Below are 72,089 nucleotides of genomic sequence, written 5' to 3'. Positions count from 1 at the left end.
AATTCAATGACTGGCCCGCAAAATGCTTTTCTCCTACACTGCCTCTACACTACTAGTAGCACTGAATAGAGGGTGCTACAGGAGGAATACGTTAAATAAGGTATGCATAGGAAGTTTGTTCCTGAAGTTCTTGTTACAGTCAAGTTGGCATTCCATAACCACCCTATCCCCATCCAAGTTATTAATCCCCTAATAAAACAACAAAAACCAAGCTACTTACTGCTTTCTGGCTATTGTGTGCCTGTGAAGATTCGTTGTACCTGGCTGTGCAGGAGTGGGGGATCCCTGTTCATCTGCAGCTCCTACATGGGATGTGCTACATATATACCTCTTCATTACCTGGCCATTTTTCTGTTTTTCGTGGTGTGATCAATTGAAAGACAATTACTAGGTCATGCAAATGTGTTCCCAAATGAATTCTATATAATTTGTTTTAGACAGACAGAGCTTTTCTTCGGCGATGTTTATCAACTGCTATTTTTTTTTTTTTTTAAATAGTTTTTAGTATATGAAGAAAAAATAGACTAAAAATGTTGAAAAATAGTTTTGCTTACTTCCTGTTATAAAACTTAGAAAATGAATATGCCAGGGCAGACCTGATACTATTTTTTTAAATAAAGATTGCAAAAAAAAAAAGAAAAGCAACCGGGAAGTGACCACTTTTTGGAAAGTAGGCACCTTATGGTGATAATTTGTCCAACCTCTTTTTTGGAAATTAAGAAACATGCTGAAATGGAGAGGGTTAAAGAATGGTGCTAGGTAATGGTGCATTTGATACATCAGCATCACAAATCACTCAGGTGAATGGGGTTAATGTACAGGTCACATACAGTGGGAGGATGGAGATGAAGGGAGTAATATTTAGATGTGCAGGATAAGAAAGGTGAGGGGTTATTATACAGGTCACTACAGATAAGATGGAGCTGGGATGCACAGGAGAGGAGCAGGGAGTAAAAGGGTTAAGAAAAACACAGTCAGATTGTCTCCTATACTGAATCTGCTGCTTTTTGAGCCCCAAACAAAATAAATGACTGTTCATTCATTACTTCCTCCTTCCTCTGTTGTAAGAGGAAGGAATGAGCCATCCAATACACACTGCTTACACTGTTTAAATTTTGATCGTTGTGATTGGTTATTTCAACAATCACATTGTACAGAGCTGCTTGGATACACTCTGTTAACTGTCTCTCATTAGATGGCTTGGTTCACAGCCATCTGAATCGCCGATTATAAACGGTACACCAGACATACGAATCCATCTCCCTACCCTTTTTTATCCTCCTGCTTCCCACGTAACACATGTGTGGTGGCAAATAGGATGGGTTTTAAAGAGGAACAAAAACCCATCAATTTAAAGGTTTCAGAAAAATAAGTAAAGCGGAGTTCCACCAAAAGGCAGAACTTCCACTGACCTGCTTCCGGGAACGGGTACCTGTTTTTCACAGTAGTGATGGGCTGGATGTTCGAGTCGACTGTATGTTCGGCTCGAACATCGGGTGTTCCTGTGTTTGCTGAACACAGAACACCCGGGGCGCTCGGCGGGAAGTTTGCCCACCGACGAGCCTCCCATTATGCACTGCGCAATTGCAGTACATAAAGTGTTTGTGATTGGCCAAAGCATGCACGTGACCTGTATGCTTTGGCCAATGACAGCATAATTTTCTGTCAGAGCTATGATTGGCCAATGGCAGGTTGCCTTTAGCCAATCATGGCTCAGGAGCTAAGTCCACGCCCCACACTATATAAGGCTGCTTACATGGCAGCCCTGTGTAGTGTGTTAGGAGTGGAGATTCAGCAGGTAGTTAGTGGATTGTGCTTCCAGTCAGTTTAGTGCAGTCAGTGTTGTGTAGTGCTGTGGTGATTCTTGTGTAACACAGTGTAGTGCAGTCAGTGTAGGGTAGTGCTGTGGTGATTCTTGTGTAACACAGTGTAGTGCAGTCAGTGTAGTATAGTGCTGTGCTGATTCTTGTGTAACACAGTGTAGTGCAGTCAGTTGTTGCCATATTGAGTTTAGGCGTAATCTCCCTTACCGTGTTGCGAGGATGAGGAGTTATGCATAAATCTCCTATAATAATTGTAAATAGATGGATGTAAATATTTATTTTTCAAGATATTGAGTACTGATTTCAAATGGATAAGTATGTTTGAAATGCATGCCTGGGAAACCTAGGAGGGGTCTGCTATTTACACTGATAAACAAATGGTAGTACAGCCCGTAATTATGTTCCTTTTCCCCAGACATTACGGGCCAGAAAATAATTGATAATCTTCCATGACAGGTCATTCCTTTATCTAGCCCTCTACTTCAAAGACTGTGTCTTTAGATATGTAATGAAGTTGGTTGGCTGTCCAAGGATGGACAATTTGGACCCGGAGATGACCTAGCATGATTAATCCCCACTCAGAGAGGAGGGCTATCGAGAGGCTGAGTTATGCTAAATATAGGGTACACCAATCAGAATGGTTCTGAACAAGACGAGATGGGTCTATATTAATATAGCTGAGGAGAGAAATCACTCTCTGGCAAGCAGACTAGGATGAAGATACTGGGGATGGTAAATATAGACTATACCTCTCACACTTAGAATGTATACATGCTTTTTCTCTTTAGTGTTTGAATACACACTGCAGGCACCATGCCTGAAGTGAAAAGGTAACTTAACTCCATGCTCAATATGTACATGGTAATGTAAATAGGGCTATTGTGGGTAATTTGTAAAAAACCTTGAAAGCCAGGAGATCTGTACTAACAATGTGTTGTAAATACTGTTTAGTGTGCAATTTGTATATAGGCAGTGGTGTATTTTGGTTTTGTGCTGCCCTAGGCAAGACTAAAATTGGGCGCCCCCCCATGTAAATCTGCCCCACTCCTTTTTAACGGATGTGACTCCCTCCAAAATTGAAGGGCTACAAGTCCCAGCATCAACCTCTGAGATCTCATGAGAGGGGGGGGGGGAGAGAGAGAAGGTAGTGGGAGAGGGGGGGTGATGGAGAGAGAGGTGGGGGATGAAAGAGGGAGGGGGTAAGAGAAAGAGAGAGAGAGAGGGGGGATCAGAGAGTGAGATGATGAGAGAGGGGATGAGAGAGAGAGAGAGAGGGGGGGGATTATAGAGAGAGGGAGGATGAGAGAGAGAGCGAGAGGGGGGATGAGAGAGAGAGGGGGGATGAGAGAGAGGGGTAGTTGAGAGAGGGGGGAGATGAGAGAGAGAGGGGGGATGAGAGAGAGAGAGAAGGGGGATGAGAGAGAGAGAGAGAGGGGGATGAGAGAGAGAGAGGGGGGGATGAGAGAGAGAGAGAGGGGGGATGAGAGAGAGAGGGGGGATTAGAGAGAGAGAGGGGGGGATTAGAGAGAGAAGGGATGAGATAGAGGGGGGATGAGAGAGAGGAGGGATGAGAGAGAGAGAGGGGAATGAGAGAGAGAGGGTGATGAGAGAGAGAGGGGGGGTGAGTGAGAGGGCGTGAGAGAGGTGGCTCTAGCAACCAGTGGACAATAGAGTCTCAGGTGGAGGGGGTGGCTTTTTGCTGCCCCCCTGCAAAGGGCTGCCCTAGGCCTGGGCCTTGTTGGCCTAGGCCAAAATACAGCAGTGTATATAGGTATATATATATATTATGTATCCCATTCAATAAATGTGTATTGCTGATTGAACTACCTCTTTTGTGTAAAGAGCTCTCTGCATCTAGATGTGTATAGGTGCATGCTACGAAAATAATTGGGGTGTATGCACAGGTACACAGAGCAAAAGGCAACACAGTGTAGTTCTGTTAGTGTAGTGCTGTGCTATGATTCTTGTGTAATACAGTGAAGTGGTGACACTGAAGTGTTGGTGTATACAAAACGTCTGTGTCACCCCACTGATCCCATTTTTTTTCAATGATATATGATATATATATATATATATATATTTTTTTTTTTGCAGCATCAGGTTCTGTTACTGCAATATTAGTACTCCCCCTTCTGTGTCGCAGGTGCTATTCCTCCTGCATCAGCAATGATTTTTACATTTATTTTTTTGTCGCACAGCAGCAATAATAATATTTAGGGCATGATTGCTGTCCCTCCTTCTGCATCGCAGGTGCCATTCCTTCTGTGTAAGCAGTGTTTGTTTGTTTTTTTTCTTGCCACAGCAGCACTAATAATATTTAGGGCATAATTGCTGTCCCCCTTTCTGCATTGCAGGTGCCATTCCTTCTGCGTCAGCAGGGGTTTTCTTTTTTGTGGCGAAGCAGCATTATTTGGGGCATAATTGCTGTCCCCCCTTCTGCGTCACAGATGCTATTCCTTCAGCATGTCAGCAGGGGTTTTCTTTTTTTTGGCTTTATTAATTTTTTCTTTATTAAAAAAAAAAACTATAATAAAACAGTTTATAGTGCACCAAGCACAAAAAGTATTGCACCCAAACACCATATTTCCATCCCACACTTTATAATAAAAAGTTATAAAAACCCCCCAAAAAATCCCCTGTCCAAAAGGCCAACAAGGAGAGGCAGACACTCGCAGGCCACTAAAAGAGGGCAAGCAGCCTCTGTGTCCACAGTGAAAAGTGGTGGTCACGGACATGGTGCATCCTCTGCAGGAGGGGCATGCTTGTCCTTTTGTTTCAGGTGCTTCCCAGGCTGAGGAAGGAAATAACGTGAGCCTAGAGAGAGAGGGTGCCAATGATGAACAAGAAACTAACAGTCATGTTCCTCCAGCTGCAGCTTACTGCCAAGTTTTCTCCAGTGACGAGGAGGGAGGGTATGATGAGGTAACTGACTGTACTCAGGTGCCCTAGAGAATAGAGGAGGAAAGTGAGGAGGACGTCCTCCAGGGGCCGGCTTAAGGTCAGCCACCCTATTGCATCACACCACAGAGCTCCACAGGTGCAGGGCGCTGCTAACTCCCCACTGACTTCCAAAAGTTCTTTGGTGTTGGCTTTTTTCAAAACATGTGCAACAGACCGCTGTGTTGCTGTTTGCAATCTGAAGTGGATCAAGCATGGCCAGAACTCCAGCCGCTTGAGCAGCACATGCTTGACAAGACATATGACGACCTGCCATGCAGTCCATTGGCAACAGCACCTGAAAGACCCACATCATAAAAAATGCAGACTTCTCCTTGCTCCTCATCTGGGATCTCTACCCCTACAATACCTCAAGTCTTCTCAAAAACATGCACTGAGAGGAATGATGGTATAGTAATGGGTCCCCACCAAACAAATTTCACTACCCCAGTTGCTGAACCGTAAAAAAAAATACTGTCCCAGCCATCATCATGCTCAGCGTCTAAATGCTAGCTTGGCCAAATTGCTAGCACTACTGCTGCCTTTTCATCTGGTAGACTCTGCCCCCTATTGTAAATTTGCAGAATGGCTGTACCAGTTGCAGGTTCTTGCAGGTTATTCTTTTCACGTAAGGCCATTCCAGCTCTATACCATCATGTGGAAGGCAATGTTTTGGCCTCCTTGGACAGAGCGGTCAGCAGCAAGGTTCACATTACTGCTGACTCATGGTCCAGCAGGCATGGTCAGGGACATTAGATTTCCTTCACGGCGCACTGGGTAACTCTGCTGGCTGCTGGGAAGGATGCAGGACAGGTTTCAGTGCTAAGACTTGTTCTGCCACCCCGTCTCCAAAAAACTGGGGGTGATTCTGCCACATCTGTCTACTCCACCCCCTACTCCTCTTCTTCCTCTATGGCCTCTTCGGCTGAATTGTCCTCTAAACCAGCAGTGCTCCCTAAGCGTTCAATGGGCTACGCAAGCAGTCAGGCTAAAAGGTGCAATGTAGTGCTTCAGTTGGTCTATCTAGGGGACAGGAGCCACACTGGGGCAGAGATTCTGTCAGCTCTACAGGGGCAGGCTCAGAGGTGGTTGATGCCATGGCAGCTTCAGCCAGCAATGGTTGTATGCGACAATGGCACCAACCTTCTCTCCACCCTCCGACACTTGACACATGTTCCATGCTTGGCACGTGTCCTGAATTTGGTGGTGCAGCATTTCTTGAACAGGTACCCGGGCTTACAAGATCTTCTGAGGCAGGCCAGAAAAGTCTGTGGCAATTTTCGGCAGTCATACAATGCCAGTGCTCGGCTGGCTGACATTCAACGGGAATTCAACCTGCCCACCAACCTCCTCATTTGTGACATGCCCACCAGGTGGGACTAAACATTGGCAATGCTGCAGCGGTTGCACATGCAGCGGAGGGCCATCAATGAGTACCTGTATGAGTATGGCACAAGGACAGGCTCAGGGGAGCTTGGCTTCTTTTCGCCACGCCAGTGGTCGCTCACAAAGGATGCATGCACTGTCCTGTCACCATTTGAGGGGGCCACAAGGATGTTGAGCCACGACGAAGCATGCATCAGTGACACTATCCCTCTAGTCTTCCTGCTGGAGCACACTTATCGCGGAATAATGGACAGGGCATTTGAGGCAGAACAGCAGCAGGAAGAGTAGGACCTCCTTTCCTCACAAGGCCCCTTTTATCCAGATACCATTCCTGCCGGGCCGCAAAACACACAGGAGGAAGAGAAGGAGGAGGATTGTGGCAGCATGGATTTAGAGGATAACATACATCAGTCTTCAAGGAATGGTTTTTATTCCCCAGAAACCCCAGGAGTTGTACGTGGCTGGGGAGAGGTTGCTCCTGACAATGTCATCCTTAGTGACCCAGAGGACTTAGAATCTCATGCCTCCTCAAACTTATGCTGCATGGGTTCCCTGATTCTGCAAAGCCTGTGAAAGGACCCAGGATTCGTGGTATCAAGGAGAGGGATCACAACTGGTTGGCAACCCTTCTTGTTCCACGTTACAGGGGTAAAGTTGCAGAGCTCATCTGTCTTCGCAGAGGGAGCAGAGGATAAAACATCTTGAGGACGCCTTGAAGAAAAATTTGTGTAACAGGAAATTGTGACACTCCACGGCTTTCCCAGTAGCATTGTTTCAGATCGGGGGGTACAATTTACCTCCAAGTTTTGGAGAGCTCTTTGTAAGGCCCTGAAAATAGAACTTTGCCTTTTATCGGCCTACCATCCTCAGAGAAACGGACAAACAGAGCGTACGAATCAAACCTTGGAGCAGTGTTTCTCAGCCTTTTCTCAGGACAACTGGGCCTCACTGCTCCCACTGGCGGAGTTTGCTTATAACAATTCGCTACACTCAGCCACAATCCAGTCTCCGTTCTAGGCCAACTATGGATTCCACCCGCTTGCCTTGCCAGAAACTATATCCGAATCTGCAGTACCTGCTGTTCAGAACAGACTTGCTTTTATACAGCAAAACTACCGAACCCTCCAGGAATGCATACTGAAGGCTCAAACCGACTACAAAAAGTGTTTTGACAAGAAACGCAGGGGGAATCCCTCCTTTAAGTCGGGGATGAGGTATGGCTGTCTACGGCCAATCTGAAACTGCCATGCCCATCGAAGAAGCTGGGGCCAAGATACATCGGGCCATTTCCAATCAAAGGTGAGGTAAACCCAGTGGCGTTTGAATTATCCCTGCCTGATTCTTATAGGATTTACCCAGTTTTTCATCCTCTCTCCTTAAATCGGCCACTCCAGATCCATTTCCTGGGAAAGTGGAACTACCTCCGCCACCAGTAGCTGTTGGTGAAGAAACAGAATACGAGGTGGAGTCAATATTTGATTGCAGGAAGCAAGGCAGCCAAATCCAATATCTGATCAAATGGAAGGGGTATCCACCCGAAGAAAGCTCTTGGGAACCGAAAATCAACATCCATGCCCCTATACTCCTTTTGGAAATTCATGCTAGATATCAGAGAAAGATGTCCTAGTTGGGCATCCGGAGGCTGCCCCTTCGGGGAGGTCACTGTCAGGGCACCAATATCAGGAGGACTCTAGGACCTAGCATCCGTCAGAGCAGGAAAAGGGATCTAGGACCCAGCATTTCCACCAGCACCTCACCTTGATCTTTAAAAGGGAGCCATTCCTTGTCTAAAGTGCTGTTTGATCTTCAGCTGCTGCCAACGTTCCCGTGTTTCCTGTTTCCTGTGATTGCTGGTTACTGACTCGGCTTTTTTCAGATCTGTCTCTGGTTCGCTCCCTGACTTTGGCCTCTGCTTGTTTAATGGTTCTCCTCTGCCTGCTACTCGTCCTGACTTCGCCTTCCACTTCACTTTGTCTCCTCTGCTACCCACCTGGCACCGAACCCTGGCTTGAATCGTCTACCCTCTGTCTAAGCGACCCTAGTTACCTGCTACATTGCACAGGTGCCACCTGCCTGCAGTAGCCCCACAGCACAACAGCTGCGTTCCTGAAGCTCTTTTCTGCAAGCAACTCTGCAGGCGACCTGTGCGACTTTGGGCCTGACTCCTCCTGTCTCACTTCCAGGCGAGTCTGGAACTTAGCTGCAAGGGAAGCCCTCTCTCCATTGACCTCCAGCACTTGATACCTGATAACCTGTTTGACAGGTGTATGTAATTTCATATTTTTTTTTCTAATTTTTTAACAGCAGGACCTCTTCCTGCGCCCAGCAAGAATAACTGTGCGGGATTACAGTGTTCAGGCACCACCAACACCCAAGGCCCAATTTTTCTGCACCTGTGTGACTTATGCGTGTAATTTCATTTTTTTTTTTTCTAATTTAAATTTGAAGGGGAACTCCACGCCAAAATTAAAAAAAAAAAAAAAAACGGCATGGGGTCCCTCGTAATATCCATACCAGGCACCTGGTATAGATTTTAAGGGGTTCTCCACGACAAAATTAAAAAAAACAAAAATGCATGGGGTCCCCCTGCAGAATCCATATAAGACCCTTATCCAAGCATGCAGCCTGGCAGACCAGGAAAGGGGGGAGAGAGCACCCCCCCCCCCCCGAACCATACCAGGCCGCATGCCCTTAACATGGGGAGGGTGCTTTGGGATGCCCTCACTGTGCACTAACCGAGCTGTCATAGACAGCTCCAACTTTCTAGTAATGATTGGGAGTCAACGGGACAAGCTCCTGTGACCACAGTGACAGCCAATCACAGTTGTGATATGATTGGGCAATCCTTCCTGCTCCCAGGCATGAAGAGCCAGTTAAAGGGCTGGACAGGAGGGCATTCATTTTTTACCTCTTGCCATGCATGTATATGTACATGCATATGTGCGGCAGCAAAGAGGTTGGCTTTAACACCCACATGCTTTACATTTTGTACATGGGTGTTCGATGTCTCTGTGCTGACAGCTCGCTCATTGCAGACTCCCAGCACAGTGACCTAGCTGTCATAGACAACTCCCGGTCTCTAGTAATGATTGGAAGCTGGTGGGATGGGCTCATGATCATGTGTTCTCTTTGACAGCCAACCACAGTGGTTAATGATTGGGTAGTCCTTCTTGGCACCCCAGGCCTAAAGACCCAAAAGAACATCGAGGCTGGAGAAGAAGGGGAAAAAATAGGGTGGTTAGAGGCATGATGATTGTATAAAGCTACATTTGAAGCAGAACAGCTTTTGTGTGACTCCATACTCTTCCAGGCATGTGGTGTACAGTGTGTGAAAAGTTAAGTGATGCAAGCTAAAGCCATCAATAAGGAAATAAAACTTTCTTCATACAGCTTGATTTGAATTGTAGGTGCATTTGATGTATCTGTGCTACTCAGCAGTTCTATGGTACTGCAGTGTGGCTTTGAAGCTGAAAAAAACATTTCATACTGATTATTTTTTTTTCACAAATATCATACTGATTAATTTCAATATTAATCTCTATAATTCTACCTGCACAGCAGTACTGTATAAACAACATCTGTCAAATGATTGCAATGCCAGTGCAAGGATGGCACAAGAAGAACAATCCCTAACAATCGTTGACACAGAAATTTCATATAAATAGAACTAAACATGTAATCAAAAATCTTTACACCAAATTTCTAGAATTATTTTAATCATTTATTTATTGTGCACAAGCAATTTGGTCATTTAAATTACATTTCCATTTGAATGTGTATCCACTGTGATTTGCTTTATTTGTCAAAAAATTCAAATACTGTATAATTTCCTTTTAGTATGGCAAACCTGGAGGCATGCTCTACATCACTGGTATACAGACTGCCCCCAGAAATCATATTTACTGCTTGTGTGTTTCTATTTGCTATTCTCTAAAGTTTGAACTGGGATTCGAGTCACAATTCAGTTACCTCCTGTAATATTAGCATTTGTAGATAACAAAACTGGAGCTAATTAAGACCACCTCAAAGTTGGCATACAGAGTTATCAAGATGAACTGGAGGGGGGATTACAGGGGAGATGTTGAGTTGTTTATTTTATTGTGCTTTGCATTTGCTATATTGGTTGCTAGCATACTCACCACAACTGTCTCAGCAATCAATCACACAGGGGCACACTAAAAGTGGGTAGTGCCTGATGAGGAACTCTGAGAGACTAGTTCGGAGTTCCCCATCATGTCCACCTGCCTTGTGAGCAGTGTTGCCAACCCCCCAGAGGGAAATTTACTGGCAGAACGTCCAAAATTTACGGACGGCACCAATTTTTTACTGGCAAAAAATCATGAAATTTACTGACCAAGCCGCATACGGACACTGAAAAAAGTACCTAAAATAACAATTTTCAGTGCTAAACAGTGCAAATATCAATATTTTAACTATAAACACATAGCTGGTGCTATTAGCAATGTGTTAAAGTTAAACAAAAGTCAAAAAACATATTTCTCAAATTTACATGAAGGTTGGGTTACCATAACTCAGCCAGCACAGAGTTCCCCCTTACATCCGAGTCTGCAGACATGTTACAGGAGGTGGTCAGAGACTGCGGACATGGTACAGGAGGTGGTCAGAGACTGCAGACATGGTACAGGAGGTGGTCAGAGACTGCGGATATGGTAAAGGGGGTGGTCAGAGACTGTGTACATAATACAGGAGATGGTCAGAGCCTGCGTGGACATGGAAGTGCCCTCCTCACCCCCTCACAGTAGTTTCTTCCTATGTCCCCCTTCATATTAGCTCTCCACATCACACAGCTAGGTAGGTAGACGGATGGGTCGGTAGGTAGGTAGCTGCCCCTGATATCACACAGGTACTGGTAGATAAATGAGTGGATAGATAGGTAGCTCCCCTGGGGTCCAGGAGTGGCAGTGAGGTGACATGCGTCAGGCAGTGAGGTGACAGGCAGTGAGGCAGTGAGGTGACAGGCAGTGAGGTGACAGGCGTCAGGCAGTGAGGTGACAGGCAGTGAGGTGACAGGCAGTGAGGCAGTGAGGTGACAGTCAGTGAGGTGACAGGCAGTGAGGTGACAGGCAGTGAGGCAGTGAGGTGACAGGCAGTGAGGTGACAGGCAGTGAGGCAGTGAGGTGACAGGCATTGAGGTGACAGGCAGTGAGGCAGTGAGGTGACAGGCAGTGAGGTGACAGGCAGGGAGGCAGGGCATGGAGTGACAGTGTCCGGCGGGGTCAGAGACTCAGAGGCAGGGAAATGGGTCAGGGAAGGCAAGCCAAGGCAGTACAAGTTACACTTACATGAAACATCTCCTCGTGATGCCAGGACCAGTGTGTGCCCTCATCCTTCCATTCAGATGAGAGGAGCCGGCTCTGACTTACCTGCGGCGGATCATTGGACGGTCAGTGGCCACTGGCCAGCATGGTGGCCAGCACGGCTCCAGTCCCGGCTTCATCACACAGCCGATCGGGGAGGAGGGGGGGGGGTGGGCTGCTCATGTGGGTGACAGGTCCATTCCTCCAGAGACCAGACATCCATCCAGGACACCTTAGTACATGCTGATCTCGGCCGGCGGGAAAACGTAACCACTTTACCACTAGAGGATTTGCTGTCTTACGTCTGGGCCACTTTTTGCGATTCGGCGCTGTGCGACTTTAACGGACAATTGCGCGGTCGTGCGACGCTGTACCCAAACAACATTTACGTCCTTTTTTTCCCACAAACAGAGCTTTCTTTTGGTGGTTTTTTTTTACCTGTGCAATTTTTACTTTTTGCGCTATAAACAATAAAGAGCGTTTATTTTGAAAAAATAACAATATTTTTAACATTTTTTTATATGAAATTCCCCCCCAAAAAATGTAAAAATCTAAATTTTTTAAAATTTTTGGCCAATTTGTTTTCTGCTACCTATGTTTGGTAAAAAAAATCACAATAAGTGTATTTTGATTGGTTTGCGCAAAAGTTATTGCGTTTACTAACTAAGGGAAAGATTTTTGTCATTTTTGGTGTTTTTTTTTGTAATGGCGGCGATCTGCGATTTTGTTTTGCGGGACTGCGACATTGCGGCGGACAGATCGGACCCTTGACTGACATTTTTGACACTTTTGGGGGTACCAGTGACATTACTGCAGTAATCAGTGCTATATATATATGCACTGTTACTGTAAAAATGACACTGGCAGGGAAGAGGTTAATTTTATTGGAGAGGGAGGGGTTAATGTAAGCCTGGTGCTTACTGACGTGTGTGGGGGGAGGTGACTGAGTGAGTCAGGGACAGATCGGATGTTCAGCTATGCTGAACACTGCGATCTGTCACTCCCTGTCACTTAGGAGATCCGCCTGCTCTGTTTACACAAGCGGGCGGATCTCCAAACTAGATTCCCCGGCAATCGGGGAAGAGCAGCGGCGATCGCCGCCGCTCCTCCCCTGGCCCGACTCCCGCTGTGACTGAAAACAGCGGAAGCGCGCCGCCTACAGGGGGAGGAGTCTAGCGACGTAGTACTACGTCGCTAGACGATAACGAGCCACGTTGCTGCAGTAGCAGCAACGTGAGCAGACGTTATGTGGTTAAATGAAGGCGGAGACGGGGGCGGAGGTAGAGGCGGGCCGTGGCACTCGTCCGACGATAACTCGGGGATCTCCGGAACTGCACGCCGTGCATGCGCAGTTCCGACCGTGCCGCCGCCGTAGATTTACTGGCACTTTTCTCCTGCTACGGGCATTTACGGGCAGGAGAAAAGTGCCCTGTTTTAACAGGCTGTCCGTAAATCTACGGGCGGTTGGCAACACTGCTTGTGAGTGGACAGCAGTGTGGACACTCCAATATGGACACTCCGACCTCAGTGCCAACTTCTAATAGATTTATATGCCTGTTTCTGACAGGTACATAGATCTGTCACAAACACTGACAATTGTGGTATAATTGGGAACAGAAGAACCACTGCAACCAGCATAAACAGTAACATTAACCAAAGGTATATAGATGTACACCAGTACAGGATTAATAAAAGATTTATATAAGAGTATATTAATATCCCTAAACGCCATCCTTATTGGACTTCCATTTTTCAGCTGACTAATGATCTTTGCGCAACTTAAAGTGGAATTCCTGCCTCAAAATTGAAAAAATCGATTTTGGGCCATCCGCTTGCTGAGTGTCACCTAAAAAAGAAATGGATGCTCCCGATTTTTTTTTTGTTCACTTACCTTGTTATAGAAGAAAATATACTCACCTTCCTTCCACTTCCTCCCTCTGCGGCCGCGGCCTGTGCTGTCACTTCCGGCTTGCGATGACTCCTGGGAGCTGAACGTCATCGCTCCCAGGAGCCAATGTGCGTGCACCGGCGCCGCTCATCACTTCCGGTGCAGGCGCGGCCTTCCCTGCTAAACAGCTTCTGAGCATGCCCAGAAGCTGTGCAGGGATGCCGCGCCTACACCGGAAGTGACGAGCCGGTGCAGGGCATTCTGGGACTCCAACGTCAACGAAGAGAACGCAGAAGAGGACGCGCTGGCTTCAGCTGCCCACAACTGAGATGGCAGCACTGGAGAAGAAATTTTCAAGGTAAGTATTTCTTCTAAAAGGTAAGTGCGACCCGGGACAGTTCAGAGGCTATCCATTGTGGAATGTACTAGCCCTGACTCTCCCGGGGGTATTTTTAATCTAAATTTCCCCCCCGAGGCCGGAACTCCGCTTTAAGTGCTTTTAGATCCTAAACATGTCATTCTGTTAATTATTCCAGAAGATTTAAAACAGTGGTCTCTAAACTGCGGCCCTTTGCATGGCTTTATCTGGCCCTTGGGGCACTGTTTCTTTGACTGATGTTAGGCACTATTCCTTCCACTGACACCAGCAATGAGGTACTATTTTTTCCCCTGAAACCAACAATAGAACACTATTCCTTTTTACTGACAACAAAAGGCACTATTCCTCCCACTGGCACCAGCAATGGGGCACTTTTCTTCCCACTGACATGAACAATGGGGCACTATTCCTTCCACTGATACCAACAATGGAGCACTGTTCCTCCAACTGATACCAACAATGGGGCACTATTCCTCTAACCAATACCAATGATGGGGCACTATTTCTCCTCCTACTAACCACCTAACCAAGTCTGAGACACTGTCTACTCCCACTATTTCCGGGGCATTTTCTACTCTCACTGGCTTCAGCCAGGCCCTCCTAAAGGCTGGGGGACAGTAATCTGGCCCTTTGTTTATAAAATTTGGAGACCCCTAATTTAATACTGCAAGATGGTAGTTTGCTATAGACTCGTACTCCATTCATAGCTTGAAAATAGGTTATACAGAAATGGCTCTTACCTTCCTATTGGATAGTTACAGCATGTGCCCAAAGAATGAGGTCAGCTGACTACCCGAATAAACTGAATGACCAGGTTATTCCATCAATGGATTTTTTCTTCCCTGATGGCACAGGCATATTCCAAGATGACAATGCCAGGATTCATCGGGCTCAAAATTGTGAAAGGGTGGTTCAGGGAGCATGAGACATAATTTTTATACATGGATTGGCCACCAAAGAGTCCAGAACCTAACTTCATTGAGAATCTTTGGGATGTGCTGGAGAAGGCTTTGCGCAGTGGTCCGACTCTCCCATCATCGATACAAGATCTTAGTGAAAAATTAATGCAACACTGGACAGAAATAAATCTTGTGACATTGCAGAAACTTATCGAAACAATGCCACAGCAAATGCGTGCCGTAATCAAAGCCTACAAAATATTAGTGTGTGTGACCTTTTTTTTTTTTTTTTTTTTGATGGAGACTTTTTTTTTTTGGCCAGGCAGTGTATTTTTTATGGTAAACCCGATATTCTAAGTTTGATAGGCTGAGCCCAAGAGGAATTATATTCAACTGGTATTTTAGGTGAGCACGCTCCGCCGATAATAGCATTAATAGTGATCCATGGTAAAAAGCAAATTTTTCCTCCTAACTTCTTCTTATTTGTAATGTAAAAATAATGCATAATGTATATTAGGTAAATTATTTGATAAAACGCATTTACTGCTGGCTGCCTTTACTCACCAGTGCTGGCCGTACGTGTTAAGTGTTAAAGAATACTGTGTTGTGTTGTGTTATACTGTGAGTTACCCCCCCCCCCCCCATTTTGTACCATTTACACTCATTTTGATTTGATTGAGTGGTTGACCTCAGGGCTTCTTGTATTTAGTGCATACATATCTGATATGTGTTTGCACAACAGATACACATATTTTATATGCATACACCAAATGAGGTAGTGGTAAAGCATACATCCTACTGTCATTATCCCAATAGGTTAAAGTGAGCCTGCACAATACAGAGATGCCTTGACATGGCATGACATTACATATTTTCATTTTAAACTAAAAACAGATTTGACTGCTCCCATTTACTGGCCAGGGATATGTATTTTATACAGGGCTGGTGCAAGGTTTTTTTTACTCCCTAAGCGAAACCTCATTTTGCTGCCCCCTTGGCTCCCCCCTGACTCCATCCACTTTGTCCCACCCATGTATACAGTGGAGGTGGCGGGATGAAGATTTTAGTGGCACCTCTCCACCTATTTCTTCAGCTGTGGACCGCAGGCCCGCACCTACGCTTCTGGATCTGGCTTGAGACAAATAGTGGCAGCACTGGCTCGCTTCCTAATGCCAGCCATGGTCCACAAGAATATGGACAGGCTAGGTTAGTATTTTTACAGGCTAGGGTAGTATAATGACAGGCTAGGGTAGTGTATAGACAGTCTAGAGTAGTATACAGACAGGCTAGGGTAGTATATAGACAGTCTAGGGTAGTATATGGACAGGTTAGGGTAGTAGATAGACAGGCTAGGGTAGTATATAGATAAGCTAGGGTGGTATATGGACAGGCTAGGGTCATAAATAGAATGGCATGGGTAGTATTTAGGCAGGTTAGGGTAGTATATATACAGGCTAGGGTAGTATATAGACAGGCTACGGTAGTAAGCCTCCTCTTTCCCATTATCCCAGTCTCTGTCTGCAGATAGGTCTCTGTATGATAACTGGTGTACGGTACCTTCCATGCCAGTCTGTCTCCTTGATCCGGGGGTGCTTTCATCCTTCCAGCGGCTCTCTTGCAGCCTGCACCTCCCGCCCGTCCTCTGGGCCCTCAGTCAGGCTGTCCTCTGGGCCTCACATTAGAGAGGAAGTTGGAGGAGTCCATGCTCTGGAAGCACCGTAATAGAGTATCTTTCTCTATTAATACCTGGAAAATACTTAATCTATACCTTATCTACAGTATATTCTCAGGTTAACCTCTTACCTTCTGTTCAATCTGCTTAGAGATACTGCGCGGGAAGCACCACACACATACAGTGATAGTCGGTATGATGCTCAATGTTTGATTTCTGTGTTCAACCATTTATACAAAATTAGATCACAGGATATAATGATGCACAGTATAGGATATCACATGACAATGACTCATGGTATATCCCTTGATAAGACGTAATTCCCTTCTTATGGATGGGTGCATTTACCCCCTAAAGTACCTCCACATCTCTGTGTTCATCTTACCAGAAATCTAACTATAGGTTCTGACAAACAATATTGCTTACTAAATACATTGTATAAGTCTGTGCTTCTGTGGTCGGCTAAGACATGAAAACACTTGCTCTTTGTTATGTCACTGTTTCCTACGATAAGAAAATGAGCTCCTAATTGTAACGTTCATGCGTTTTTGTTAATGGATGGATTTTCAGCTGCAGAATTATCACACTCAGTAGCCTTGTAGAGATACTGTTGAATAAACCTATCCAACTCTCAGGACTTCATCACGGTGTACAGCCTGTTATGCAATATACATATACTCAATCAGATGTTTTAGTGGAGGGATAGAACATATGAGAATGTATAGATGAGAGACAGGTTGTATGGTGATTACTAGGAGTAATATTAGGAGAGTTGCAGGTGATGGTAAAGCAGATAGGTTCTGATGTCTAGTATAGTGCAGATGGTAAGAGGACACAGATGGAGTATACTTAGACAGAGTAACCTAGTGCAAGGATAGTTGAAGGTAGTCCCAAGAGCTAACAGTCTATGCAGATGGTATGGAATAGATAGATAGATAGTCCTGGTATTTGCAGTAGATGACAGTAGGAGATTGGTTAGTAAGGAATCCCCTGTGGGGTACTTATCACTTAGATAGGTTAGTAGTAACAATGTCCATAGATAGAGAGGTGATCCCGTAGCGAGATACGGATCAGCGGCGAGGTTCCGGCGTCAGTTCAGCAAAGGAAATGTCAGCAGCTCCGACTTCACAGGAGAAGGTGCGGTGAACATGTGGTTTGAACGAGCGATGAGTGAGAGAAAGCCGGCGATTGAAATAGCCGCTCATAGCGGCGCTCGGCAATGATGTCATCCGGTCTTAAAGGTATATGTGTCTCTTGTTACACAAGATGGGATGCAATTAGCAAAGGAGAAATATGGAACAAGGGTACCAGAGGTACCAGAACATTACAGTACCCCCCCCTTAAGGCCGGCTCCGGAAGGCCTCTAGAACTGGTTTTTCTGGATATTTCGAGTGGAAATTGCGAATCAGTCTAGGGGCATGTATATCGGAGGTATCCAGCCAGGTGTCATCTTGGGGCCCATAGTTCTTCCATCGTACAAGATACTGGAGTCTTCTTCTATTGAAACGGGAATCCAAAATTTCTTTTATCTCAAATTCTTCTCCACCTTCCACTTGTACAGGAGGTGGAGGTGAGATAGTAGGCCTTATTCCTTGGTTAGGAACATGGGGCTTCAGTAGAGACACATGGAAGACAGGATGTATCTTGAGGTCTGCTGGTAATGTTGTACTGCAGCTTTTCCAATAAGCTTCTCTATTGGGAAAGGTCCCAGAAATAGAGGTCCAAGTTTTTTATTAGGGATTTTTAATCTCAGAATTTTTGTAGAAAGCCAAACAAGATCCCCAATGGCATATTGGGGAGAGGGTTTCCTACGGAGGTCGTAGTACCTCTTTTGTTGGCTATGAGCATGTGATATGGTATTGTTGAGTAATCCCAGAGAATCCTTTATCTGGGCAAGATAATCAGATGCCACTGGATTACTTGATGGCAAGATACGTGGTGGAAGGAGTGTGGGATGAAACCCGTAATTTAGGTAAAATGGACTTTGTTTAGTAGTGCTATGAGTCGCGTTGTTATAGGCGAATTCCACCAGCGGGAGGAGATCTGCCCAATCGTCCTGTAGATACGAAGTATAGCAACGCAGATACTGTTCAATGCACTGGTTAACTCTCTCTGTCTGTCCGTTGGTCTGAGGGTGGTATGGAGAAGTAAGTTTACGCTCTATTCGTAGTATCTGACATAGAGCTAGCGAAAACTTTGAGATGAATTGTGAACCACGGTCAGACAGCAGTGTTTTTGGAATACCATGTAACTTAAAGACATGTTTCACAAGTAATTCCGCTGTTTGTTTGGACGAAGGTAGTCTTCGGATAGGAGTAAAATGTGCCATCTTGGTCAATTGGTCCACTGATACCAAGATGGTGTTGAATCCTTTGGAAGGTGGTAGTTCCACTATGAAGTCTAAGGATACCACTTCCCACGGAACCTGGGGTATCGGTAAACTACAAAGTAACCCCGATGGTTTCGTGTTGTTGATTTTAGACCTTGCACAGATATCACAAGATGAAACAAACTTTTTTACGGTTGTCTTCATGTCTGGCCACCAAAACTGCCTAGTAAGTAGATTTAAAGTTTTAGTCATACCCATATGTCCTGCCATAGGTACATCATGCGACAATTCCAAGATCTTGGTTCGCATAGTAGGGGGTATGTATAATTTATCGTTGTAATAGAGGAAGCCTTCTGCGTCAGTAGTTAGTTGTGGTGGAGGTGAGTCCAGTCCTATGCTGTGCAAAATCTCTTCCTTCAGGGAGCGAATGACACCGATAATACGTTCAAGTGGTATTATAGGAACTGAGGGAACCTCGGTAGAATCTTTCTCGGCTAGTCGTGAAAGTGCATCCGCTTTTTTATTTTTGTCTGCGGGCGTATAAGTCACTAAAAAATTAAACCTCAGAAAGAATAACGACCACCAAACCTGCCGGTGGGAAAGAGTTCTATTAGTCTGAAGGTATTGAAGGTTTTTGTGATCAGTATATATCAGGATTGGCAATTGAGTGCCCTCAAGTAGATGTCGCCAATTCTCTAATGCCAGTTTTATGGCTAATAACTCCTTCTCTCCTACTGGGTAGTTCACCTCGGGGCTGCTTAATGACTTTGAGAAGAAAGCAACTGGGTGAAGAGGTGAGGTGTTTGTTGGTCGTTGTGAGAGAACTGCTCCTACTGCCATATTTGACGCATCTACCTCCAAGATGTATTGAAGGGATGGGTCTGGATGGCATAGTATGGGGGCAGTAGTGAAGCTTGATTTCAGCAGACAGAATGCTCCATCTGCTTCTTTTGACCAATTAAATGGTTTCTTCGTGCTTGTGAGTTGTGTGAGAGGTTTCACAATCGCAGAGAAGTTCTTAATGAATTTCCTATAGTAGTTAGAGAATCCTAGGAACCTTTGCAATGCTTTGTGAGTGGTTGGCACAGGCCAATCTAGAATGCAGGATATTTTGCTCATGTCCATCTTGATTCCATTTTTTGATATAATATATCCTAGGAATAGTACTTCCTCTTTATGAAACAAACATTTTTTTGATTTAACATATAAGTTATGTGCAAGTAGTCTTGACAACACAAGTCTCACATGTTTTATGTGCTCAGGTAAGGAATGAGAATAGATAAGTATATCGTCCAAATATACTACAACACAAACGTCAAGCAAGTCTCTGAATATCTCATTTATAAACCGTTGGAAGGCTGCGGGAGCATTACATAGCCCAAATGGCATTACAAGGTACTCAAACAGTCCGTATCTGGTTCTGAATGCCGTCTTCCATTCATCCCCTTTACGGATTCGAATTAAATTGTATGCCCCTTTTAGGTCCAATTTTGAAAAGAGAGAAGCTCCACGCACCTGTTCGATAAGTTCAGGAATAAGAGGTAAAGGATAACGATCCTTTATTGTAATGGCATTTAATTGTCTGAAATCAATGATAGGCCTAAGGCTAGAATCCTTATTGCGGACAAAGAAGAGTCCAGCAGCAGTGGAGGAAGTAGAAGGTCGGATTAATCCTTTTGCTAAGTTCTTATCCAGATACTCCTTAAGATGAGAGAGTTCATCCTGTGAGAGAGGATAAACATGTCCGAAGGGCAACTTGCTATTAGGGAGTAGATCGATACAACAATCATAGTCCCTATGAGGAGGTAGAATTTGAGCGTTTTTTTCAAGGAAAACCTCCGATAAGTCCTGATAACACTTGGGTATAATGTCATCCGGCACTACAGACAGGATCTTATCATATGTGGGGAGATTACACGTCGTTTCACAATAGTGAGAAGAGAACGCTAGCGTTCTTGTTTTCCAATCGATGATTGGTTGATGTATGTGTAACCAGGGAAGTCCCAAAATGATTGGGAAATGTGGTGATGTTAACACATCAAAGGTGGTGGTCTCCACATGAGACTCGTCAGCAGTTACAAGGAGTGCCTGTGTCTGACTGGTGATAGGACCAGAGGATAGGGGGGTACCGTTAATAAAACTAACAGAGACAGGTTTGGGTTTTGAAACAATAGGTATTTTATTAAGGGAGACAAAACAAATGTCAATGTAGTTTCCACAAGATCCTGTGTCGATCATAGCCTTGGTGGTGATCCTAGTTTGGTCCCACTGCAATGTTAAATGAACAAAAAGATAAGGATTAGAAAAGGAAGTTGTGAGTCCGCCTAGCAAGACATTTGAACACTCACCCTCTTTTCTGCGGACAAGGGGACAGCCGCTTATCAAATGATTCGGGGATGCGCAGTACATGCAGAGATGTTCGGTCTTCCTTCTGGCACGTTCAGAAAGGGTCAGAGGTGGGCGTATCATTCCTACCTCCATAGGAGTAGGATCAGCAGGCAACATCCGAGAAGGACTGGAAAATGGTGAGCCCATCTTCTCAGCCTTTCTTTCTCGTAGTCGTCTGTCAATATTGATACTGGTCTGTATCAGTCCCTCCAGAGTGCCAGGTAAATCCGCTCGGGCGAGCTCGTCTTTAACGGCCTCAGATAGGCCGAGTCTAAACTGCGTTCTCAAAGATGTGTCGTTCCACCCTGAATCAGGGGACCATCTTTTAAAATTTGCCACGAAATCTTCAACGGGTCTCCTTTCTTGTTTCAAGGCCCGTAACTGGATATCAGCGGTACTCTGCTTATTGGGGTCTTCATATAAACTAGCGAGTTGTGCTAGGAATAGAGGGTAAGAATTAAGGAGTGGATCATCCTTTTCAAAGAGAGCGTCTGCACAGGCCCGGGGTTCACCCGTTAAATAGGAGATGATGGTACAAACTTTAATTTGGTCAGTGGTGTAGGTTAGAGGTTTTAACAAAAAAAGTAAACGACATGCGTTTTTAAATTCACAAAATTTGCTCCGATCACCAGAAAACACTAGAGGAGGGTTTATCTTAGGCTCACGGGGCTGAGTAGCAGAAAGCTGTGTGAGACGGCCAACCTGCTGTCTCAAGGTCTGATTTTCGTTTTGTACCTCTGTAAGCGCAAGGATCAATGCATCTACTTGCTGTTTTAATTGTAGTACATGAGTGGGTAATTCTGCTGAATCCATATTTTTTTTAAGGCTCGTTCAATCTGTAACGTTCATGCGTTTTTGTTAATGGATGGATTTTCAGCTGCAGAATTATCACACTCAGTAGCCTTGTAGAGATACTGTTGAATAAACCTATCCAACTCTCAGGACTTCATCACGGTGTACAGCCTGTTATGCAATATACATATACTCAATCAGATGTTTTAGTGGAGGGATAGAACATATGAGAATGTATAGATGAGAGACAGGTTGTATGGTGATTACTAGGAGTAATATTAGGAGAGTTGCAGGTGATGGTAAAGCAGATAGGTTCTGATAACCTAGTGCAAGGATAGTTGAAGGTAGTCCCAAGAGCTAACAGTCTATGCAGATGGTATGGAATAGATAGATAGATAGATAGTCCTGGTATTTGCAGTAGATGACAGTAGGAGATTGGTTAGTAAGGAATCCCCTGTGGGGTACTTATCACTTAGATAGGTTAGTAGTAACAATGTCCATAGATAGAGAGGTGATCCCGTAGCGAGATACGGATCAGCGGCGAGGTTTCCGGCTTCAGTTCAGCAAAGGAAATGTCAGCAGCTCCGACTTCACAGGAGAAGGTGCGGTGAACATGTGGTTTGAACGAGCGATGAGTGAGAGAAAGCCGGCGATTGAAATAGCCGCTCATAGCGGCACTCGGCAATGATGTCATCCGGTCTTAAAGGTATATGCATCTCTTGTTACACAAGATGGGACACAATTAGCAAAGGAGAAATATGGAACAAGGGTACCAGAGGTACCAGAACATTACACTAATGTTTGCTTAATCAGCCGTTCCACCTATGTTCCATAAGCGTGTGCAAAATAGCTATCAATATTGCATTATCAATATTGTTAAAAAGAGCAGATTATCCTATCAATCTCCCCATTGTTCCTCTATTGGGGGGGGGGGGGGGGCAGATGACAGCGGACGTGTGTCTCTGCACAGTGAGTGGAGATGGACCTGTCATCTGCCTGCTCAGCAGGGATCAGCGGACACTGGCACTGGCATCAGCGGAAGACACTGGCATCCTAACAACCAATGACGCCATCAATTGATAAGGAGGATGTCTGTTGCCTTCACAGCATCCTTGTTTGATCCTCCTCTGCCCCTCTCCCTTAGCACTGGGGTGACACTAGCTGACAGAAGGAGAGAAATTGAGAAAGAAGAGAAACAAAGGAATACTAGTCAGTACCAGTTGGTGGCTGGGATGCTTTTAAATAGTCTGGAGCCCTGAGGAGAATGTCTTTTTCTCTCCTGAGGAAATGGATCAGTGAGCTCAGAGAAGGGGGCTGCTTGCCCCTGACACCCCTGGGTCTGGGTACTGGATTATTTTACAAGAGGATCCACCTTCATGGACTGATCTTGTTATGGAATTCTGTGGATAGAGCTCCATTTTTGTGCTGCACCTTAAAGCTGCTTCATGGTCCCCAGCCATGAACCTATCTAGCTGTACCTGTGCTAAAGATAACTCATGGTCCCCGGCTGTGAACCTACAAAGCTGTACCTGTGCTAAAGATAACTCATGGTCCCTGGCCGTGAACCTACAAAGCTGTACCTGTGCTAAAGTTACCTCATGGTCCCCAGGTGTGGACCTATAGATCTCATTCAAATCTACAGCCGCTACACATATTTTTAGACATGATAACTGTGCAGTCCTTATCTGAGAATAGGTGATATGGGGATGTTTCGCTCAGTGGTGGTGAGCATTTTCAGTGTGTCATACTAGTCCAAACTGTAGTTAAGGGCTTGTTGGCCCACGTTTTATAAACGAAAAACAAAATCTCTTATGTCAGTATTTCTCACACAGGGGTTTCAGCTTCACAAAGCGTTATAAGCAAAATCAGGTAACGATAATGCTAAGCCCTCTGACCCACTCTCTTCAGCAGCACCACTGCTCTTGGCACTGGTCCCTCAGGCTCTCTGAACTCTCGTGGCTCTTCAGCCTTGTAGATTGCAGCCCCTCACTAGACAGGCCCATTCCTGGTTTCTCAGTAGGAGATTTCCTGGCCTTCCCTGAGACTTAAGCAGGCCATAGACGATTCGAATTACGTACGATTTATCGTTCGATAAACGAAAGCGGCACCCGTGCACATCATCGAGTGTACCATCAATGTGAGCCGAAAATCGTACGACAAAACACTATTTTTTGTGCCTTTTAACCACATCTCTACCGGACACACTCCCTACTGTTCTGTGTTTTGTTAGGCGAAATCATACAACTCCCCCACTAATGATACGAAATTCGGCCGATTTTCGCAAAAAAACCCAACATGTTGGATATGTGAATTTTTGCTGTCGTACGAAAATCGAATGTTTTACATACCACACTAACGATACGAAAATCGTTCGATAACACTGCTATTTACGATTTTCGAACGAAATTCGAATTGTCTATGGCCTGCCTTACAGACTCTCTATTTGTCCCATGGACTTTTATAGTTGCCTCAGCTCTCCCAGTCTCATTCAGATGTCCCCAGTGGTGGGATTCAAAAATTTTAGTAACCAGTTCCGACTTTCCCAGCAGAATGACCAGCGTGCCCCCTTTCAATGCACAGTGACCAGCGTGCCCCCTTTCAATGCACAGTGACCAGCGTGCCCCCTTTCAATGCACAGCGACCAGCGTTCCCCCTTTCAATGCACAGTGACCAGCGTTCCCCCTTTCAATGCAGAGAGACCAGCGTGCCCCCTTTCAATGCACATTGACCAGCGTGCCCCCTTTCAATGCACAGTGACCAGCGTGCCCCCTTTCAATGCACAGTGACCAGCGTGCCCCCTTTCAATGCACAGTGACCAGTGTACATGCCCCCTTTAATGCACAGTGACCAGCGTGCCCCCCTTTCAATGCAGAGAGACCAGCGTGCCCCCCTTTCAATGCACAGTGACCAGCGTGCCCCCTTTCAATGCACATTGACCAGCGTGCCCCCTTTCAATGCACAGTGACCAGCGTGCCCCCTTTCAATGCACAGTGACCAGTGTACATGCCCCCTTTAATGCACAGTGACCAGCGTGCCCCCCTTTCAATGCAGAGAGACCAGCGTGCCCCCTTTCAATGCACAGTGACCAGCATGCCCCCTTTCAATGCACAGTGACCAGCGCTGCGTGCCCCCCTTTCAATGCACAGTGACCAGCGCTGCGTGCCCCCCTTTCAATGCACAGTGACCAGCGTGCCCCCCTTTCAATGCAGAGAGACCAGCGTGCCCCCCTTTCAATGCACAGTGACCACAGCATTGCCCCCAATGATTGCAGAGTGCCAGCCACAGCATTGCCCCCAATGATTGCAGAGTGCCAGCCACAGCATTGCCCCCAATGATTGCAGAGTGCCAGCCACAACATTGCCCCCAATTGCAGAGTGCCAGCCACAGCATTGCCCCCAATTGCAGAGCGCCAGCCACAACATTGCCCCCAATTGCATAGCGCCAGACACAACATTGCCCCCAATTGCAGAGTGCCAGCCACAACATTGCCCCCAATTGCATAGCGCCAGCCACAACATTGCCCCCAATTGCAGAGTGCCAGCCACAACATTGCCCCCAATTGCATAGTGCCAGCCACAACATTGCCCCCAATTGCATAGTGCCAGCCACAACATTGCCCCCAATTGCAGAGTGCCAGCCACAACATTGCCCCCAATTGCAGAGCGCCAGCCACAACATTGCCCCCAATTGCATAGTGCCAGCCACAACATTGCCCCCAATTGCATAGTGCCAGCCACAACATTGCCCCCAATTGCAGAGTGCCAGCCACAACATTGCCCCCAATTGCAGAGCGCCAGCCACAACATTGCCCCCAATTGCATAGTGCCAGCCACAACATTGCCCCCAATTGCAGAGCGCCAGCCACAACATTGCCCCCAATTGCAGAGCGCCAGCCACAACATTGCCCCCAATTGCAGAGCGCCAGCCACAACATTGCCCCCAATTGCATAGTGCCAGCCACAACATCGCCCCCAATTGCAGAGTGCCAGCCACAACATTGCCCCCAATTGCAGAGCGCCAGCCACAACATTGCCCCCAATTGCAGAGCGCCAGCCACAACATTGCCCCCAATTGCATAGTGCCAGCCACAACATTGCCCCCAATTGCAGAGTGCCAGCGATCCCCCCCCCCCCCGCGAGACCCATGCACTTACCTCACGGACGGTCTCGCAGTCGGCTCCCCGCGTCTCCGAGTCCTCCCGCGGAGCCTCCTTCTCGTCCAACGGCACGGTGTTTGCCTTTCGGCCAATCAGGAAGCGGGAGGACCCGCTCCCTGATTGGCCAGGAGGAGGATCATGTGACAATAACGAATTCTCATTCGCTATTGTCACAGAATGGGCGGGCCGTGGCGCCACGTCTGCCCGAGCGCGGGACATTCAATTGTCCTGCGCGTCCTCAGACGCGCAGAGGGATTCAGCCGGTTCTGCGAACTTGCAGAAAGTTAGCAACCGGTTCTATGGAACCGGTGCGAACCGGCTGAATCCCACCACTGGATGTCCCACGTTTTCTTATCCTGTGGGTGAGGAATCTCTCCAACATGGGGTGCAGTTTTTTGAGTTAACCACTTCAGTTCTGGAAGATTTACCCCCCTTCATGACCAGGCCCTTTTTTTTTGCAATATGGCACTGCGTTACTTTACCTGACAATTGTGCGGTCGTGTGACCTTGTACCCAAATTTATTTTTTGCACTATAAACAAAAAAAGGCTGATAATTTTGAAAAAAATTTATATTTTTTTGCTTTCTGCTATAAAACATATCCAATAAAAAAATGTAAAAAAATCAGATTTCTTCATCAACTTAGCCCCATATGTATTCTGCTACATATTTTTGGGTAAAAAAATCCCAATAAGCGTATATTGACTGGTTTGCCCAAAGATAATAACTATGGAATATTTTTATTTATTTATTTATTTTTTTACTAGTAATGGTGGCGATCAGCGACTCATAGTGGGACTGCAATATTGCAGCGAACAGTCGGGACTCTAGCCAGCGGACATCAATTCCATAGTACCTGCAGATCAGTGATTAGACACAGCAGGAGCGGGTTGCCAGCGTAGCGCGTGCACGCCCTAGTCCCGAAAGTGTCCTAGTGTGCGATTTGAAACAGAGTGGCCACCCTGCCGCAGTATATGTACGATGGGCAGCTTGAAAGTGGTTAATGGGAGCACAACTGTCTCCTGGCTGGAGCAGAGAGCTCTCTCCTGATAGGGCTCTGAGCTATGGCAAGCTCCTTGCTTATACCAAGTGTGCACACCTACACCCTTACACAGCCGGCACAACAAGACTTGGACACAGAATTGGACACTTCTTTCCACCCAAATCTCTTCAAAGTCTCCAAGCTCCAGGCCCTGATCCGAGATAACAATACCCAGAGAACACTGACAAGCCAGTCTTCTGGACTCAGAAACAAGCTTCGCACTCTACATTAGGGTGAATCCTGTGTGTATTCTGCCTATCATCATACAGTATCATGGTTTAGTACTGTCACAGTATTCTTAAAATGTATGTATAGAGGGTTAGCAATCCCTGTCTGGGAAAGGGGTTTTGATCTCTAGGATGCCCTATAGTAAGGTTTTGCCACCGTCCCTGTGAAATCATTGTGTTTTGGGTTTGGTGCCTCAAACCAAAGTTGTTGGGACTTTAAAGCGGAGTTCCCCCTAAAAAACAAAAAAATACATAAAAATACCCCCGGGACAGTCAGGGCTAGTGCATTCCACAATGGATAGCCTCTGAACTGTCCCGGGTTGCACTTACCTGCAAGAAGAAATACTTACCTTGAAAATGTCTTCTCCAGCGCTGCCATCTCAGGTGTGGGCAGCTTGAAGCCAGCGCGATCCTCTTCTGTGTCCTCTTCCGTCCTCTTCTGTCCCACGATGCCCTGCGCTGGCCCCGCCGTCACTTCCGGGGCTGCAGCGTCATCCCTGCACAGCTTCTGGGCATGCCCAGAAGCTGTTTAGCAAGGTATGACGGCACCTGAACTGACGTCGGGGCCGGTGCAGGCGCATTGATTCCTGGGAGCGATGACTTTCAGCTCCCAGGAATCATTGCAAGCCAGGAAGTGACGACTACGACTTGCCGTGGCCGCCGAGGGGAGGAAGAGGAAGTAAGGTAAGTATATTATCTTCTAAACAAGGTAAGTAAAAAAAAAAAAATTTGCGATTATCCATTTGTTTTTCAGGTGACCCGGACCAGGAAGATGGAACGAACTTTCATTTTCGGGTGGAACTCTGCTTTAAGGGCAAGAGTAAACAAAGTAAAGTATCATAGAATAAAATTGAACAGCTTATTTTCAAAAAAGTTTTATAAGGTAATAGACAAATTTGTCGTGGATGGGTTTAAGGTCTCTCACTGATGAACCTTAAACCCATCCACGACAAACTTGTCTATTACCTTGTAAAACTTTTTTGAAAATAAACTGTTCAATTTTATTCTATGATACTTTACTTTGTTTACTCTTGTCCTTAAAGTTCCAACAACCTTGGTTTGAGGCACCAAACCCAAAACACAGCAATCCCTGTCTAACCCTTCCCTGGACTGAAGTTGCAGTTTCTTGGGTTTTTTGGAGGCTAAAAAAAATATATAAAAAAATGCACACTTGACCTCAATCTCAATGATGCTACATGCTACACGCTGCAGTCCTTTAATTCAGTAAAGTATACAATTACGAATTTAAAACAGAGAGAAGCAGCACACATATATAGCACTATATTTACATGCCCAATAGGGAAATTAGTGATAGAAAACGAAAAATAAAGTGGAAAAATTAAGTAATACTAGAGCAAAAATAAATAGTAATAAAACATAATTTCAATTTCCTTTTGAAAGGTTACTACAGTGAAAGCAAAATATTATATCCAGAATGATTTCTCACAGAAGAGCTCATGAATAGTTCATAGATGGATTGTTTCCCATGTAATGGTATGCTATTCTTAGAGGGGGGATTTTTCTTCCCTCATATAATTGGGAAATTACAGTAATATTAGCATTCCCTGTAGAGATGGTCCACTGGCACATTCCACATACAGCATTCCTATTAGGAAATCATACAACCACAAAAAGTAAGGAAGAGTATGAAATAAAAAAAACAGCACAGCAGTCAGCAGGGGTCTTGGGAAAATGTTATAGTGGATGTCTGCTATACATCAGTTTTTACAAGAAATAACAAGAGATAGCTCATATATACCAAAGTGGTGACTGAATCTTATTTCTTTTTGTAATCATAGCTTGTACCCATCCTGCACTAGCAGTTGTGAACTGAGAAGCTAATTCAAATAGCTGGGTACACAGAGACTTATTGGTGGCACTTTGTATAGAGCAGAAGAATTTCACTTGCTGCCCATCTAGCATATGCCTATGCTTCATAGGGTTGGTAAGTAATGGTCATACACTGGTATTAGGCAGTTTAAGTAGACAAAGGCTGAAGATTTCAACTCAAAAGACATTGATCTCCACCTCATGAACAGACCTAAGCCAGGCATCTAGAGCAGGGGTCTCAAAAATATGGCCCGCAGGCTACATCCAGCCCACTACAAAATTTTATCTGACCTCCCTACTTGGGTCAGTGGCATATTTTCAATGTTCAATGATTGAAGATAAAGGTCAGCAGAGGTTGCCTATGGTCTCTGCTTCTGATGTAATGGGGAACTCTGATGGGAATCCTGATGCAAGGATGGACTCTGATGGGGATATTTGTAATATATATGACGTGAACCTCATACTGAAAAGTTCAGAGACCCCTGATCTAGAACATGAATTTGCTTGTATTTTAAGTCCCCTTCCACACAGAGCCAGCTCCTTTGGAGCCCGCCTGCTTAGCAGGGAATCTGTCTGCTGATCCCAGCTGAGCAGATAGATGGCTGGTCCATGTCTGCTCCATTTATGGAGAGTGGACACATACAAAGCTTGCTCTCCTCTATTGGCAGTTGGATGTAAATGGTCTGCCTGTCTGTTTACACCCGACTGCCATCCGATCTGATACACCAGATGGATAGACATGGAAGTTGATGGTGGTGCAGAGGATAACACTGATGGTGGTGCAGAGGATGGTTTATTTGGACAGCTTAATCCCAGATGCCTGCATACTTAGATGTGCCTCTTTTAATCATCAACCCTGTGAGTTGCTAACTGTTGTAACTTCATTAAATGTAACCATACTGCTACACTTAGAGGCGCCTCTCTTCTCTCTTATACTCAGTTGTGACATGACGCTACTTGTATATCAAGACCTTGCTCGTTTATAAAAAGATTTTGCTTGTCTTGCAAAAACTCTCAGACCAAGTTACTCTCAATCCAAGGTTTTTACTATATTTGTACTGCACCCAGCTCTCTGTGTATTACGCTATCCTGAACCCTGTGTTTGTGTGTTATGCCTTCCTGGTTTTTATTTAACAATGTTTCTTTAGGACCCTCCCGCTGTACAAGTTAGCCACACCCACCCTATGATGTGGCCCTAGGCCCAGCCACCCAAAAAGAACAGGCCATGCATGGAAAGCAACGGGCCGACAGGAAGTGATCTCCCCTGGCATGACCAGTCCTGCATTCCAAATGCACCACCTAGGCCGGTAGTGGGGGATTAATAAGGGGCACTGCGGGCCATCCTAAGGGAAGCCAGGTATTTAGCTTCTGTAATGTTGTGTTAGGTCTGCACAGCTGCGCCCTTCAACCTCACCTCAGGGCGCGCCACTCACGCCCATGTAGGGCTCTTATGGAAGCCTGGGACTTCCATAGCATTGGGCATGTTCAGTTGCACCCTTTCATCTCAGAGCGCACGCCGACGCACAGCCCTTAAAGCCCACCAAAATCCTCAGTACCAGGCCCATAATTCTCTTATTCCGGCCCCGTAGGAGCCATAAAGATCACTATTGAGAAACCCAAGTTTAAATCCACCACTGCTGCTGGAAGGAAGGTCCTTTTAAAGGGACGGATATATGCTCCATTACAGCATTCCTCTGGTAAGGGGCTAGTCATTTCTGTCTCTCCCACTAGGTTATAAGGAGTATGGGATTACTTCTACAGAGTTCACTGCTTAATATCCGAATCTGTTTGGTAAGGAGCCAGTCTTGTAGGTGGTGGGACTCACTATACACCACTTGGCAAATCTTTGTTTGGATACTCACAGTTGAATTTAAAGCAGTTGTATACTGGAAAAAAAAACAAAAACAAACCCTGCAAGACAAAGGAATAATGAGTTAGTATACATCGCATACTAACTCATTATGAAATACTCACCTTAAAACGAAGCCCCGACACGGACCCCCGGACACTGTTGTGGGAGCTGACATGTCTCTTCCAGGTTCGGTGGCTCCGGCGCTGTGAGTGGCCGGAGCCGCGATGACATCACTCCCGCGCGCATCACTTTCTGGCAAGTTCCTGGCAAGGAACTCTGTAGGTGTCAATACAAAGTTAATGACACCCCCAGATCGGTTCGCAGATCACAGTGTGAACTGTGAATTCGGACAGGAATCCGATTCCAGTGCGGGAAAAAAATGTTCCTGCACATTTTTCGTGCAAATCCAATGCGAGTTCAGTCATACAAATGTATGGCTGAATTCGTATTGCACAGACATTGCATGTGATCTGCACAGCAATGCGGTGCGAATCACATGCGATGTCTGTGTTCGCAATAGTGTGAACCCAGGCTTAAAGCAGAGTTCCACTGGCTTTTGTGTTTATTAACCACTACCGGACCGCTTACTGTATATTTACTGCGGCAAGTTGGCTCATACAGGCAAAACGACCTAGATCTACATTGCTCGCCTGGGGGCAGCTAGAGGGCGCCCACTGTGACGGTGGCGGGTATCACATCCCTGCCCTTCTCACTAACTCGGGACCAAGGATCAGGCAATCTCACACCCTTCTGTCACTTGCGTAACAATGCAAATCTCAGCTGCACCCGGCACATAGATTTTCCAGCTTGCGGGACCACAATCTAGATGCCAGCAGGCTGAGAGTGATTGTCACCGGGATAATTAAGCAATGAACCGTTTAAATGCCACCACCGCTACGTTATTATGAGCCCAGCGGACGCTCGTAATTTTAGAAATACCAATTATGATTTTAGAATAATCGTCTGTAACACGCACTGTCACCACAGACAGGAATGTTCAGAGGATTTATTCTATACAGTAGCACTCTTCAAGAGACAGGTTTGTTGTTAGTTTGCATTAAGAGCTTAGGGACAAGATTAACACTTTTCAAAATACATTTTAATAATAAAAAGGTTAAAATTGGTGCAAATAAAATATTTACAGAAAAATAAGTGTTTCAAAGAAATAGCGACATAATTTAGCAATTTAGAAAAATAGAATAGAATTTAGAGAGAAGAATACTTGCATTCAATGTCCTTGGGTTATCAATATTCAGAAGCTGAGCATGTGTGATCGGTTCTCAAACTTGATAGATATTCCTTCTTTGATATTACCATGAGAACTGTCTAACCCCATCTGCCTTTCTCTTTTTCTCTGAGACCGCAGGGGGTGTTACCAGAGGTCCCTGACCAATAAACACAGTGGCCATGGGCGGCCCTAAGGTTTAGACAATACCTAGGAAACTCCCGTATAGACAGATTTATAAAATAATTCATATCTCAAAATATGTAATGGTTACATTCTTTAAACTGTTAGTTTATCATTCAGCATGTGATTTGGCTTCAAAAGATACTAAACATGAATATATTATCACACAGGGAAATATCTTATTGCTATCTTCTATTCTATATGTGACAGGGTGATCATGCATGGTCTCGTTCCGTTCAGTATTTTATTTTGCGTTTAACTATACACTTTCTAGAGACATATCTTGTTTGTGTTAAAAAGTTATGAATTTGTGTGTGAATTTGTTCATTTTCCTAATGAACAGCTTGGCTGTGGTATTTACGACGCAGCTCTGGCCAGCCTTAATGGACATCTGCTAGGATTTCTGTCTGTGCTTGAGATATAAGGGTTCTTTGAAGTGCCAGCTCTTTGAAGCCTCTGCATTCCTAAGTTAGTTGAGGTAGGGAGGGGGCTATGTGAGTGAGTGTCTTTGTAAACTCTCATGGCAGAGCTCTGAACAACATGGTTGCCGAACAAAATGGTGTATCCAGTGCAGTATATCATTACAACCCTGATCGTCAGCATGGAAGCCGATGCATGGGTCAGATGGCTCTGATTGCCGCCTGACACCCACGATCGTTCCCCGCTGAGAAAGAAGGATGGTCGGCTGTTGTAAACACAGTCGACCATCCTTCTCCCTGGGATGATTACAGAGCTCATGTGATCCTTCTATGTAGGATCACATGTCTCTGTGATCATTTCACAAGCCACGCCCCCCCCCCCACAGTTAGAATCACACCCCTAGGCTTACACTTAACCCTTTGATCACCCACAGTGTTAACCCCTTCCCTGCCAATGGCATTATTACAGTAACAGTGCATATTTTTAGCACTGATTACTGTAGTAATGTCACTGATACCCCCAAAAGTGTCAAAAATGTCAGTTAGGGGTCCGATCTGTCCACCGCAATGTCGCAGTCCAGCAAAAAATCGCAGATCGCCGCCATTACTAGTAAAAAATAAAAATGACATAAATCTTTCCCGTAGTTAGTAGACTAAATACATTTATTGTGATTTTTTTTTCCAAAAGTATGTAGCAGAAAACAAATTGGCCTAAAATATAAAAAAAATTAAATTTTTAAATTTTTTTTTGAGAATGTTAAATAGCACAATGTGAAAAAAAATTTTTTTTCAAACTTGTCGCGCTTTTTTTGTTTATAGCGAAAAAATAAAAATCGCACAGGTGATAAAATTCCACCAAAAGAAAGCTCTATTTGTGGGAAAAAAAGGACATAAGTTTCGTTTGGGTACAGCGTCGCAAAATCGAAAAATAGGGCCTGGTCATTAAGGGGGCAAATCCTTCCGGTCTTAAAGTGGTTAAAAGTCAGCAGCTACAAAAAGTGTAGCTGCTGACTTTTAATGATAACATGCTCACCTGTCCTATGGTCCAGCAATGCAGCCGGGGGGAGCCTCGGTTCTCTTCGTCTTCTTCCCGTAGTGCCGGCATCTCTAGTGTGGGCACCCAGCTGTGACAGCTTGTGGTTTCACATTTGGCGCACTGTGCATGCGTGAGTCGCGCTGTGCCTCCTGAATGCACGGGCAATCTTCTGTGACGTGTCCCAGAAGATTGCAGGGAGGGAGGGGGAGAGGAGAACTGTCAAAACTAGGCACCCGCTCCCACCCCAAAAAAATGACATGCCAAATGTGGCATGTCAGGGGGTCAGGACCGCTTAAAGTGGAAGTTCCACTTTGAAGTGGAACTCCGCTTTAAGGGAAAATTTTCCAGGGCTGTAAGCTACTCTCCAAGATTTGAAGGGGAATATTGTCACAGAACAGAATTGGGAATGTTTCAAATCTGTAACAGTATGAAAAAAACATTGCAAAATATATGTAGTAAATTTTAAGAGCTAAAATAAAGACTTATATGGCTCACGTCCAAAGTTTAAAAAGATACAAAGAATAAGAAAAGGTCATTTAAAATTGTAAAAATGAAGAAATACTGTCATCATTTGAAAGTTACAAACTTCGAAAAGAATTACATGTTGCAAAAGAAAGTAGAGCAAACTCCAAAAAACTATTTAACCACTTGTAGGCAGACTGTAGGCAGCTGCCTACAAAGGGAATGTACCATGTTAGTAATCTAGCTAACCTGCCCAGGTTAGGTAAGGGTTAATGCTAGTTCTGTAGTTCCTGCTCTTTCTGGGGCTCTGCATCTCTTCTGGTGCTATTATGAAAAGGGGGAGGGCTCTGCTCACATGGAGGCTATATGGGAAGAAGACAGAGACGAGCCATGAAGATGTAATCTCCAGCTGCTTTACAGAGAGGGCTCTGCTCCAGCTACAGCCACATGGGAACAGTAGCAAGAGGCTCACAGAAGAATATTTAACCCTTTAAAGCCAGCCGCCACCCAGGAGCTCCCTGGGTGGCGGCTGGCTTTAAAGGTTTTTTTTTTCTTTAAGCACGTGATTAGAGCCAGAGGTTCTAATAGGCTTCATAAAAGAGTGGCCTCGGGACGCAGAGTACTGCGCCCTGAGCCCACCCAGTTGTGTGACAATAGCGAATTAATATTCTCCTCCTGGCCAATCAGGAAGTGGGTCCTGATTTCCCGATTGGCCGAAAGGAGAAGCCATGCTATTGGCCAAGGAGGAGGAGGAGGGAGGAGACGCAGGGGAAGCCCTCCTCCTCCTCCTCCTTGGTCAATAGCATGGCTTCTCCTTTCGGCCAATCGGGAAATGGGTCTCAGGACCCGCTTCCTGATTGGCCAGGAGGAGAATCCGTGTGACAATATTCATTCGCTATTGTCACACAACTGGGTGAGCTCAGGGTGCAGTACTCTGTGCCCTGAGGCAACCCTTTTTTGAAGCCTATTAGAGCCTCTGGCTCTAATCACAGATGTAGCGGGCACAGTTACATCCGCTGTTATATGACTGCATCCCAGAACTAGCTGGCAGCGCAGTAGCCGTCATTCAGCTATAGTGAGATTGACAAGTGTTTAAAATTCAAAAAAGTGTTTTTATTACATCAAAAAATAAATATTCCATCAAAAATTGCAAAATTTACCAATCAAGGGTCCTTTCACACGGCCGCTCCGTGTGTCCGCAAATCATCCCATCCGTTTGCGGATGATTTGCGGACATAATGTAAGTGAATGGCATTGCGGATGTCAGCGGAATACCATCCGCTGACATCCGATTTTCTTCCTTTCAGTTCTGTTCCATTTTTCGATTGGAACAGAACCCTATTTTTTCATCCGTGTAAAAAACGGAAAGGAAGGAAAATCGGATGTCAGCGGTGTCATCCGCTGACATCCGCAATGCCATATACTTACATTATTTCCGCATATCATCCGCAAACGGATGGGATGATATGCGGGCACACAGAGCGGATGACACAAATGTCATCCGCTCCGTGAAAAAAAAAAAAAAAAAGTCCCGCAGCGGACTTAAGCAGCGGAGCAGCCGTGTGAAAGGACCCTTATTCTCTAGGGCCTCTGCTTTAAAAAATATATATATAATGTTTGGGGGTTCTAGGATATTTTCTAGCAAACAAAAAATAATGATTGCTACATGTAAACAAAAAGTTCCTGAAAAGGCTTGGCCTTCAAGCAGTTTAGAGCCCTTTCACACTGAGGTGCTTGCTTTGACGCTAAAAAAAGGTCTGAAAAGCTCACGAAAACCTATTCCCATTAAAATCATTGAATGCTTTCACACTGGGGCGGTGCGCTGGCGGGGCAATGAAAAAGATCCTGCAAGCAGCATCTTTGGAGTGCTAAAAAAAAAACACCTCAAAAACGCTGCTCTCCATTGAAATGAATGTGGAGTGCCTGAAAAGCACCGTAAAAGCATTTTATGAGCAGTTTTCAAACGCCTCAGCGTGAAAGGGCTTTTAACTACTTTCCGCCTGCTGTATAGTAAAATGATGGCAGGCACTCTCTTTCTGGGACGAGGTTATTTGACTGCGCCCCAAAACTGCCACTTTTATGTGCCCGCAGGGGTGCGCAGTGTGGCGATCGCAGCCGCCCCATGTTATCTAGGACACGGTGTGACCCTGATCCCGGTAAAGAGCTGATGATGTGGCTCTTTACCCATGTGATCGGCTGTGTCACATGTAAACAAGGAAGTGCCATTTATCGACTCTCCTCGGTTCACACTGACAAAGTGTGTGGCGAGGAGAGCCGATCAGTGGCGTCTCCTCACAGGATAAACCTGTACAGATAATCAGGGCACTGATCATCAGTGCCCTGATTACAGTACAGCCCCAGCAGTCCCCATCAGTGACACCAATCTGTGCCCATTAGTGATGCCAGTCAGTGCTGGCTATCAGTGCCTGCTCATCCATGCTGCCCATTAGTGCCGCCTATCCGCACCACTTATCATTGCCCACTAGTGTTGCCTATCAGTGCCACCTATCAGTGCTCATCAGTGCCACATATCAGTGCCCATCAGTGCGGCATATTAGTGCCTCCTCATCAGTGCCACCTAATAAGTGCCGCCTCATCAGTGCCCCTAAGTGACACATCATCAGTGCATCCTATCAGTGCCCATGAGTGCCACCTATCAGTGCCCATTAGTGCCATGTCAGTGCCCATCAGTGTGGCATATAAGTGCCTCCTCATCAGTGCCACCTAATCAGTGCCTCTAAGTGACACCTCATCAGTGCATCCTATCAGTGCCCATCAGTGCCTCTAAATGACACCTCATCAGTGCATCCTATCAGTGCCCATCAGTGCTGCCTCATCAGCGCACATCAGTGAAGGAGAAAAATTACATTTACAAAAATTTACTGACAGAAACTAGGAAAAACTTTTTTGCTTTTTTCAGATTTTTTGGCCTTTTTTCGTTTTTTAGCAAAAAATAAAAAACCCAGCAGTGATTAAATACCACCAAAAGAAAGTTCTATTTGTGTGAAAAAAAAAATGATTCAAATTTTATTTGGGTACAGTGCTGCATAAGTGTGCAATTGTCATTCAAAGGGTAATAGCACTGAAAGCTGAAAATTGGCCTGGGCAGGAAGGGGGTGAAAGTGGCCAGTAGACAAGTGGTTAAGGAGCCTATAGAGCTAGTGGCATGTGTGATGTGTACAGCAGTGTTATGTGCAGTTTGTCCACTAGGGGTCAGTCGCCGCTTAGCAGAGGCACACCTCCCAAACTAAGGCAGACGAATGTAGATTCCAGCATCATAGAAAAGCCTGAAAATGTCTGCGTGCAGCTTGAACTGCCCAACCATTGCCTGGGCATCGTGCTTGTTCTGGCTCCTGGGGTGCAGCCTGTTGTCCTATGGTGGAGCATATGTGATTGTTAATTCAGTCTCTTGGTCAGTCACTAATGAAGTAGAGGAGGAACTGGACAGCTCGTCCACAGAAGATGCTCTTCCTTCTCTGCTGGAGGATACAATCAGCATGTGGAAGCAGAGCTACCCAGCATCTGCCTACAAAGAGAAGGAGATGAAGTCCAGGCCAGGGCCTGACATCACTCAGCAAATCTCCTCACCCTCCAGGATGTTCTCCTATAAAAGGGAGAGCAGTACAGGCACTGAGAACCCTTCTTCTCCCTTCCAGACCAAGCTGGCCATCAATGCCCGAACACTGGTCCACAACAGCAAGTGGGGGGTCCTAGCTACCATTTCATCCCAGGAGATGGTGAGTCCCTTCCATGCACCATGGCTCATGTCCTGTACTGCTGGATCATCCCCTGTCCCACTCATCACATTCTCTAACATCATAAGGGGGAAACCAATCAGCTTCCAGCTTTCATTTTCAAAGCTTACCTAAATGAGCTGAAGCTACAAGCTGATTGGTTACTGTGCACAGCTGCTCCAGATTCTGTCTGCTCCAGTATTGATAAACTCCCCTCTAGATGATCATGTCTTTCATTTCACTCTGTTACTCTGAGTGTGTCCTTCCCACACTTAGGTTGGCCATACATGTTCAATCTTCTTGTACAATTTTCTGTTAGATTTACCAAAAACCATATAATAGGAGATCAAAACTAAACAACACTTTCAATTGTATCCTATAAGGCAGGCCTTTATACTGCATAGTTGAAAGTAAATCTAAAGAAAATTGTACAGACAATTGTAAGAAAATTGTATAATGTATGACCAGTCTTAGTCATACATACTGTACGTCAGCGTTTAGTGAACGTGCACAAAAGCACACAGAGATGCATATCGTGCCTGCAATACCATTCGTTGTCAGTGGTACTCCAAAAGTAGCAAGCGGACAAGCCTTTTCATGTGCCACAAATGGGTCGAGTGGTCAAACAGTGCGCAAAGCTCATTTGTTGTGCGTTTCGCAGCTCATTGCAATAAATGGGCTGCCCTATGCGTGAGAACTGATCGATTGAACACCACCGATCGCTCGGTTCTGACAGCTCTCCCCTCGCTCACTGGAGCGCTGGACTGTGAAGGGGCGGGGAGCGGCCATCTGCTGAGAGGCTAAGCTGGGTGTCACTGACTTCTGTGACTTCAGCTCGCTCTCTGCTGAAAACAGGTCACAGGCGTGCAAAGCGAATTGCACTCCTGAGATCCATTGGAGAAGTACAGCCAAACAAGCTTTGGCTATACTTTCTCGTTAAAGTGGTTGTAAACCCACTTTGTTGACATTTACCTATAGGTAAGCCTATAATAAGGCTTACCTATAGGTGCTATAAATATCTCCTAAACTGGCACTGTTTAGGAGATATTTACAGTGCATGCAGCTGATGACGTCATTGGCGCATGCTCTCTGAAGGAACGGCCACCCGTGCCGTTCCTTCAGAGCCCTGGGCCGTGAACGACGGCTCCCGCGCGCATGCGTGGGAGTGATGTAATCGCGCCTCCGGCCAATCAGATGGCCGGAGGACGCGATCCAGGAAGCAGGATGGCCGAACATGTCGGCTGTCCTGTCGACACTGTGGAGGCTTCATTTTTAGGTAAGTACTTCAAAATGAGCTAGTATGCAATACATACTAGCTCATTATGCCTTTGTCTTTACAGGTTTTTTTCCCATTTTTTTTTCAGCAGGTTTACTTCCTCTTTAAGATGCATTATTATTTTAGTTTATTCAGCATGAAATGGAGCTTAGTTATGTAGCATGAGGCTGTATATTCTGCAATATTTATTTTTTTGGTAAACTCCTTCAATGAATCCAAGCTCTGCAAGCTGAGATAACATGCACTGCATTGATGCATTCACACAGATTTACAGTAACCATGAGATAAACAGTTCAGGAATATTCCTTTTTTCCCATTGTTTTGCAAATCTATGTACACTACAAACTGTATGATTCAATCGGTTCTGACATCGCTGTTTTACTAACCTGACAGCTTATTATTCTAAATAGGAAACCTTCATTTTGTTTGAAAATATTAAAGATTCTAAATACCAGCAAGAACAAGTCCTTAGATTTAAAGAGCAACTGTCATTTCAGATCCATCATGGCACTGCCAGTTTGAAGGGAACTACTCACCTGCTGCCGCCATGTCCCTCACCTTGTTGTGTCACTGGCACATCACCAGCCATCCCATTAAAGTGAGTCAACAGCAAGTCGGAGGAGGAGCCGCTGCGGGACAGAGATGACAGTTGCTCTTTAAAAATTATGATTTAAATCAAGGTGATTTAAATCCGGCCTTTTTACTAGTGATTTAAATCGACTTGTTTTAAATCAAATCCACCCTGGCTTGTAGCATAAAAATGCGACAAAAAAAAAAAGCACACATATTCATGAAACCTAGCCTTAAGCCCCGTGCACACGCGTCGAAAATTGGCAGGGAATTTTCGGCCAACGTCCGATCTGCCGATTTTCGGCTTGTTAGTATGATGCTTCCGACAACCAACTACGACTTTTCGGCCGAAAAAAATCTGGTGTGCAGACTATAAAATTTTTGTTGGCCGTCAACACAACGGCCGATTTTCCGTCAGTCAGTACAGATTTCGACAGGGAAAAATCTGATGAGCAAGACTGGGCATGCTCAGAGAAGAAAAAACACAAAGAAAGCAAACCAACACATGACATCACTTCTGAAGTAGAATTTTGTTGGCCGAGAAAATTTGTGTGCAGTCTAGGCACATTCCAACCAACAAAACACAACTTGGACAAAAGTCGGACGATTGGTCAGCCGATAATCCTTGCGTGTGTACGAGGCTTTATGGCTCGTACACACATTCAGAAAATTGGACCAAACATACCACTTTTGAAACTATTGTACGATAATCTGATCATTAGTACACAGCTTTCCACAGCTGATCACAACAGTTCATCTGATATTATCCGATGGAACAAGCATGAAAATTCTTCTTATACGATACCAGATCTTACGATTTTCGATTAATCAGCACAGTTGTCGTTTGAAAATACAACCCAAATACATTACAACACATTACATCACTTCTAAATTTTTTTTTTTTTTCTGTCGTACGAGAATTTTCATAACTTTAATAAACTCTTCATTTTTTATATGAGACTACAATGCAAAAAAATGGACAATCATTCGTCTGATAATCTCATCTTGTGTACCAGGCATTGGGGGCTGATATCCTAAACATGAACTCCAGGCAAACAGGCAGATACGCAGGTGAAATACATATAAGGGACCTGTTATAATTAACTACCAAAGGGTTTGCATGCTTATCCATCCATTCCTGAGATTGATACAGCCCTACCACACAGTACAGCCATATGAATGACAGGAATAGATGGAGAAATGTTCTTTTCTGCAACCACAGGCTTTTTGCCACTCTTCCATAAAGACCAGATTTGTGGAGTGCATGACTAATAGTTGTCCTGTGGACAGATTCTCCCACCTGAGCTGTGGATCTCTGCAGCTCCTCCAGAGTCACCATGGGCCTCTTGGCTGCTCCTCTGATGAATGCTCTACTTGCCCGGCCTGTCAGTTTAGGTGGACAGCCATGTTTTGGTAGGTTTGCAGTAGAGCTGCACGATTCTGGATAAAATGAGAATCAGAATTTTTTTGCTTAGAATAAAGATCACGATTCTTGGCATAAAATCTTTTACATTATATTAAAAATATGGCTAACTTTACTGTTTAGTTTTTTTAAATTCACTAACCACTTACCGACCGCCCACAGCAGATGTACGCCACTACTTTGACGCTAAATACCGTGGTTATGGCAGCCGTAACCCCAGTATTTTTAAAAATTGCAGGCGATCGGCTTTCAGGTAAGGATGGTCCCAGCGGCAGGATCACCCTTAGACTCAGTTCACACTGGGGCGGCACGACTCTGTACTACTTCGGGGGCGACTTGTGCATTCCCATGCACCACGACTTTGGAGCGACTTGCATGGACTTCACATAATGGAAGTCTATGCAAGTCGCTCCGAGGTCGCCCCGAAGTAGTACAGAACCCTTTTTCTAAGTCGGAGCGACTTGTGTCGCTCCTATTAGAACGGGTCCTGTAGCAGTCAACGGACTGCGAGGGAGCGCGACTTGTCAGGCTGACAAGTCGCCTGACAAGTCGCGCTAGTGTGGATCGACTCTTACAGGGCAGCGGAAGAGGTGCCCCCCCCCCCCTCTCCCGCTGCATCCCGGTCCTTTTCCCCGCTTATCGGACCCGCCGGCAGCGGGGAAAACGATCCGGTCCTGGATCCTCTTAGACAGGAACTCTATGGTATATTCATTTATTATTCCCCCCCCCTTTTGCTTTCATATACTCGATTAGGGATGGAGGCGGGTGGCCCTGGATGGACACCGCCTCATTTAAAGTCCCAACTGTCTTCGTTTTTGTTTGTTTTGTCTTTGTTTGTCCTTTGTTATTGTGCTTTTAACACCCAATAGGGATGGAGGTGGGTGGTTCGTTTGCGGTTGGCCCTCATGCAGACCTCTTTGGTTTGGTTTGCATTTACCATTTCCACATATATACATCATTACATTATTCTTTTCACAATATGGGTAATACTGCACTGGGAATGTTTAGATTGTCATTTATGGTTGGACAGTTCCATTGGTCTGTTGTTTATATCCGGGAGCTGCGAGGCGCTTCGGGGGCCTCCCTCCTCCCCTTCCGCCCGTCTTTCTATCGGGCGCGGGAGTGTGGGCGACTTTCCCTTTGCGCCTCGGCGCCACGTCTTCCATGCCGTGCGTGTGACGTCACTCGTTGGCGTCCTCGCGCCGTCATGTGATTGCAATCTCGCGCCACATATAAGGGAGGTCATTTGTGTCGAGATCCAGGATGGCATCAGGCCCTGGACGTGACACTGTTTCCTCTACTTTCTGGTGCGTGGACGTGACGCTAGGAGCCCCTCTTGTGGCCGCATATAGGTATTTCCCTTGGCGTTTCTTTCTCCTCACGTCTTCCATTCCTTTCACGTTCCTCCACTTGAGCACTCCTTGGTCACCACTACACTTCCCATCACCTTCCCTCTGTGTTTTGGTCGAGTACCAAATAACACCTATCCACTTCTCACCAATCGTTTCCTTTTGTTTGTTTTTTACCACTTCAATTTTTCAGACCTTTTTTTGAAATTGGGTATTCTTTTTAGTATTCCCTCTTTCTCATAATCCCATTCACTCAATCACCCCTGATTCTTTCCCACCTCAGCACTTCTCACCATTTTGGTGGTTTTTTGGTGGTTTGGTTTGGAATTTTCTCTTTACTTATCTTTCACTTAATAATCTTTCTTCACCATTTTTTAGACGTTTCAGATTACTTCAATCATCTCCCCCGATCAACTCATATTATTAATTCATTCAGGTATAATACTTACCTTCACATTGATTCCATTAATTTATATTTGTCACTGCCATACCAGTGAAAATATTTTCATATTAATGTTATTTATTTATCCATGTAGAAATCCTTGGAGATTAATATCTGAGATATCACCCCTCAATGCTTTAGCCACCCCTATGCAACATGGAGTGCCTATGTGATATCCCTCGGCCGCGTTTTGGGCCCCTACAGCTCCCGGAGCAGACTTCTCTTGACCTTTTGGATCACTGTCCACATCAATTCCTTATACACTTATCCCCCCTTACATATGATGATTTGGGGTGTACCGGCTCCTGATGAGTGGAATTCATCCACGAAACGCGTCGAGCCTAATATGGATGTACCCCCCATTTTCACCTATTCTATACTTTTTAACGTTGTTCTCCATCAATAACCTAACCTTTCCAGTGCACACCCCAACATTGTTGATATGATCTTGTGTTTAGTATGTTTTCAATTGCTCTTTGTTTGTATCATCATATTTATGCAACTTTGATGTAGCTTGTATATATTTATATATGTTATCATATCAATCAATAAATCTATGCCTTTTACTAGATGACTGTACCATTTTACTGTGACCACCGACCCCACACACCTCACTCAAAGTCCCGATTTTTTCCCCCCTTTCCCGTCCTACCTCATTATAGTATTGGGTAACGGCTCTTTTAAGATCAAAACCAACATTATGTTACCACATACTTGTTACCACATACTTGTTATTCTTTATATAATCCTATATATTCTATCTAATATGCCGACCCCATAATACCCTAATATTCATTTATTATTCCCCCCCCCTTTTGCTTTCATATACTCGATTAGGGATGGAGGCGGGTGGCCCTGGATGGACACCGCCTCATTTAAAGTCCCAACTGTCTTCGTTTTTGTTTGTTTTGTCTTTGTTTGTCCTTTGTTATTGTGCTTTTAACACCCAATAGGGATGGAGGTGGGTGGTTCGTTTGCGGTTGGCCCTCATGCAGACCTCTTTGGTTTGGTTTGCATTTACCATTTCCACATATATACATCATTACATTATTCTTTTCACAATATGGGTAATACTGCACTGGGAATGTTTAGATTGTCATTTATGGTTGGACAGTTCCATTGGTCTGTTGTTTATATCCGGGAGCTGCGAGGCGCTTCGGGGGCCTCCCTCCTCCCCTTCCGCCCGTCTTTCTATCGGGCGCGGGAGTGTGGGCGACTTCCCCTTTGCGCCTCGGCGCCACGTCTTCCATGCCGTGCGTGTGACGTCACTCGTTGGCGTCCTCGCGCCGTCATGTGATTGCAATCTCGCGCCACATATAAGGGAGGTCATTTGTGTCGAGATCCAGGATGGCATCAGGCCCTGGACGTGACACTGTTTCCTCTACTTTCTGGTGCGTGGACGTGACGCTAGGAGCCCCTCTTGTGGCCGCATATAGGTATTTCCCTTGGCGTTTCTTTCTCCTCACGTCTTCCATTCCTTTCACGTTCCTCCACTTGAGCACTCCTTGGTCACCACTACACTTCCCATCACCTTCCCTCTGTGTTTTGGTCGAGTACCAAATAACACCTATCCACTTCTCACCAATCGTTTCCTTTTGTTTGTTTTTTACCACTTCAATTTTTCAGACCTTTTTTTGAAATCGGGTATTCTTTTTAGTATTCCCTCTTTCTCATAATCCCATTCACTCAATCACCCCTGATTCTTTCCCACCTCAGCACTTCTCACCATTTTGGTGGTTTTTTGGTGGTTTGGTTTGGAATTTTCTCTTTACTTATCTTTCACTTAATAATCTTTCTTCACCATTTTTTAGACGTTTCAGATTACTTCAATCATCTCCCCCGATCAACTCATATTATTAATTCATTCAGGTATAATACTTACCTTCACATTGATTCCATTAATTTATATTTGTCACTGCCATACCAGTGAAAATATTTTCATATTAATGTTATTTATTTATCCATGTAGAAATCCTTGGAGATTAATATCTGAGATATCACCCCTCAATGCTTTAGCCACCCCTATGCAACATGGAGTGCCTATGTGATATCCCTCGGCCGCGTTTTGGGCCCCTACAGCTCCCGGAGCAGACTTCTCTTGACCTTTTGGATCACTGTCCACATCAATTCCTTATACACTTATCCCCCCTTACATATGATGATTTGGGGTGTACCGGCTCCTGATGAGTGGAATTCATCCACGAAACGCGTCGAGCCTAATATGGATGTACCCCCCATTTTTACCTATTCTATACTTTTTAACGTTGTTCTCCATCAATGACCTAACCTTTCCAGTGCACACCCCAACATTGTTGATATGATCTTGTGTTTAGTATGTTTTCAATTGCTCTTTGTTTGTATCATCATATTTATGCAACTTTGATGTAGCTTGTATATATTTATATATGTTATCATATCAATCAATAAATCTATGCCTTTTACTAGATGACTGTACCATTTTACTGTGACCACCGACCCCACACACCTCACTCAAAGTCCCGATTTTTTCCCCCCTTTCCCGTCCTACCTCATTATAGTATTGGGTAACGGCTCTTTTAAGATCAAAACCAACATTATGTTACCACATACTTGTTACCACATACTTGTTATTCTTTATATAATCCTATATATTCTATCTAATATGCCGACCCCATAATACCCTAATATTCATTGATTATTCCCCCCCCCTTTTGCTTTCATATACTCGATTAGGGATGGAGGCAGGTGGCCCTGGATGGACACCGCCTCATTTAAAGTCCCAACTGTCTTTGTTTTTGTTTGTTTTGTCTTTGTTTGTCCTTTGTTATTGTGCTTTTAACAGGAACTCTATGGTCTTGGAGGACCGGAGCGACGTCAAACGTCGTTACCTAGCAACCCACTTAAAGAGCCGATTTTTTTTTTACCATTTTTATTTTTTATTTTTGTCTTTTTTAGTGTACTTGTGAGATCTGAGGGTTTTTTGACCCCAGATCTAACAATAAAGAGGTCCTGTCATGGCTATTTCTATTCCAAGCAATGTTTACATTCCTTGTAATAGGAATAAAAATGATCACATTTTATTTTTTTTTAAACTGTGTAAAAATCTAAAATAATAAATAAAATAAATAGGGAAAAAAAAGCGCCGTGTCCCTGTTAGCTCACACGCAGAAGAAAACGCATATGGAAGCCCCGCTCCACATATGTAAACGGTGTTCAAACCACACATGTAAGGTATCGCCGCGATCATTAGAGCGAGAGCAATAATTTGAGCCCTAGACCTCCTCTGTAACTCTAAGATGACAACCTGTAGAAATTTTTAAAGTGTCGCCTATGGGGATTTTTAAGTACCAAAGTTTGTCGCCATTCCGTAAGCGTGCACAATTTTGAAGCATGACATGTTGGGTATCTATTTACTCAGCGTAACATTATCTTTCACATTATGGAAAACAATTGGGCTAACTTTACTGGTTTAATATTTTTAATTTAAAAAAGTGAATTTTTTCCCAAAAAATTGTGTTTGGAAGACAGTTGCGCAAATACGGTGTGATAAAAAATATTGCAAAAATCTCCATTTTATTCTCTAGGGTCTCTGAAAAAAAAATATAATGTTTGGGGGTTCTAAGTAGTTTTCTAGCAAAAAAAATGATTTTAAGAAGAAAACGCATATGGAAGCCCCACTCCACATATGTAAACGGTGTTCAAACCACACATGTAAGGTATCGCTGCGATCGTTAGAACGAGAGCAATAAAGTCTGTCACCATTCCGCGAGCGTGCGCAAATTGGAAAAAAATTGGGCTAACTTTACTGTTTTCTTACTTTTTAATTAAAAAAAGAGAATTTTTTCCAAAAAAATAGCGTTTGGAAGACCGCTGCGCAAAAACGGTGTGATAAAAAATATTGCTACGATCTCCATTTTATTCTCTAGGGTCTCTGCTAAAAAAAATATATATATAATGTTTGGAGGTTCTAAGTAGTTTTCTAGCAAAAAAAAAAAAAAAAATGATTTTAGCTTGTAAACACCAAGTGTCAAAAATAGGCCTGGTCTTAAAGTGGTTAAAGTGTATTTTTTGCCAAAAAACTGCATTTGAAAGACTTCTGTGCAAATACAGTGTGACATAAAAGAGAGCAACGATCACCATTTTATTCTCCAGGGTCTCTGCTAAAAAATAAATCTATAATGTTTGGGAGTTCTAAGTAATTTTCTAGCAAAAAATACTGATTTTAACTTGAAAGCAACAAGTGTCAGAAAAAGGCTTAAGCCCCGTACACACGCATCGATTATTGGCCGGGAATTTTCAGCCAACGTCCGATCTGCCGATTTTCGGCTTGTAATGGGCCATACACACTATAAGATTTTCTGAAGACTTTTTCCTTTAGACTTACGAAAACCATATAATATGAGGTCAAACCTAAACACTTTCAATTTGTATGCAATCTGGCAGGCCCTTGCACTACATAGAAAAGGTAAATCTGAAGGAAATCTAACCACAAAAGTTGGATAGTGTGTATCCAGCTTTAGTATGATGCTTCCGACAACCGACTCCGACTTTTCGGCCGAAAAAATCTGGTGTGCAGGCTATAAAATTTTTGTTGGCCGTCAACACAACGGCCGATTTTCCGTCAGTCAGTACAGATTTCGTCAGACAAAAATCTGATGAGCAAGACTGGGCATGCTCAGAGAAGAAAAAACACACGGAAAGTAAACCAGCACATGACATCACTTCTGAAGTAGATTTTTGTTGGCCTTGAAAATTCGTGTGCAGTCTAGAGCACATTTCAACCAACACAACAACACTGGACAAAAGTCGGCCGATCGGTCGGCCTATAATCGTTGCGTGTGTACGAGGCATTAGACCGCATTCAATTTGAAGCGGCACGACTCCTGCATGACTTCGGGGCGACCTGTGAAGTCCTGTGCACCGCAACTTCGGTGCGACTTGCACGGACTTCACATAATTGAAGTCAATGCAAGTCGCTCCGAGGTCGCCCCGAAGTAGTACAGGACCCTTTTTCTAAGTCTGAGCGACTTGTGTCGCTCCTATTAAAAACCGGTCCTGTAGCGGTGCATGGACCGCGACGGACCGCGACTTGTCAGGCTGACAAGTCGCGGCAGTGTGAATGGAGGTTAAACTGCCCTCACATACAGAAGGTTCATTCCTTTGACCTAAAAGAAGGAAAAGATACATTGTAAAGCATTGTGTTTATAGTTCTCTAGCAGCCTTAAAGAGGAAGTAAACCCCTTCTCTACAACTTGTACCTATAGGTGATCCTATGATAAGGCTTACCTATAGGTAGTGTAAATATCTGCTATTTAATTACTGTAATTATACTAAGTATATTTACCTTACATGCAGCCAGTGACGTCACTGGCGCATGCGCTCTGAAGGAACGGCCGCTCGTGCCGTTTCTTCAGAGTCCCGTGCCGTGACTGTCGGCTCTCGCGCGAGTGCACGGGAGTGACGTCACCGCGGCTCCGGCCAATCAGATGGCCGGATGCCGCGATCCCGGAAGACGGGCGACTGAACATAGAGGTGAGTGAGCGGCACGGCGGGGGCTCGTTCTAAGGTAAGTATTGCATAATGAGCTAGTATGCGATGCATACTAGCTCATTATGGCTTTCTCTTGCAGGGTGAAAAAAAAAAAATGCACGGGTTTACAACCTCTTTAACAATGTTGATAAACATTTGCTGGAGGCTCTTTTTTTTTTTTTTTTTTGTCAGCTGTGAGTGAGCAGAGAACAGCTCTGTAAGAATTGAGGACATGCAGTTTTAAGATCGTGAGGGGGGTGAATCGAGATCACGATTTTATAACGGTTAATCATGCAGCTCTAGTTTGCAGTTGTGCCATACTCTTTCCATTTTCAGATGATGGATTGAGCAGTGCTCCGTGAGATGTTCAAAGCTTGAAATATTTTTTTATAACCTAACCCTGCTTTAGTTTTCTTCACAACTTTATCCTTGACCTGTCTGGTGTGTTCCTTGGCCTTCATGATGTTTGTTTTGATGTAAGATTCTCTAACAAACCTCTGAGGGCTTCACAGAGCAGCTGTATTTATTAGCGATCCACCGATTATCAGCAAAGCCGATACATCGAGGGCCGATATGCACTTTCTCCGATATATCGGAATCGGCCACCAAGGTGACCGATATTGCTGATATTTAGGGAAATTGCTTGTACCGGAGTGATGCCTGCAGCTAGAGGCATCACCCCGAGAAGCTGCTCGGCTGTCATTACAAGGAGCGAGAGGGGATGTCCTCCCCCCTCCCGCCACCTTCTGCGGCTCGCCCGGGTCTCCCGTCCCATCGGGAGACCCGGGCATCCTACCTGCACAGCTGCCGAAGAGAAGACCCAATCAAAGCCGCATTCGGCTCTGATCGGGTCTCCCTGTAAAAACCCAGAAGTGATGTCAAGAGTGACATCACTTCCAGGTACTGTCTGGCGCCAGATTCAAAAGAATTACATGCTTTTAAGTGCAGAGGAGGGGTTTGGGGTATTTTAGACCCCCAGATTCCTCCACAAGAGAACCTATCAAAAAAATTAAATAAAAAAAAATTTTGTACGAAAATATCGGCCAATATCGGCTGATACCGATATGCATTGGCCAAAATATCGGTATCGGTATCGGCAAATGAAAACTGATATCGGTCGATCACTAGTATTTATAATGAGATTAAATTACACACAGTTGGACTCTATTTACTAATTATGGGACTTCTGAAGGCAATGGGTTTCACTAGATTTTAGTTAGGGGTATCAGAGTAACGGGGGCTGAATATAAATGCATGCCACACTTTTCACATATCTATTTGTGAAACATTTTGAAAACCATTTATAATTTTCCTTCCACGTCACAATTATATGCCATTTTGTGTTGGTCTATCACATAAAATCCCAACAAAATACATTTATGTTTTTGATTGTACCATCACAAAATGTGGAACCTTTCAAGGGGTATGAATACTTTTTTGAAGGCACTGTAGCTGTTCACATATCAGCACTCCGGTACCTGTAGCTCAACGCCTGACACTCCAAAAGCTGCATGAGCTACTTTTGAGGCAGAATTGGGTGTTTTAGCCTCATAGACTTGACAGGGTATGCCTAAAAAAGTGCAAATTACTGTAAGCTTTTATGCATATTTTTTCAGGTTATTTTTTTTAGCCTATTAGAATTGATCACCTCTCCAATGCTCTAAATTTTCTAAAACAGAAAACTTGTGAAGCTGGAATACAAATGTAACATGGTTCAAATTACGCTAATGTCTGAATGCAGCCTGGAGTTGTGTGACTGTCACATGCACATATGGCTGTGTAAATGGCAGTTGGTTTAGAGAAAGATTCTGGCAGTTGGTTCATTTCTTTATATGGAGAAAATAGAAAATACATTTTGATGCAGTCTATCATGATCATTAGCACAGCAGTCTCCCCTAGTAACATTGTTTTTATAAGTTATGTTTTAGGTAGATCAGGCTTGCAGTAGTTAGATGGGTGTAATTAGGAGGAAACTTTAACCTCTTTATGACCGCCCGCCACAGATGTACTGCGGCAGGCAGCCGCTCCTGCGCAAACCTCCATAACTGTAACTGTACGGTCGCAAGCAGGAGGCTAGAGGGCGAGCGCGTGCCGCAGGCAGCGCGCTCCTGCCCCCGCTCGTCAGCAGGGAAGCCGATGCAGCAGGCAGGTGGCTACGATTGCTGCCTGACACCCACAATCATTCCCAGCTGAGAGAGAAGAACGGTCAGCTGTTCTAACCTTCGAATACAAAGTTCACTTCAAACTGATGGTACAAGCAGTCAGTTACGTTCGTCAGTCCACAAATTTCCCATGACGCTGAAAATTCATTCAACGTTTGCATTTGATACCGGAATTGATGCACAATACTGGAACAGTTTCAGTAAACTCAGAGCTGGCTCTTTCTTGAAAAAGTACGTCCACTTTTCAAGGGATGAATCGCCCTGCAGATGAACATAAACTTCTTCTAAGGCAGGAATTTCATTGAAGAGAGTGTTGGGTGGAAGTTCTTCTCGCCATGGTGATAATAACCAGATGTTCGTCATTTCTTCTAAGGTTGGAGGATTATTGCCATCAATTCGATTGAAACAACTTAGCGTCTCTCTTTGTGAAAAAAAATAGAGAACATAATGTGAGAAAAGTGAACTATCCGCTCAAATAGTGAACACCTGGCAACCTTAACGGTGTTAGTGAGTGTTAGGAGAACGGTGATAATGCAAGAATCAACACCGGTTACTAAACGTACACCTAAATGTGTTGCAATCAGAAGGGAAAGAGGAAGCTTTGGCATAAACATGTGCAATAGTACAAATCATTTATACAAAGGAAATGTACAGCCTTTCCTCAAATAGTTGCACAAACCTTGAGGTTAAACTATAGGCAGCATGGTGCATGTAATAATGTTTTCTCTGGAATGTACCTACACATACAGTATCTCACAAAAGTGAGTACACCCCTCACATTTTTTGTAAATATTTTATTATATCTTTTCATGTGAAACACTGAAGACATGACACTTTTCTACAATGTAAATTAGTGAGTGTACAGCTTGTATAAAAGTCTAAATTTGCTGTTGCCTCAAAAAAACTCAACACACAGCCATTAATGTCTAAACTGCGGTCAACAAAAGTGAGTACACCCCTAAGTTAAAATGTCCAAATTGGGCCCAAAGTGTCAAATTTTGTGTGGCCACCATTATTTTCCAGCACTGCCTTAACCCTCCAAGGCATGGAGTTCACCAAACTTCACAGTCCTCTTCCACTCCTCCATTAGGACATCACTGAGCTGGTAGATGTTAGAGACCTTGTGCTTTTCCACCTTCTGGGACAACAGGCATGCAGACCATATTGATGCAGTGTGCAGCGTATGGTCTGAGCACTGACAGGCTGACACCCCCCCCCCCCCCTTCAACCTCTGCAGCAATGCTGGCAGCACTCATACATCTATTTCCCAAAGACAACCTCTGGTTTTGACGCTGAGCACGTGCACTCGACTCCCTTGGTTCACCATGGCGAAGCCTGTTCTGAGTGGAACCTGTTCTGTTAAACCACTATATGGCCACCGTGCTGCAGCTCAGTTTCAGGATCTTGGCAATCTTCTAGTAGCTCAGGCCATCTTTATGTAGAGCAACAATTCTTTTTTTAAGATCCTAACAGAGTTCTCTGTCATGAGATGCCATGTTGAACTTCCAGTAACCAGTATGAGAGAGTGAGGGCGATAACACCAAATTTAACACACCTGCTCCCTATTCACACCTGAGACCATGTAACACTAACGAGTCACATGACATCGGGGAGGGAAAATGGCAAATTGGGCCTAATTTGGACATTTTCACTAAGGGGTGTACTCACTTTTGTTGCCAGCGGTTTAGACATTAATGGCTGTGTGAGTTATTTTGAGGGAACAGCAAATTTACACTGTTATACAAGCTGTACACTCGCCAATTTACATTGTAGCAAAGTGTAATTTCTTTAGTGTTGTCACATGAAAAGATATAATTATTTACAAAAAATGTGAGAGGTGTACTCACTTTTGTGAGATACTGTACCATTGGCAAAATACTTTATGGCAGTCTTTCTCAAAATTTTTACCCTAGAAGAACCCCTGAAATAATTTTCAGGTCTCAGAGAACACTTACTAAAACCAGTTCATTAGGAGTCTATGGGGAAAATGCCCTTTACACAGAATGCCACCCTTACAGACAGTTGAAAAGATATTTGGGTTCATGCCGCTTGTTTTGCCCAGTAGCATTGACCTTAAAACTATTCAGGCACCATCAAATAGGAGGTCATTTAGCCACAGCCCAAATAATCCCCAGACACCCCTGGAGGAACCTGGTTGAAAATGGCTTATTTATTGTGAATGCTATACTTTTAAAGGGATACCAGGAGTGCTGTTCACTGATGCTGATCATGTGACTAAAGTTAAAATACTAATAAAATAAAGAACACAGAAAATAGAACAGGAGTTGTGATCCATATTCAAGATGTACAGTACTAGTTGTAAATAGAAAAGTAAACTACAATAGGTAAAACCAAGGTTCTGGAAAGATCTCAGAAAGCTGGGTAACGTATTATACCTTGTGGAAGCATGGATAGGTATCTAAGGTGATCTCCCCCGTAATGGAGAGGGCGAGCTTGGAATGACCACCAGAGCAAGTACGAACTGGTGTGAGGGAATTGGGTTCTGCACAGTCACTGGGGTCACAAAGAAGGAACCTGGATCCCTGGTATGTCTGGAACCCAGAGAATATACAGTAGTTATACCTATTGATAGCTACACATCAAAGCTAAGAAGAACTATAACAAAGGTAGGAGAGAAAGGAACTGCCACCATGAGTCTCAGGAGGGGTTGCCATCTCACCAGGGCATAATGTTGCAGCCTCTTCAAAAAGGTAGACAAAGTCCATAGAAGTTAACTTAACTTTAAGTGAGTATGTTATCCATGAAGGTTTGATATTCCAATGACCCGGAAAGACAATAGTAAAGAGGATTTTTCCAATGCCGTAGGTATTTGTTTTTAATATGTAGCAATATGCAGCAAAGATTGTAGATCTCATTGAAATGTGTACGTCACATGACTTGCTAGCCTAGCAGGCCTCTTTATAATACTAATATGCCATAATGTTGTACATGTTTGGGTGACGACAGCTATCAGTTGGTGTCAGTAGGGCTGGATTCAAGTATTTTTTCTCCCTAGGCAAAAGTTTGCACTGCCTTTGTAATCGCAAATCCTTTGGGCCACACATTTCTTATCACATAAAAGATTGATATACCTGTATTTATGTATATGTGCATGTAATGAAATGTATATTTGCTTTTTACGTTATTTGTAAGATATAGCCTTTGCCCATATAAACTTTTTACAAATCTAGTGATTCCAAAAAACTTGCCGACAGTGGCATAGCTCGAAACACCTGACCCTAGTGCAATACATGAGCCAAGGCCCCTTACGTACCACCGCGGTGCCCTAGAATTAATATCTTCAAACCCCTATGACTACCCTGCAGCTAACATACCCAGCCCTATATCCCTCATACAATTCCTTTAACTCCCTCTGATTTGCACAGTACACAGTATGCTTTACTATTCCAGGAGAAGCAATTTAGTTGCATACTTGCTGAAAGGCAAAGGTAAGGGAAATTGGATGTGGCTAGGTAGGCCCCTGTGGGCCAAAGAGGCAAAGGCCAAGCTGCATCCCTGCTTGTGTTTAGTAAATTAATCAGAAAAGTCTTTCTTTTGCAAAGTTTTTGATAATTATTAAAAAAAAAAAAAAATATATATATATATATATATATATATATATATATATGTATATATATGTATATATGTATATATATTATATATATATTGGAGGAATAACTTGTTATTGTTATATTTATTTGACTTTTTTTTTTGTTTTTTGTTTTTTAGATCCAAGGATTGCCGTTTGGGCAGGTTCTGCTAACAACTGATGGTCCTATGCATAACAGCACTGGTGTTCCTTTGTTTTATGTTACTCCTAAGGCAAGCTTCATCCCTGATTTGATGAAGAATCCAGTTACTTCTTTCACATTTGCAGATCCAGATGGTGACATGTGCAGGTAATCCCACCACATAAAAGATTTTCTTTTTAAAGTACATCCTAGCTACACCCAACTTTTCTGCTTTCTTTCAAAAAAATTTGTACAATGCAGTTGAGACACTGAGGCTAAGGGTGGCTAAAAATGGTCTAATACAACCCCCAAGACTTGATGCCTGAAACAATGCTTGGGTGACATTTCAACCATTTAGGACTAGCCTTAGGTTGCAAGTTTTCACTATTAACTCTCAGTGATTGTGATCAATCACAAAGAGGTGACCGGAGCTGGGCTTCAACCAGTGTTAATTTTGGCAGCAAATTTCAATTTAGTTTTAGTCTTAGTCTTAGGACTAAAATGGCATTTTAGTTTTAGTCCCATTTTAGTCTTCTGCAAGTGTTTTAGTTTTAGTCGTATTTAGTCGACTAAAACTCCAGTACATTTTAGTCTACTAAAACTCCAGTACATTTTAGTCGACTAAAACTCATTTTAGTCATCTATAATCAAATGGGTGTTGTTCAATTGTAATTTGTAATGCTTATTTAAGCATTTCTCTACAATTTTCAAACTGATGATATACTACTGCTGGTCCTGGATTGAAAAATCTAATATGTTATTATTTATGGTATTAAGCTTTGAGCATGCACCAGTGTTAATTTTGGCAGCAAATTTCGATTTAGTTTTAGTTATAGTCTTTTGACTAAAATGCCATTTTAGTTTTAGTCATATTTTAGTCATAAGACTAAAATGCCATTTTAGTTTTAGTCGTATTTTAGTCATCTGAATTGTTTTAGTTTTAGTTGTATTTTAGTCGACTACAATTGTGTTAATTTAGTCGACGAAAACGTTTTAGTCGGTTTTAGTCTACGAAATTAACACTGGCTTCAACATTCCAAAATGATAAAATATATGCCTTAAAAACATCAATTTATTGGGGGAGATTTACTAAAACTGGTGCACACAAAATCTGGTGCAGTTTTGCATAGTAACCAATCAGCTTCTAAATTCAGCTTGTTTAATTAAGCTACAAGTGTCAAAAACAAGGCCCTATGGTCTGAATCCGGCCCGCCGGGCCTTATCATGTGGCCCTCGCACACATGGCTTTTTTTCAGCTGGAACCTAGTGGAACTTTGTTCAGTCACCTCCGGCTCTTGCAAATCCTTGCCTACCCTGCATGCACTCACCGCGAGGCTCAGCAGTGCCGACCAATGACCTCCCTGCAAGTGAGAGAGAGAGAGATGTGGAGCCAGAGAATAGGGTTTTGGATCTACTGGAGGTTCAATAGTTGTGTCTGCCACCATCCCAAAAAAATGTTTGTGGTATTTGTGGTGCCTCAAGTCAAGGTGGGATTTTGGGGGCAGGAGTAAAGGGGATATCGAAGGTAATATAGTAGGTAAAAATTTTATTTACAAAGTATGAATATAAATACAAACATTCATGGTGAAAATGGGTAAAGGCCCATTGTGCCAGTGAGAGAAGAAAAGTTTAGATGTGATAACAAGTGACAAAAATGTGACTTGAGTTGATTTTGGTGATCCTGCTCTGCTGATTCTCATGTCAAAAGACCGGAATAGACGCAGAGGAGGTAACCAATCGGTTAATCCGACATGTTTCGGCCAACTATGGCCTTTATCAAGGATCTGTCACCGATTCTAAAATAATCAAAGAGATATATGGTATCAAGTAATGGCAATTTGAAGAGAACCATAATTGTAAGGCAAAAGCGCACAATATATGAGTACATACATTTTAGATATATGTCCACTTCCTAAAGTTGAGCCTTCCCAGAGTTCCTCCAGGAGCTACAGGAACAGTATGCTGTGAGGGTGAAATAAGTGGTTGACTGAGTATACAAACAAAGGGAGCCAAAGATTGACTAGTGAATAAAGTAATAGTAATTACTTGCTGGGCAGAAGATTCTAGTCCAGGGATCCAAATAGGATTGAATATATATCAAAAAGCTTCCACAAGATTGCTTCTGAAATCTAGGTAAAATATAGTAAGGTTGCCAAGAGTAGGTAATTTTATTAAGGTATGTGTGCATTTAACATGAAAGTAATTTGGACTACTTTCCAGAAAAGTTTCCAGAGTGGTCCTTTGAAACTTGGTAGGAGAGATCTATGAAGGCTCTCCTCCAAGTAAAACTTACGTTTAGATGTGGAAATTAGCAGGGTCACAGCATGAGGGCTCCGGGTCCGCCTTCTCCCTCGGTCAGAGAGAGACTGGCAGGCTCAGAGTGTTCCCCGGCCTATAAAGGCAGTCGCGCATGCGCAGTGAGCGCTGCGTGATGCTGTCTGGTATTGTCCGTGCACGGCGTGGAGGGCGCTTGCGTGCAGCAAGAGCGCATCCCCAGAGACCGTGCGGACGTGCCAGTGAAGGCCGCCGACACAGTGCGAGAAGCCGGATCATCCCCGAGGGGATGACATGGAGGTACGAGACCGACCATACGGGTTCAAGTGCCCCGATCCATAAGGATTCGGGGCTGCCTGTGCCGGGAGTTCATGGAGTCTCGGGTGGAGGCTTGAGAAGTGGATATAATAATGAAAATAAAATATAGTAACAAGGAAATAATAAATATACAATAATGAATGAATTAGCAGCATAGAATTTGCAGAGGAATTTTCTGTGGGAGAAGGAGGAAGGGGGGGCAAGGGGGGGGTTTTTAGATGGAAAAGAAACAGTCGGCTCCAGGGATTGATCACATAGGAGGCAGTTGGAAGATCAGTAAAAAGAGGTCCATATCCTAGGAATAAATCATAGTCAATTCAGATTGGATTTACAATCTGATATGTAATAATCAAAGTCAAAGGTGGACAAAAAATGATAATAAAAATAAAATTAAATTAAATATAATAAAAAAAAAAAAAAAAAAAAAAAATAAAAAAATTAAAAAAAATTAAAAAAAAAAAAAAAAAAATAAAAAAAATAAAAAAAAAAAAAAATAAAAAAAAAAAAATAAATAAAATATATGATTATTTTAAATATAATTATAAAAGGAGTCTTTAGTCCGTTTTCCCGGAGGAAAAGCCTGGAAGGAATGGGCGGAAGCTTTGTGCTTCGTTTAGTCCAGGTGGTATGGTAGCTTTGAGTCTAGTGATCCAGCGCATTTCCAACTATAAGAGGGTCTTGTTCCAGTCACCGCCACGAAGGGGCACATGGATTCTATCCAAGGCCATGAAGTTTATTTTAGGCATTTTGTAGTTGTGATGGTACGCTCTATGTCTACCCAAAGGGACATAGTAGTTGCCAACATGCATGGCTTGCAGATGCTGGTTTACACGTTTCCCGAATTCTTGTCGGGTCTTCCCAATATAGAAAGACCCACATTCACATGTCATCATATAAATCACGCCCTTGGTTTTGCAATTGCAAAAATGTTTGGATTGGAAGGGTTCCCCATTAGGTAAGATAGTATTGATCGTTTGACGGATCACATAACATTGGGCACAGTTCCCACAAGGGAAAGTCCCTTTGGTTCTGCAGGGATCTTTCTTGGATCCTTCTTTAAATTCACTAGATACTAATTTTTGTTGTAGGGAGCCAGCCTTCCTAAAAGTAATGGGTGGTTTTTGAGGTAAAAGTTTCGATGTGCTGGGCTCTTCCAAGAGGATTGACCAATTTTTTGTAAGGATGTTCCTGATTTGTTGATGTTCGTTTGTGAATCTGGTGATGATTCGGGTGTCTGGTTCCGTTCTGGTTGTTTCTTTGTTTTTAAAGAGAAGTGTTTCTCTGTCCATCTGGTTGGCGCGATTGAAGGCCTTACGCAGTGAGGTTTTGGTGTAGCCTCTTTGTGATAGTCTGGTAGTTAAACTGTTGGCCTCAAGTTGGAATTTAGCAGGATCTGTACAATTTCTTTTTAACCTTAAATATTGGCTGTACGGTATGGAATTAATGAGCGGTTGGGGGTGGAAGCTGGAAGCATGAAGAATAGAATTGCCGGCCGTGTCCTTTCTGTATAGTGTGGTAGCGATTTTTCCGCTGGAGTCTTTGTAGATGAGAGTATCAAGAAAGGATACTTGTTGTTTATTGTAGATCATAGTGAAGAACATGTTGTATTTGTTTTGGTTCATCTTGGTTAGTAATTCTGTAATCATGGTCTCAGGGCTATTCCACACGATAAGTATATCGTCAATATACCTTTGCCAAATGAGTATTTTATCGGCGTAGATTGTGTTCTCTTCATCAGAGAGGAATTCCTGCTCCCAAGCGCCCAGATAGATGTTAGCATACGATGGGGCACAGCTTGTCCCCATCGCAACCCCACAAGTTTGAAGGTAGTAGTTACCCCCAAATGTGAAGACATTGTGATTAAGTATAAATTGGAGCATTTCAGTAATGAAGTTGTTAAATTTAAGATCATGTTCATTTTGGTGTCGTAATATCCTCTGTACAGTCTCTACTCCTTTCTTGTGGGGGATATTATTATACAAGGATTCCACGTCAATGGTGACTAGATAGGCTTCTTGTGGTATACTGATGTCGTTAAGTATCCTGAGGAGGTGGAGAGTGTCTTGGGTGTAAGAAGATAATTCTTTTACATGAGGACGTAGATATCTATCTATCACTTTACTCATAGATTCAGAAATGCAGCCGTTACCCGAGATGATTGGTCGCCCAGGTGGGTCATCCATATTTTTATGTAGTTTGGGTAATGCATACATTGTAGGTATTCTTGGATGTGGTGTCCTGATATATTCCCATAAGGTCTGGGATATGATGCCTACTCTAAAAGCATTATCTACTTTCGAGTAGAATAGTTGGTCGTAGGTTTGAGTCATTATAGGTAGGATCTTTTTGTAACATTGTTGGTTAGATAGTATATTGAGGCACATGTTTTTATATTTTTCCTTACTCATGATTACTACATTCCCTCCCTTGTCGGAGGGTTTAATGATGATGTCCTCGTTGTCCCTGAGTTCCTTGAGGGCTCGACTTTGTTTCTTAGTTAGGTTTGATGAATGTCTTGTTTCTTTAATTGATTCGATATCTTTGGTGGTTTGACGCACGAACAGTGCGATGGCAGGGTTAAGATTTAGGGATGGAAATTTGTTGGATTTTTTTTGAAGGTTGGTTGATCAGGGGGTATTTCTTGATCATCACCATCAGGTTCTTTGCCAGATTCTATTGGGTCGTCCCAATCTTCTAGATCGCTTTCTTGGAGTAGTAGGTTTAGATCGCGAATGGCTCTGAATTCGGCTGCCGTTAGTGTGGGTGTTGCTTGAGTTGCTTGAGGTTGTTTTTGATAGAAGGTTTTAAGCAGAAGATTTCTAGCAAAAAGGTTAATGTCCTTGATGGTTTCAAACCTATCAATGCTGGTATTGGGACAGAAAGAGAGTCCCAGGGATAGGACTTCCTTTTGGTCGTCGGTAAGTGTGTGTGATGATAAATTTATCACCGTTTTTCTTCCTCCGGTTTCTTCTCCGGTGGGTTCTGTTTTTTTGGAGGTTTGGTATTTGTTTTCCCTAAAAAAACCCCCGGTTGTTTGGGGTCGATATGTGATCTTGTAAACATCTGATGTGGTCTAAGGGGCACACTTGATTCCCCTGATTGTGTATCTTGGGTATGAGATATCTGGTTTGTATCTTGGGATTGTGTTCCTTGGGTGTTCCCCTCATTTGTTATAGGTTGAGGGACCTGTTGTTTTGAGGCATCTCTTCTTCTACTCTTATGCTGTTCCGTGCCTGAGGTATGTGAGGAGGAGTCTGAGGAATAGTGGGGTTGTCCTGTTCTGTCATTGGGTCTTCCATATTGGAGCCACCTACACTGCCGGGAGGTACAAGAGCCAGGCAGATGAGATGTGAGGAAGCTTTTTGGGGGGCGAGGGCACTCTGTACTCCGCACACTCCTGAACTCTGCACACTGCATACTTCTTATCCCTGCACTCTGTAAATAGCATACCCATAAACCCTGCCCTTTTCATGTCATACACTCCTCAACTCTGCAGTCCGTGCAAAGTGTACCCCTGAACTCTGCAATCTGTATGTAGCGCACTCCTGAACTTTACACTCTGTACACTGCGCACTCCTAAGTATCTTAGTAGATGCATCATCTTACAGCTACAACCTGCCCTTTGAGAACAACCCTAATGCTGATGCGGCCCACAATAAAATTGAGTTTGATACCCCTGAATTAAGCTTTGACAATTAAACCTGGAAGCGTATTGGTTACTATGCAGAACTGCACCAGATTCAATGTGCAACAGTTTTAGTAAATCTCCCCTTTTGATTTTTTATTAAAACATGTTAAAATACATTTCAAAAGAGGAAAAATTCTAACCCAGGAGGTCTTGGGAATACTTTTTTCCAGTGGGTAGTAAATCCTGCCCATTTGGGAGCTTTGATATAGAGATGGCTGCGTCTCTAGAAAGGAAGATATGTGAACAATAATGAGAGTGACACTACATACCATTGTTCCTCTGAAGTGATGATCAAGGAAATGCATCAAAAACTTGAAAATTCATATGCTGTATATTGATGTATTTGATTGTAAAAAAAACAAAACTACATAGATACAGAGCATCTGGAAAATATTCACATTGCTTTAAGTTTTCCAAATTTTGTTATGTTATAGCCCTATTCCAAAATGGGTTAAATTCATTATTTTCCTCAAAATTCGTGAAAGAAGTTTGTCTGAAATCTTTTCAAATATATTAAAAATAAAAAAATGAAAAAAATCACATGTACATGGGTATTTACAGCCTTTGGCACGACACCCAAAATTGAGCCACTTATGGTAAATTCAGTGGATTGGACTGTCGTTATTGGCTGTTTCCAACCTTGATTTGTATTTACTTGGAGACGTCCAATAAGAAATGTCCAGAACTACCCAGATTCCACTGAGAAACCATTGAGATACTTCCAGAAATTATAGATAGCTGCAATAATGGGGACAGCTTTGTGTGGTTGAGACCAGGGGCATGTGCCCAGACCTGCAGACCCCACTGCCCTTTGTTTTTACAGAACAGAAATACCTTTGTCTTTGTTTTATCAGCTACAGATACATTTTATCATGAATTTGTTATGTATGTGTCCTCCCTCTATTGGTCAAAAAGAGCGCTGCACCTGTATAAAACACATTTACGACCAGGTTTAAGGCAGCCCCTAGACCAGGGATCTCCAAACTACAACCCTCCAGCTGTTGCAGAACTAGAGGTCCCATGAGGCATTGTAAAACGCTGACATTTACAGACATGACTAGGCATGATGGGAATTCTTTAAGCACTGTCGGCGCTATAAAAATCCTGTATAATAATAATAATATTGTAGTTCCTTAACAACTGGAGGGGCGTAGTTTGGAGACCCCTGCCCTAGATGTTTCACACATTCAGCCCCGGTTCACACTGGTGCGGTGCAAATTTTTAAAAGCATTGCACGGTGCAAATTCGCATTGTGATTTTCTTTTTTTTACATCGCAATGTAAAAGCTGCTTAGCATGTGCCATTACCTTGCAAATTAAGTAAATTTGTGAGGGGAGTGGTCACAACTATGATTTTATTTTCTATAAAATCTAGGCAAAAAAAATAATTTGCAGTGATGTGAACACTGGACTGCGATTTTAATCCGGTCCCATAGAAGTCTATGGAGCTGAAATTCGCACCACAATGCACTAAACTCACACAGGACCTTTTTTTGAACTGGATCAAATTCGCACTGTATATTTGTGCACGGCCTTCATTGGAAATAATGCTTTTTTTACATTACATGCGAATCTATGCTGTTCTAATCACACCTGATCCGCATAGAATTTGCATAAGTGGGAACTGGGGCTCAAGGTGGGTGAAAGAATCCTCCCTGCTGAGCCTTAGTATTCTGACGTCGCAGAGACTTCCCTGCCATCAGAAGCGATGTGAACCTATGTTTACATCAAACATCCAATTATGTACTTTTCTTTCCTGTCACATTTAAAATACTAAGGTTTACATCACCTTTTTTCTCACTTTAGAAAAAAGCCCCAATAATTCAGAGGTTGCAAAAAAAAAAAAACATTAGTTAAACAGCAGCAGACATTTCTGCTGAATAGAAATTACTTCCTCTACCTTCCTTTAAATGTATTGTTATTTTCTTGGATAAAAAAAAAAAAATCATTGACACATTTTTCTCATGTTTATTTCCTAGCAGCAAAAAAAAAAAAAAACTTTCTCTTTAGAAATAGTGGATATTTGAATATTTGAATAACCTTGCCAGACATAATTAATTAATTTATTTGTTACAGGTATTCAATGGAACATGTTAAGTAATAAAACAAGAGAATGTTCTAAAATTCTCTATTCTTATTTTGAAGACTGTTGATTAATGCAGAGTTGCTTTAGATCAGAACGTGCCCAATTCTGTTCTGGCAGCAAAATGTAAGATGATATCACAACAAATAATCCTCAAACTTTCATTAAAAAATGCCATTTCGTCCTTGAAAAAGCAAAAAGCAAAAACGAAAAGCTATTTGCTTTAATTGGACACAAAAATGGGCCTTTCTATAGCTGTGAAAGACTAAACTGGTCATATAGGTATGTACTTTAGTAAGCTATATTACTGTAATTTCTTTTTCGAAAGACCTTGTTATCCTACTATACTGTATATGTGCAGTCACATTTGTTTTTCACCTTGGAATAACAACTCTTGGTGTTGGATGGCTAGGACATAATGTACAACATCCCGATCAATCCAGTGTAATACAGAATAAAGAACCAAAGGTGGGGCTTTTACAAAGTGAAGATACTTCCCCAAAAAAACACACTTTATACAAAAAATTAGAAAATGTGTTATATATGTTAAAATCGCACTTAGCACATTTCATATAAACATATGCAAAATGTTAACATAGAGATGTTCAACAAACAAATGACCCTAAGCATAACTTCTGCCATACAGCCCGACATTTATCGTGGAAATACACATTGGGGTTGGTTTACTTAAATTGGAGAGTGAAAATATGGTGCAGCTGTGCGTGGCAGCCAATCAGCTTCTATCTTCAGCTTGTTTAATTAAAAACCCGTAAACACGATCTGAAGAAAAATACCGCTTGCGAAGCGATCGTAGGATAATCAGATCATTAGTACAGAGCTTTAGAGAGCCGATCACAACAGTTCATCCGATATTTTCTGATCAGACAAGCATGAAAATTGTTCTCGTACGGTTCCAGATCGGACGATTTTCATTTAATCAGTACAGTTGTCGTTAAAAAAAAACAAAACAAATATATTGCAACACATTACATCACGTCTGACTTTTTGTTCTGTCATAGGAGAATTTTCGTAAATTTAGTAAACTCTTCATGTTCGATATGCGACTAGCATTAAAAAAAAAAAAAAAAAACAGAGGATCTGTCGTCCGCTTTTTGGATTGTGTGTACGGGGCTTAAGCTTTGACAAAAAAAAACCCTGAAAGTTGATTGGTTTCTATGCAGTGCTGTACTGGATTTTGCACTCTCCAGTTTTGGTAAATCAACACCATTATTTTAGCATATCATAAATAAACAAACACATCCACAGCAGAGATTTGCAGATCTTCCAATAATGAGGTAGATATGCAGCAGGCGATGCCTTCCAACGCGTTTCATTAGGAGCTTCTTCAGGGAATCAGGGCAAAAATAGTTGCATAACACAATGTGTGAATTAAAGATGAGTTGGTGCTGCATGATGAAAGTAAATTAACCAGATGAGGATGGGTCCCCCCCAAAAAGGAAAGGGGGAGATGGTAACAAGACTACAGGGGCTTGGTTCAAAAGGCTGGCTCATCTATCATCATGCTGCATTTGGAAAAGGGGATCTCAGAAATAGAATTGTTGCTCGCAAAACACATAATCCTTGTTAGAAGTATAGCATGGAGTTTCTTGCCACCCACGAGGCTGGTGCCTGATTTCAACAACGCCAACAGCGGATGGTTCATAGTAAGCCTAGGCATTACTAGTCGTTGTCTGAGCACTTCCTCCTCTACCCTGCATATGCATCTTTCTTTCACAGTGTAGTTAGTATAGGAGTTAGAAGGGAGTGGGAGCAGTTTTTAGGATTATTTAGATCGATCTTGGAATGCTACTTTACACATACACCTGTTCCTCATTTACTAGAGCAAGAGTGTCCACGTCAACTCCGGGCAGCTAGCATTTTCAGAATAAGAGGTCAGCAATAGCAGCATCCTTATTTCTTTTATGACAGATTTGTTTTATACAGAAAGCAGTGTGATAGCTCTTGTTAGTGGCATATCTACAAACCTGCTCATTTAGTAAAATGGGAGAAATATTAAAGAGCAAAATGGAAAAATGGAAGTTGTATAAAATACTAAAAGGTAAATACTGATGTAGCCCTACCCCCTTTGGGGTGGCTTATTGTATGGGTGTCCTCTTCACTTCTTACGCCCTGAGCCTGCTCCAACCTGTCTGACACTATTAGTTCGGTCATTGTGAATAACTGAGACCACAAGTGTTGCAGTGAATAAACAATTTACTGCTTTTGACTTTTATATGTAAAACAGGAATATGCAAACGGCATCAGAAATAACACAGATGTTGCTAAAGGGATAGATCCTGAATTCCCAACCAAGGATTTAGGCCTTTTAGTTCAGCACTCAGGATCTGGAACACAGGCCACACATACATATGCACAAACAAATGTGTATGTATGCTAGAGGATTGCGCTCAGCAACAATAAACAATACCTAAAATAAGCTGAAGTAATTAGAGAGTGACCACAGATAAGAATGACTACACTTGGTAACTTGAATGCAAGGTGAGCAATGTATCAATATTGGAACAACTATTAGAGTGCACTCTGTGTACTAACGGGGCCCCCTTTATGATGAACTACAATAGTCTCCTGAAAAGTGAGGCCTCACTTGTCTTCACCGGCAAGGAATTCCCAACAATCTGAGGAAAGTATTTGTAATCCAAAAAGGGTAGAGATGATGAACTGTATTCCCCAAAGCAATCAGTAGTTGTAATCCACAGAGAAGCAAACGTAACAATTCCTTATGCGTCACAATAGGTTGACAGCCCTAGGACTGGATTTAGGGCTTAAGGCCTAGTTCACCCACCTCGCATTATATTTGTATCTGCAGTGTCCAGTGGTTCAACTAAATGTTGATATGGCCTTTATAAAGTACACAGTCTATTTGCCCTTCACTGGAATCAGTCTAGGTCTGTATTTAATAGAGATGCAAATACTGTATGTCTCTCACCCAAACCGGGGGATCCATTTCCCTCTGCGACCAGGCTCTGCTCTGCTCAGCTTTTCCGTCCGCCTGTCAGCCACCTTCCGCTAGGTCACGCCCTCGAGACTCCTCCGCACACTCACACCGCTGTCTTCACTCCGGTGGCTGCCACTAGGCCTCAGCCTAATCTCCTGCAATCCGCAGCAGCTCTTCCCCTTCTGTCCAGTGCGCTGTCCTCGAGGCAAGAGAGCGAAGCAAAGCCCCGCCTCCCTTTATTTAACCAATCCCAGCAAGCTCCGCGTGTCCTGCTGCTCCCTGGGAGAAGGGTCTTTCTGTCTCAGCAGTCTATGATCCTGGCTCCTCCCGGACTACATCTCCCATAATGCTGAAGTCACTATCTTGCAGAACCCGGCTACACTGAAATAATCATTTATAATAAAATATCCTTCCAATGTGAGCACAGAACTGTTCCTGAATAACGTTCCTAGTAATATCATTATGCATTATTTTAAGACATTGAAACATACAAAAATTTACGTTATGTAAAATTAAGTGATGTTTTCTGAAATATACAGCTGACAAGATGATATAATGGACACTTATGTTTTCTGTTCTTACAGAAAGGTGCTTACACAGCCACAAGAGCCACAGTGTGCTGCACTAACCCTAATAGGCCAGATGGTATCTGTACCACCAGATGGAGTCGACTTTGCCAAGAAAGCTCTCTATGCCAGGTTTGTTTCCTGTGGATCCAAAAACATATATATTATGTCATTTCCAGATAAATATAGTATCTCTGTAGGATCTTCCTGCTAAGCTGATCTGACTTTCCTAAACATATAATTTTCCATACTGTGAGAACTAGCAATAAACAGTAGCACTTTAAAGAGGATGAAAAAACCTTCAAGCGGAGTTCCACTCAAAAGTGGAACTTCTGCTTTAAGGCCTCCTGACATGCCACATTTGGGGGGGGGGGGGGGAGCGGGGAAGGAAACAAGCAGAACTTTCCATTTTGGGTAAGTTAAAGTATAACTAAAGGCAAAACTTTTTTTAATTTTGGATAGAGTGCAGGGGGATTAGAATGTTTGTCAGGGTTTTTATTGCTGTCTGTGCCCCTGTTAGAGAGATTTACCCTCTCTATTTGTCCTGTGTTCCATTTTAATTGAAAGTGAAAATAAAAGAAAATCCTAAATTTTGGGTTGTCCCCAGAAAAGTAATAGATGGGAAATTTTCCAATGGTGACCTGGGGGCTCCAAAGGAATTCCCATAATTTGCAGGGATTTCCTCTCACTTCCTGTTTGGCTATGGGACAGGAAGTGAAGAGAAATCTCCACAGAGGGTTGGGTAAGAAAATATGCTTTTCCAAATCCCCAAGATAGATATGAGCAGTTAACCCTTGCACTCTGCAAGGGAGGATTTTTAGGTTTCCTGGAGTTCAGCTTTAAGGTCCACATTTTCAATAAAATGGCCAAGTTTTCCTTAAAGAGGAGCTTCAATCATTTCTGTGTTTATTAAAAGTCAGCAGCTACAAAAACTATAGCTGCTGACTTTTAATATTCAGACACTAACCTGTCCCAGGATCGGTGTGGTCACCTGAGCTGTCCCTTCCTTCGTCTTCTCTCTCCGGTTTCTTAACTGTGGGCACTTGACTTCACAGCCGGATACCCACCACGCATGCGCGAGCAGCACTGCTCATTGTGACTGGTCCTACAGTCTTCTGGGACCTGTGATGTGTTCTAGATAAGGGCGGGGAGGAAGGGGGAGACGAGAACTTCCGCTCGGATTGCCTAGCCAGAACCACATACCCCCCCCAAAAAAGTGTCAATTGGGAAAGGGGGGCAGAACTTTCACTTTTGGGTGGAGCTCCTCTTTAAGAACAGGTGGAGTTTGAACAGATTTTCTTTCTTATCTGTATGTGTGGTAATTGTGACCTTGGCTTGCAGCACTAAAATGAACTCCTCACTTTTCCTTTCTGTAGTTATAAACCCTAACTTTCATTTGCCAGTCACATATGTTTTTTGGAAATGTGAAGCTTGTAGTACCTACTTTTGATTAGATTGTAAAGCTCGTTTAGCGTAATCACTCTCATGTCTATAGAAGAGGCAAGTATACACACTACAGTATATCCTGCTTACTTTTCTTTATTTTTTTCTTTATTTTTAACAAAGTAAAAATATGTAAATACGAATTAATCATAAAATGAATACTTTCTTTAAAAGTTATGGTATAAATGACATTTTTGTACAAAAAAATGAGATTACAAGTAAGGTGATAAAACACCAGGGATGATACATGTATTATAATTAGGTTGTAGATGCTTGAAAACTGAAGAAATGGATGCAATGTGCAGGAAGGCAAGATTTTGTAAGTTCCTATTTGCAACATGTTTTATTTGGAAATTGTTAGGCAGTTCCACTTTAGAGGGAATTTTAAACTCTATAATAAAAATGTTTAGTTCTACTTTAAGTCAACACTTCTCATGGAACTGAGTTTCAACTTTCAGTCAGCAGAAACTTAAAGCGGCGCTCTGCCCAAAAAGGGAAGTTCTGCTTTAAGTAGTACTCCTCCCTTTCTTCCCTGCAGGTCATTTTTTTCAGAGGTGGGAGCGGGTATCTAGTCTTGACAGATACCCGCTCCCACTTTTGCTCAGATCACCTAGGCAATCTGACCAGAAGTTCTCCTCTCCCTCCCTGCAGTCTATTGGAGACAAGTCTCAGGTCGCAGAAGACAGCTGGACCATTCAGGAGGCATAGGGTGATTCGCACATGTGCAGCGGGCACCCGGCTGTGTGCCCAGTTGAGATGCTGGCATCGGGGAGAGCAGACGGAGAGAAGGGATGGCTTGGGTGAGCACATCGCTGGATCCTGGCACAGGTGAGTGTGTGTTTTTATTAAAAGTCAGCTACTGTACATTTTTTGTTGCTGCTGACTTTTATTAAACACAAAAACGACTGGAGCTCCTCTTTAAGCAGCAGGAATTATAGCTGAATTTCCAATATTCAAATATCACCTGTAAAATCTCTGTCCCCTTTATTTTTTTGCCTATGAATTCAAATATAAGTTTCTTTTGTGTATTGTAGAGTATAGTGTACTTCCCAGAAACAAAATATGCTGAAACTGAAAAGTTTTCAGGCATTATTGTGTAGTCTTGCATATGTAAGTGGTTCTCACTAAAGCTTTTTTTAGAAAATGTTAAAACCAGTTATATAAGCAGCTAAATATTTGTGTTGATCATCACTATCATTGAGACTGAATATTTTTACATTTGAAACCAAGAATTTTCAGTTTTACAAAGTCCCTAATTTCATAACCCAAAGGAATGTATAGTCTTAGCTGTTTTTTTTTTAAAACATACAAAAGGGATAATGTAAACCTTGGTTATATGTATTTGAATTATTTACAGTATGTACATGGGTGCAACCATTTTTGCATCACATACTCTGGCTCTGCTTCCCGATTTTCAGTACTACACAGCGGTTGTACTTTACTGGTCCTTCTCACAATGCAAGTTAATTGGCATGATTTACTAAAAGAGTAGCTCTATTTGGTTAACAAAGTGAATGTTTACAGAGCTTAGTAAATAATGAGAAGCATTGTTCACGTTAAAGCGGCATTAAACCCAGTACCAAAAATGTAATGACCTACTGATTACCAATCATTAGATGTGTTGTCTGCAATAGTTTTTTTAGGCTTATCTTCCTCTGTTTTCACCTGTGATCTACCCAGTAACACACCTCCTGTAGTAAAGAGCCCTTGTTTTGGATGAGGGAACATAGGGGCAGAGCAGAAAGGAGCATTGTTAATCTGAGGGGAGGGGAGTCTACGGTGGACCTCTACTAGGCTGACAACCCACAGCTTTTTTGCAGACTGAGTGGTGTCAGCATTGCCATTATCTTTTACTAAATTACTTACTACCTCTGGCTGTCCATTGGGGGCGCAGGGGCCACCCCCCCCATCCATGCATCCGGCCCCCTAATCTACATGCAGGGCACCGGATGCATGGATTCGGATAGGGTTTTTTTTTTTTTTTTTAAGCACGTGATTAGAGCCTTAGGCTCTAATAGGCTTCAAAAATGGATGGGCTCTGGGCGCAGAGCACTGCGCCCCGAGCCCACACAGTTGTGTGACAATAGCGAATGAATATTCGCTATTGCCACACTGATTCTTCTCCCGCCCAACCAAGCGGGTCCTGAGACCTGTTTCCCAATTAGCCGAAAGGAGAAGGCATGCTATTGGCCAAAAAGGGGGGAGGAGACGGCCGCCAAGAGGGAACATGAAAGAGCCCGAGGGGGAAGCCGCCGCCGCCTGTCATTCCGGAGGAACAAGGTAAGTAAACTGGCGGGCTGGGGAGGGGGGGGAGATGTGGTGGTGCAGGCTGGAGTGACAGGTCCATCAGCCGCCCCCCCCCCCCCCCAACTGATGGAGCACCAGCCGCCACGGGCAAGTCTAATCATTCTGTAGTCCAAGATGAGAGCTAGGAGGGTTCTTTAAAATAATTTAAAAAGTGTAGAGAAGACATGTGATACCTCTGAATTTCTGAGCCCCTTTCACACGGGTGGACTGATCTGGTCCGCCATTCAGTTTTTCAGGCAGTCCCCATCCGACCCTCCATTAGCCTCTATGAAGTGGCAAATTGAAATTAACATGTGTCCATTTATACCTGCCGACATCCAAACCAATCTAATTTGCTAAAGACAGACGGATGGGGATCCGTTCCCCATCCATCTAGTGGATCATGTCAGATGGCAGTCAGGTGTAAACAGCCAAAAGTGTTTTTTCACATATCAAACAGATATACCAAAAGGCTTTCACTGCTATAATAAGCAGCCTAAAAGAAACAAACAAGAGATGTTTATTGTTAGGGTTTTTATACACTTTAGAGGAGAAGTACAGCCAAAGTTCATACTGCACTCCTGTGACCTGTTTTCAGCAGACAGTGAGCTGAATCCCGCTATCAGCTGACATCACAGAGCTGGTCCAGACTGGGGCAAGATCATGACAGTAAAGTTGGGATCCGCCCACAACCCTGGACTGGCACTCGGCGAGCCGCTGAGAGTCTGAGCCAGCCGCTCTTGGCCCATTCCCAGCCCAGCTCTCCAGTGTTCGTGGGGGAGAAGAGCAGATAGCCGGTGACTGGCAGTCACCAGCTCTCTGCTCACAGAGCTCTGAGAGTGATCAGCCGTGTTTGATCCCTTGATTCTCAGTCGTAGAGTTGGTGGGGGACAGATGCAGCATTGGACCGATGCTGCATCCACCTAGGCAAGTTGGATTTATTTAAATAAAATTAAAAAAAAAAAAACTTCTCTTAACAATCATTCTAGCTGTAACCAAGTTCAGTTTTCTTTTGTTTCTTTTTCAGGCATCCTGATATGCAGAAGTGGTCTCAGGATTACAACTGCCTGGTAATGAAGCTGATAGCAGAACATATCTATGTCACAGACTGCTATGGGGGAGTGCACAACCTTTCACTGGAAGATTACTACAGAGTAAACCCAAACTGATCTAGATTAGATTACTCTTGCACATTATGGAGTATAACCCTGCTGACTGGAAACTATTTGGAATATCATTGATTAGAAGCCTAATGCTGACTTCCTTTTGCTTAACAAGATGACTGTTGACAGGCTGTTACATCCAAAGTACAATAAGCTGTAGATAGTGTTATATTTCAGGCAGTTTTAATACAAGTATTTGGTTATGGTGGTGTATATATTAAAAATTGTGAATATTGTTAAATGATGTCAAATACTGGTATTTACAGGTTCTGTAATAAGTCTTCAAGACTTCCAGGCAATCCAATGCATTTTTGGTAGCAGGTTTAAAATAGCTATGAAAGTAGAAATGCTAAGGACAGATTGTTTTTTTATTCTGGTCCCATTTCATCCAATGTTAGGCACACACGAGGAGATGGCTTCATCCTATTTTCTAGTTCCATTTTGACCAGCTGGGCTGCTAATAGGTCCTTTGAATATCAGCCAATCTTGCACAATTGAAATCTTTAAATTAGTGGAAATGGTTAAACCAGGGTAGAAAATCAGATTGTTTGCAACTCAACTGGTATTATAATGTTTATCTTCTGAGATTATAGGATGGTGCTACATTGTTGGCATGTCTGAGTATACACAGAGGGGAATCTACAAAGCCTGGAGCAGAATCTCGAACAGCTGTGTATGGTAACCAATCAGCTTCTATCTTTTATTTTTAAAGCTTAAAGCCCCACTCCAGGATCATTTTTCTGATCACTGGATCAAAAAACAAAATCTCTTTCTAAATGCCCCTTTTTACTTACTTTAACTACTTCAGTCTCCGCAATGTACCCATACGTCAACGGGTTGAAGGGGTTATACTGGAAGGATGATGCCTGCAGCTAT

At 43.4% G+C, this 72,089-nt stretch overlaps 1 protein-coding gene across 1 annotated transcript; it reads left to right on the top strand.

Moving 5' to 3' along the window:
- Positions 1-37,482: 37,482 nt before the first annotated feature.
- CREG2 (cellular repressor of E1A stimulated genes 2) lies at positions 37,483-71,576 on the top strand. Its single transcript, XM_082244617.1, has 4 exons — positions 37,483-37,979; positions 54,436-54,605; positions 66,340-66,453; positions 71,078-71,576. Exons 1-4 carry the CDS (start codon positions 37,536-37,538, stop codon positions 71,217-71,219), a joined length of 870 nt encoding a protein of 289 aa, XP_082100743.1. The 5' UTR covers positions 37,483-37,535; the 3' UTR covers positions 71,220-71,576.
- The last annotated feature ends 513 nt before the right edge of the window (positions 71,577-72,089 follow it).

This window comes from Pelophylax lessonae (assembly GCF_965119305.1).
Source record: "Pelophylax lessonae genome assembly, chromosome: 2".
NCBI lineage: Eukaryota > Metazoa > Chordata > Amphibia > Anura > Ranidae > Pelophylax > Pelophylax lessonae.
Note: the sequence above shows the minus strand (reverse complement) of the source record. Positions and strands in the feature narration are given on the sequence as shown.

Excerpts from the sequence above, each read along its gene's own strand:
- CREG2 (XM_082244617.1), top strand. The coding sequence starts at position 37,536 with ATGTCTGCGTGCAGCTTGAACTGCCCAACCATTGCCTGGGCATCGTGC. Across the intron at positions 37,980-54,435 it reads CCATTTCATCCCAGGAGATG|ATCCAAGGATTGCCGTTTGG; the intron begins GTGAGTCCCTTC and ends TTTGTTTTTTAG. Across the intron at positions 54,606-66,339 it reads CCAGATGGTGACATGTGCAG|AAAGGTGCTTACACAGCCAC; the intron begins GTAATCCCACCA and ends CTGTTCTTACAG.